The 64,259-nt window shown below is 42.4% G+C and overlaps 1 protein-coding gene across 1 annotated transcript; it reads left to right on the plus strand.

Moving 5' to 3' along the window:
* Positions 1 to 20,061: 20,061 nt before the first annotated feature.
* Positions 20,062 to 59,807, plus strand: PGM2 (phosphoglucomutase 2). The gene is made up of 15 exons (XM_075194778.1): positions 20,062 to 20,272; positions 21,897 to 22,064; positions 25,289 to 25,395; positions 26,778 to 26,862; positions 28,115 to 28,198; positions 36,224 to 36,417; positions 37,869 to 38,058; positions 38,862 to 38,959; positions 41,054 to 41,234; positions 41,326 to 41,419; positions 43,798 to 43,927; positions 48,058 to 48,247; positions 50,685 to 50,818; positions 56,227 to 57,377; positions 57,533 to 59,807. Exons 1-14 carry the CDS (start codon positions 20,198 to 20,200, stop codon positions 56,327 to 56,329), a joined length of 1,833 nt encoding a protein of 610 aa, XP_075050879.1. The 5' UTR covers positions 20,062 to 20,197; the 3' UTR covers positions 56,330 to 57,377; positions 57,533 to 59,807.
* The last annotated feature ends 4,452 nt before the right edge of the window (positions 59,808 to 64,259 follow it).

A 64,259-nucleotide genomic window follows, 5' to 3' on the forward strand; every position in this document is an offset into this window, starting at 1 on the left:
TGCATGAGAAAGCCTGACTTATAGTTGACGTTCCAATTAATTCCAAAGGTGTTCGGCCATGGATATCGCTTTGTGTACAGGAGCATTGTCCTGCTGAAACATGTAAAAAAGGCCATGAAAAGGGTTTTTGCCACAATGTTGGAATTACACAATTTTATATGATGTCATTATATGCTGCATTCCCTTTGCTGGAACTAAGGGGGGCAAGGCCAAACCATGAAAATAAACCCAGACCATTATTCCTCCCCCACCAAAGTTTACAATTGACTGCACAGCCTAGTGAGTCTATTGGTTATTCAGGCCCTGGGAGTCCAGGATATACCACTGGGTGGGCAAGAAGATTTGAAAAAAAGTGCTAAAATTTGACTTTTCTACTAACTTAGTGGTTGACGTTGCTTCTTTGAATCCTTGGTAAACCTAGAACTTTAAGTGTGTTCTATGAGATGGATTTATCAAGCAAAGGACTAGGCTTAGGAAGGAATTCACACAGCAGTGATCAAACCATTATATACCACTAGTCTCTTCACATCAGGAACCAAACAAATATCCCTCAGAGGAATAGCAGATAACTTTAGAGACTATTATTCATCCCTCTATAACTTGAACCATCCGGGAGGAATATTATAAAGTCTTTAGGTAGCATATATACATCCAGATACCGCAACATTGCGGATTTCGTGTGCACAACATAGGGTTATAGGGTTGCAAATGGAAATCCGTGATGTTGCGGTACCGTATTGTCACTTTACACACACAGCATAATTGTGGACCGAAAAGCTAACTGAATATGCCCCTAGGAGTATATTTCATCTCCTATCTCTGTTACTATAAAAAGGATGTGAATAGCAGCATTACTATATTTTAGCAGTAGTTATGAGAAATCCAAAGTGGATATACCAGCAAAGCCGTCACAGTTGTGTCACCCAGCAATACCTAACAACATTTGCATTTGTGCTCCAGAAACAGTGACGCCTGGAAACAAGACATCGCTCAAGTGGTGGGCATTGTGGACATCAGAGTAGGGTAACTGACTAGAGACTGGAGCAGCAGAGGCTGCAGACATTGTATCAAAACGTGAATGTATCTGCAAGTAAAAACGGGATTTAGTCCACCACTATCCGAGTGGTGTTACAGTATAGAACACAAGCCGATAACAACCACTGGCAAGCTGTATAAACATATCTATTAGCAGAAGTTAACATAAGCAGTACATTTCAAACCTACTTTGCATTTTAAACCTACATTTCAAGTTTGTAGCTGTGCAATGCAAATGAGGAATAATGTTAAACTGACTTGGCTGAGTTTCACTGAACCATTTCTGAAATTGCAGCTGCTAAACGATGCCTGTTACCATAAATAACATTCTCTAAATCAATGGAAAATACCATTTTTAATTTTTGGGACAAACGGTTGTGTAATCAGAATTTAATGTAATGTGAACTTATTGTGAACCATTTCTGCTTTATCAGCTGTTAAAGAGAGCCTGTCACCATGAAATTGTATTTTAGAATTTAAGAAGAAAGTGGTTTATATTTAAAAAATGTGTAGTCCATTTGAGGACAACAGATTCCCATTCTTGTTCCTTTCTTTTTATACGCTCCTTATGCATTATTTGTGACACTGTAAGGTCTTGCCCTCAGCAAGAAGGACCTTGTACACAAGAAATAGAGCAGACACCAAAATCAGGATCACCTTTTTCATTCACATGGTCATGCACCTAAAAATCCAAAGCTAGGATAACACAAGTTATAATGTAATTAGAGATGCACAAGAGCGGATCTCTAAAAACCGAGCCCCCCGAGCTTATCAAATCCGAGCACCGAGCCGAAGCGGCTCCGTACTTCCCCGCTTCCTCGGATCTGACATTGAGGCAAAACATTGAATTTTGTGGGTTTTGGATTCCATAAGTACCTCCCTCCACCGGAGATCCGGCGCTATTGCTCACTCAGACAGAGGTGGGGTAGCAGCATTCTTGTCACTCTCCAATTTCCAGTACCATTGCTCAGTGCCATTGCTCACACAGAAACAGGATGGGTGGCAGTGTTCTTGTCACCCTTCAGTCTCCAGTGCCATTGCTCACACAGAAACAGGAGGGGTGGCAGTGTTCTTGTCACCCTTCAGTCTCCAGTGCCATTGCTCACACAGAAATAGGGGTAGCAGTGTTCTTGTCACTCTCCAGTGCAATTGATCACACAGAAACAGGAGGGGTACCAGTGTTCTTGTCACTCTCCAGTCCCTAGTACCATTGCTCAGTACCATTACTCACACAGAAATAGGGGTAGTGTCACAATCTGCCTCCTGCAGCTCCTGTCTGCCAAGAGCTATGTTGGAAAATGCATTTATAGGTATCCAGATTGCAGATACACTATTCCACCAAAGGGGCCACTGTGGTACTTGACATCTCTTCTACCTGCCAGACCTAGGCTCATTACTCCAGGATTGTCCCACGCCGGTCCCATAGCTAGGTGCCGGCATTGTGACTTTCCCTTTAAGAACTATGATTGTGCTTGCTTTTGCTTCAGAGACATTACTTTTTCGCAGGTGTTCCTTGCTACCTTGATTGGGACCTCCTCCTGAAGCTTATTGGTTCTAGAGTACTATTTTAACCTCCTGTGATTATGGACTCATTGCCTATTCTTCGTGTTACTCACACTGCAGTGGGTTCTGGCTGTATACCTGGACTTTCCGTTGTTCATTGCCTGCTTTCTGGATATTACCTGCTGCCGAAGTTACCTGTTATCGCTACACTTGATCGGCTCAGCTGTATTCCTCTATGCGGTTCATCTACAAGCTGAAGTTACTTTCTGCTGTTCGTTTGCACACTGAACTGTTTCGTGAGTTGTCTACTACACCTGTGCTTATATCTTTTGGCTCAGGTACAATTTTATCTGGCTGACTATATTGCTGCACTACGCTATTGAACTACAATCAAGTAGTTTGTCATCTGTAGTTCTATGTCTGGCACGGCTTACTATTAATCTGCTGTTTACTTGTTGCTGGACTTTTTGCTATGAACTGTTTGTCAAGCCTGTAGCCATTTCTTCAGCTCAAGTTGTGTGCTCCTGTTCACCTGCTGCATATTGTAGTGAACTCACCTTGCACCTGAGAACCGGATCACCTGTGACCTGTAGTTCCACGCACGGTTCAGATACTCTTCACCTCGCTGTTACTTCTAGGCAACATCTCATTGCATGTCTCTATCTACACCCAAGTGCTTGGATGTCGTATAACGTTTACTGTTCCGCTATATAAGAACTATTGTGATACCCGTAACCACTTGCTAGTTGAATCATACTGTTTTCCCGGATCAGCAAGGTCTTCATACTATTCTAATTGGACTTTAGCTGTATCAGTGATTCACGATCATCTGCTGTGTGTTTCGTATTGGATCCAAGTGTTCTATTCATCATCTCTGCGTTGAACTGTTATACTGTTTATTTCATGCTGTTGCCAATGGTTACCAACTGTGAAGTACACCTGTGATTATTCCTGTGATCTGATGAACTGCCGTGTGCTCAGCTTGGCTGAGATGTATATATATTTATATTTTAATTCCTGTTGTATCATCAATATACTACGTTGCAAAAGTACCATCATCTCCTGTGTTATTGTTATCCGTGATGCTTACAGCGCCGGTGCTAGGGTCCTTGGCACAGTGTGAAAATCGGCGCCCCCCCTTTAAAAATCGGCGCCCCCCTGTCAAAATTGGCGCTGCGCTTCCCTCCCCTCAGCTCCCCATGTCTTTCTTTAACTTACCTGCATGAAGCTGCTCCTCTCTGCTCTGTCTTCTCCCCTCCACTCATAGACACTGTCGGGCTGTGATGATGACATCATCACGGCCTGTCACTGTCAGTGAGCGGCGGGGAGGAGACAGAGCAGAGAGGAGCAGCTTCATGCAGGTAAGATTCATAGCCCCTTCCCTCCTCTCCTCCCCGTGGATTTCCGTTTTAAATGACCATAGTAATTTTTTTTTAATTTTGAGGCGCCCTGCAGAGCCCGGCACCCTAGGCAATTGCCTAACCTTGCCTAATGGGAGCGCCGGGCCTGGATGCTTATGAACTTTCTTTTGTGATTACCACCATTTGCATACCATCGTGCTCTATCTCCACCATCCTCTACTGATACCATCTAAAATAGAGGCAGTGGATCCACAAATTATTCTGAGCCGTGACAAGGATGCTCAGCACCTGTCCCTGGCCTATATAAACCTGCCTGTCTTAGCAGTGTTGGCCAGTTCATCTATTGCCTTGACCTCTGCTTGTCACTCCTGTGAAAGAATTTCTAGGTCCTCAGCGATAATGGTAATAATGATATGTGAAGAGTTAAAAATGTTGGTATTTGCCTTAAAAATACATTCAGCGTAATCACCAGCTCCAGCCTTGAACTATCTCAAAGACCCCTAGGACAGGGGATAATGGATGATGACATTGGGAGTATTGGCTCCAGTGAAAGTTGATAAGAACCCATAAAAGTGACATGAAGAGAACTAACTAGCTTTGTCAGAAGATTTATATTTACTGAGAAAAATATCAATCATGTGTTTCTATCCTATAACCAGATCAAACGCTTTTTCATGTATAAATGTAGCCCACTAATAAATGAGCACAGCTCAGTTCTATCTTGACATTGGCATGTCTGTGTCTTGATTACTGATCTCCTGGTTAACCAGCATCTTATCCCACTGATATCTGAAGGGACTTGATAAAGGAGAGGTAAAATTACCCTAACACTCCATTTTGGCATCTCTTCCTGTGACCCTTGACTCGGCTTTGTTTTGACAGCACCCACAGTTTGCATCCTGTTTCCAGTCACTCCTGTGTATCGGACGCAGACTATTGCATCCTGTTTGTCATCTTCTCTGTCTAGTGGTAACACCTCGCAGACCATTGAATCCTGTTTCTAGTCTCTACTGTGAATCGGTCCGCAGACTACTGTATCCTGTGTGTCATCTCCACTGTCTAGTGGTAGCACCTCGCAGACCATCGCATCCTGTTTCCAGTCTCTCCTGTGTATTGGTCTGCAAACTATTGCATCCTGTGTGTCATCTCCACTGTCTTGTGGTAATGCCTCGAAGATCATTGCATCCTGTTTCCAGTATCTCCTGTGTATCAGTCCACACACTATTGCACCCTGTGTGTCATCTCCTTGCTATAATGGCCATACTCTGCTGAATTTTCATGCCTTACCGTTTATTGCATCAGTTACCTGTGTAACCCGTGTTAAATAAAAACCACTTTATTCCACTTGCATTTTCTCAGTGGTTTTTATATTGGGAATCCTGACAGTATGAACTAGCCATAAAAGTTAGCCTGCCGTAGCACGCTTTCCACCCTTGTTTGAGGATTTGCAGGGTATTGGTTTATTTACTCAGAATGCAACGTCCAGAGACCATGGTGACCATTTCTTCTGAAATTCTTCTTTTTCAGATGCTTCAAGTGGACATTCTCCAACTCCGCTCTCAAATTTACCAGGACTTTTCTTTGTTAATTAAGGTGCTTAAACACCTTCCCGTCTGCGTTCCTAGTATTTCTTGCTATAATACCAGCGCTGCAGAGACAAATCCTTTTTCCAGGGAGAGAGTCATTACTACAGTGCATCCTCCAGAGACTGCATCTTGCGATCAGGTGGAATCAAGATATATTTGCCTAGAAATGGATCCACCTAGGGAACAACCAAATGTGCCTGCTGCTGAATCAGTGCAAACAGTCCCTCTTAATAATGTCTCTACAAAATTACAATTAACCAAGAACCACTGTGTAGCAAACTCCAGGTTCACAGGTGCTCCACACCCCCACCTGACCGATGGCGAAGAATGACTAATAAATTATGTCTCTACTGTGCCAGTAATGTACACTTCTTACAAGACTGTCTACTCCGCAGACAACAAAAGCCTACAGAACTGTCTTCAGTTTACTCTCTTCCTTATTCCGGATTTGTTTACACGTTGCTTCCTGATTCTACATTTCAACCTGTTCTTCTCCCTGGGTTGAGGTCTAATCCATTACATTCAGCCGCCCGTCCTGGGGTGCCAGTTTCAGCAGCCTGTCCTGAGGTGCCAGTTTCAGCTCCCTGTCCTGCTGCCAACTTTACTGAGGTGGCAGTCCCAGCCTCTGCCTCCAGCTCTGAGGTGCCAGCCTCTGTCTCTGCTCCAGAAACTTTGCTTGTACCAGAGGGGGCATTGCCCTTTTAGTCCACTCCAGAGGGGGCACTGCCCTTTCAGTCTGATCCAGAGGGGGTCCTGTCCTTCCAGTTCACTTCAGAGGGGGTCCTGTCCGCTCCAGAGGGGGCCCTGTCCTTCCAGCCTGCACCAGAGAGGGTGCTGCCTCTCCAATCTGCTCCAGAGACTTTGCCACCTAGTACGGTTCAGCCCGATTTGCCACTCCATGCGGTTCAGCCCGATTTGCCACTCCATGCGGTTCAGCCAGAGTTGCCACTCAATGTGGTTCAGCCCGAGTTGCCACTTCATGCCGATCAGTCCGAGTCACCACTTGGTGCTGTCTGCTCTGAGGCTTCTCACAGTGCTGTCTGCTCTAAGGCTACTCACAGTGCTGTTCGCTCTGAGTCTTCTCCCTGCGCTGTCCAGTCCAAGTCATGTGCCCAGTCCGGGCTCCTTCAAAGTCGTGCGCCCAGTCCGGGCCTCCTTGCAAGTTGTGCGCCCAGTCCATTCCTCCTTCAAAGTCGTGCGCCCAGTCCAGGCCATCTTCTGCCAAGGGTGTCCTGCTCGAAGCCCTTAGAGACATGAGCAGAATTTTCTAACTCCACTTAAGGAAAATTTGGTGAGTCCTCCAGTCGTCCCAGTCGGGGACTCCTCTCCTGCCGTGCCAGTCAGGGGCCCTGGTTCTCAGTCCAAATCCCTCCCTAACATTTCCGCTACCCCATCTAAAGTCGTCAAGACTGCTGGCTCCTCTTTTGTTTTTGAACCCCCACCACCTACATTCGATGGGGACATAGGACAATTTAGTGAACTTGTAAAATTCTGCTTATTTTATTTTCCCTCTGTACCCGATTGTCACTCACCGGACTGTTAGTGCCTCTAGGTTGGGACATAGGTCTCTCTCGCTCCTGCCGGCGCCTCTCCTGAGCCACGGCCGTCCGTCATCTTGACTAAGATTGCGCATGTGCAGAAACCCTGAACTGTTAATACCTCATCTCTAGTCTCATTGGGTAATTAATCACCTCTCAGTACTTAAGGCACCTGTTGCCCTATTACCTTTGCCTGTTCTTGGTTCTCATTCCTTGAGGTTTTGAGGTGTTTCCTGTTTCTGCTCGTGTTATCCGTTTGCTCTGGACAAGTCTCCTTTCCACATCGGTAGTAGGACTTACCCGCTGCAGACTACTCTCGCTACCTCCGTTACCTGCCTGCTTCTGGACAAGTCTCCTCTCCACATCGGTAGTAGAACTTACCCGCTGCAGACTACTCTCGCTACCTCCGTTACCTGCCTGCTCCTGGACAAGTCTCCTCTATACATCAGTGGTACAACTTGCCTATTGCAGACCACTCACGTTGCTCCGTTACATGCCTGCACCTGGACAAGTCTTCCCTTCACATCAGTGGTACAACTTGCCTATTGCAGACCACTCACGTTACTCCGTTCCACGCCTGCCCCTGGACAAGTCTTCCCTTCACATCAGTGGTACAACTTGCCTATTGCAGACCACTCACGCTATTCTGTTAGACACCTGCGCTGGACAAGTCTTCTCTACATATCCGTGGTGAAACTTACCAGCTGTAGACCATTCATGTTTCCTTGTGATATAGCTACTACTCTGTATGGTACCTATTAGCTGGACTAAGTCTACAAGTGCCTCTGTATTGTAGCTTCAAGTCGCTGACTCTTCTACTATATTGTTGATTGGTCTTTGCCTAACGTTATCCAGTTATCAAGTACTGGCCTGCTATATGCTACCTGCGTGCTAAGGCACTTGGACTCTTTCCTCATTTTATCCTGTTTACTAAACTGCTGTACCATCACAGTTCCACGGTGCCAAGACTCAGCATTTATACTATTGACATTCCTTTCCTCTATTCTACTGTATAGTTCCACTGATTCACCACACTACTCAGAGGTCCGCACTTCTGGTAAGTGTAGCTACACCTGGTGAATTCTGGGTAAAACTCCTAGTGCCCGTGACACTGATCTCCTAGATACCCAACAAAAGTAAATGTTTTACCTATTATCCAACTTTACAGGGAAAGCTCTGGAATGGGCAAGCCCCTTCATTGAAACAAAAGATCCAATCCTGTCTGATTTGCAACTTTTTACTAATGCAGTGATCAAAGAATTTGCTCCAGCACTTGCCAATTCTACTCCCAGCGCTTCTTCTATGACACTTTCTATATCTCCAGCTACTCCACCACTGAGGTTATCTTTCTCTTCGCTCCATTTCCAGCTACCCTCTAAGAACCATAAAAAGAGCGGTAAACAGAAGAAGAAGAGAGGTCCCAACTCTGTTCTGGTGTGGTTTCTGTACCTTTTCCGCCCTTAAACGAGGATTTCTCTAATGCATGCCCAATTCTAGCTTGTGATTCAGTTATTTTTGACCATTCCTGGTAATTTGGGCATCTGGAATCCGCTCTTAAAGGGGGGTACTGTCACGATCTGCCTCCTGCAGCTCCTATCTGTCAAGAGCTATGTTGGACTTTTGCATTTATAGGTATCCAGCTTGCAGTTCCACTGTTCCACCAAAGGAGCCACTGTGGTTCTTAGACATCTCTCCTACCTGCCAGTTCATCTGTTGCTTTGAGCTCTACTGGTCGTCCTGTGAATTATCCTGTTTGACTTCCTGGTTTTGGCCTCTGCTTTTCCCTCCGTTTTGAAATCTCTTCCTGTGACCCCTGACTTGGCTTTGTTTTGAGAGCACCCAGAGTTCGCATCCTGTTTCCAGTCACTCCTATGTATCGTCTCGCAGACTCTTGCATCCTGTGTGTCATCTCCACTGTCTAGTGGTAACATCTTGCAGACCATCGCATCCTGTTTCCAGTATCTCCTGTGTAACGGTCCACAGACTATTGCACCCTGTTTGTTACATCCACTGCTCATGGTAACGCTTTGCAGACCATTGCTTCCTGTCTCCAGTATCTCATGTGTATCGGTCCGCAGACTATTGCACCCTGTCTGTCATCTCCTTGCTATAACGGCCATACTCTGACTTTTCATGCCTTACCGTTTATTGCTTCACTTACATGTGTAACACGTGTTAAAAAAACAACCACTTGCATTTTGTCAGTGGTTTTTATATTGGGAATCCTGACAGGTAGCAGAGTACTTGTCATTGTCCAGTCTCCAGTGCCATTGCTCACACATAAACAGGAGGTGTGGAAGTGTTATTGTCACTTTCCAGTCTCTAATACCATTGTTCAGTGCCATTGCTTACACATAAACAGGAGGGGTAGCAGGGTTCTTGTCACTCTCCAGTCTCTTCAATGCCATTGCTCTGTGCCATTGCTCACACAGAAACAGGAGGGGTGGCAATGTTCTTGTCACGCTCTTGTCCCCAGTGCCATTGCTCACAAAGAAACAGGGATAGCAGTGTTCTTGTTACACTCCAGTATCTAGTACCATTTCTCAGTGCCATTCCTCGCACAGAAACAGGAGGGGTTGCAGTGTTCTTGTCACTCTCCAGTCTCTAGTGCCATTGCTTACACAGAAACAGGGATAGCAGTGTTCTTGTCACTCTCCACTGAACACTGCTACCCCTGTTTCAATGTGAGCAATGGCACTGGAGACTTGAGTGATAAGAACACTGCTACCTCTCCTGTGTCTGAGTGAGCAATAGCACAGAGTAATGGCACTAGAGAGTGACAAGAACACTGCTATTCCTCCTGTTTCTGTGTGAGCAATGGCACTGGTATTAAGTTCATTTTATTGCTTACCAATAAACATTACCCAATGCGTTTGTGGTTCCAACGCACAAAGATTTTTTAATTGCAAAATATAGCAGGATTTACATCAAGCCATCAGAACGCATAAAAGATATTGCAATAAAGCAGGAACGTATAAAAACCTGAATACATTACGTATTTGCTTCCCCTGGGCCCAGGATAATGTAGTTTTGCAGTCAGGAAGGTAGAGAATAGATGGCTCAGAGAAGGCTGCTTGTATGCACTTTCAGTTTACAAAAAAACACTGATGATGTCACACAGACAACACGTAGAGAGGTCTTCATTGGCTCAGGGTTCAGGTCAGTCCAGTATAATGCAAATCATAGGTCAATTCAAAGGATTTCTCTGATAAGGTGTGACAGCTAAGCACCAGGGCCGGATTTACCGCTAGGCACCTGCCTAGGGCCTAGCGGCTCTCAGGGGGCCCAGATGGGCGGACAAGAAAGAAAGAAAAATTGCGGAGGGGTGCCGCGAGTCGGGGAGGAGGGGGCGGGGTCGAGTGCCGTGAGTCAGGGGAGGGGCTGGTGTTGTGGATGGGTGTTCGGTCTCCTCCCTCCCTCCTCTGTGTGGCCTGCTCCGTGTCACATGGGACGTGCACCATATGACAGGTGCCGTCCCATGTGTGAAGAGAAGGAACACTGCACAGCTCATGGATGGAAAGTTGGGGTAGGGGTAGGGTAGTATATTAATATAATATGTGTGTGTGTGAGGGGCCAGTGTGTGTATATTGTGTGTGTGTGAGGGGCCACTGTGTGTATATTATGTATGTATATTATGTGTGTATGACGGGGCACTGTGTGTATATTATGTATGTATATTATGTGTGTATAAGGGGCCACTGTGTGTATATTATGTGTGTGTGAGGGGCCACTCTGTGTATATTATGTGGGTGTGTGAGGGGCGACTGTGTATATATTATATGTGTGTGTGAGGGGCTAGTGTGTGTATATTATGTGTGTGTAAGGGGCCAGTGTGTGTATATTATGTGTGTGTGAGAGGCCAGTGTATATATATTATGTGTGTGTGTGAGGGGCCAGTGTGCATATATTATGTGTGTGTGAAGGGCCAGTGTGTGTATATTATGTGTGTGTGTGAGGGTCAGTGTGTGTATATTATGTGTTTGTGAGGGGCCAGTGTGTGTATATTGTGTGTGTGTGTGTGTGTGTGTGTGTGTGAGGGGCTGTTTGTGGGAGGGAAATAGGTTTATTTTTCAAATGGTAACATTATTAATTTAATGTTTTGGTTGGAGGGATGCCTACTTATAAAATGTGGGTGCTATATTGATTTGAGTTTAGTAGATGGAGTTTACTAAATTTCATGTACCCATGATTTTTTCAACATTCCAGGATCCAGACAAGCAGCAACTGATCTAAAGACACAGCAGCCAAAAGCAGTTAAAGTGACGAGAACAAGTAGGAGAGAGCAGGACAGTCTGCCAACTATCCTGAATCTGGTGGGATTTATATTATGAGGTCTGACTTGTTTAAGTGTTGCACTATGGGATTCATGCAGAAGACTGACATATTAACATGATTATTACATTCCAGCACTTTTTCATGTTTCTGTAGGTAGAGGGCTACAGTCAGTAACTGTAATGGCGGACGGTCTGTGAAGTGGTAGTGATAGGAGACTGCTGTTTTTTCATTACTGGGCTTGCTAACTCTGAACGGCAGTTTCATGACATATTAATTATGATTAATACCTAAGTTTAGTTAAAGTACAATTTGTGTGAATTGAAAGGTTACATATGGTGGAAGTGGGGTGTATATGGTAGTATGCCATACCGCTACTTCTCATACTGCCTTCATTGTAAAATAATAAAATTCCATTGACTTGTTTACATTCCCATTACATTTTTCATATCGCCACTTCAAAATTTCTGACCACTGAGCTCCATTCATCGTATGGAGTATATGATTAGTATAATTCAAAATTCTGCTAGACCCTTTGACAAAATATGGGGTCCAGGTCATTATTCTTTAACTGCTGGGACCACAGTGTAATGTAGTGTAATGATAAAGGAGGGCACAGTGTGATGAGAGGGACAGTAATGAGGGGCCGCAGTGTGATGCAGTGTAATGATAAAGGAGGGCACAGTGTGATGAGAGGGACAGTAATGAGGGGCCGCAGTGTGATGCAGTGTAATGATAAAGGAGGGCACATTGTGATGAGAGGGACAATAATGAGGGGCCGCATGGTGATGCAGGAGGAGCAGCGTGATCTGCGGCGGCACATAGCTAACCCTTCTACTTAACTATAGGAGTATATGCTATGTTAAAAAAATATAGTTCTATGGATTGTTTCAGGGAGGGGGGGGGCTCAAACCAATATCTTGCCTAGGGCCCCATCAGGTCTTAATCCGGCTCTGCTGAGCACATGTTGTGCCTGAGAGAACTGACCTAATCCAGTTTTCACCAACCTATTAGCATTCCAAACACAATGTCATTTTGAGCATTAATACTATATCTTCCATAACTAGCGATCGCAGGATAGTAGCGGATTCCAGATGGTAATGTGCAGATCAAAATGACCCTAAACATGATACATTTCCTATATCCTGAGCCTTAGATACCTTTAATATGTTATCATTTATGTATAAATAATATCTACATTTTACTAATAAATAAATATAGATTGGAACCTTAATATGTGTGCATTATTTACAAGTGTAAGTGCGAATGTAAATGTGTGTGTTATTAATCTTTGCAATTGCATCATAACACATGGCGTACTAATCACAATCGCACGGTAAAACAATATTAATTAATTTGGTTTACTTCATCCAATTATTTGTCTCTCACACTGTAGACTGGAGTGTGACCTGAACAATGCTACCCCTGTATCTATGTGAGCAATGAGACTGGAGAGTGACAAGAACACTGCTACCCCTCCTGTTTCTGTGTGAGCAATAGCACTGGAGAGTGACAAGAATCCTGCTACTCCTCCTGTGTCTGTGTGAGCAATGGCGCTGGATCTCCGGTGCAGGAAGGTACTTATGGAATCCAAAACCCACAAGATCCAACAATGCGATGATAACATTTTGCCTTGATGTCAGATTCAAGGAATCGGGAAAATACCGATCTGGCATATTTCCTATGTTCGGGAGGGCTTGGTTTTTAGAAAACCGATTCTGTGCATCTCTAAAAAGAAGCATCTAAATATTTGTGTGATGCTGTCCTGGATACAGGTATGGGGTTATCCAGAACCTCTGCCTCAGCGTTCACAGCCAGGCATACTCTAAGACTTCGATTATGGGAGTCCAAAATGACTCTGGAAGTAATGCCTTTTGAGGGGACTGCCCTTTCGGCATAGAATTGGACAAATCATCTGTCAGGACACAGAAGGGAAAAATTAATTTCTTCCCACTAATACCAGAAGTCCTAAAGGACGGAAATTTCAGTGCTTTCGCTACATGGGTAAATTTATAGGAACTTCTACAAGGGACCAATCCCATCCCAGGGAATGGTCCCTCAATCCGGAAGTGTTCAACCAGATTGTGGAGAGGTGGGATCAGCCAGAGATCAACATGATCGCCATTTAGCTGAAGCAAAAGATAAATCTGCAAGCATTCCCATAGATACCGTGATGCTCCCTTCGCAGTACCAGCTAGTGTATCTTTTTTCCTCCGATTGAGTACTGAAACAAGCCAAGAGAGAGGGTGTACCAGTAATTTTGATGGTAGCAAACAGCTGAGAAGATAAGGGTACACCGATCTTTTAAGCATTGCAGCAGAACCACCATGGATACTACTTCTCAGAGAAGATCTTCTAAGCCAGGGCCCATTTTACTATCAGGACTTAGCATGGCTTGGTTTCACGACATGACAATGACGGTTGAGGCCATGATTCTTCGTAAAAAGGGTCTCCAAGAAGGTCACCCAGACCATGATGAGAGGAAAGTGTGTGGAAAACTTACATAGGCTGGTGTGCAAACAAGGTGTTCTTCTTCTTTTAGGTTAGTTTAATTTTTCTCCTTCTTCAAGATGGCCTGTATATTATTTAACTTACTTTATTAGTTTCAGGCATCAGCATCCTTTTCCAGAGAAAACTTGCCACTATACCTGATGTCCAGATTTTTCTTCAGGAGGTTCTTTATGTGCAGCAGCCCTTTGTTCCACCTGTGGCACTTTGGGGTTTGAACTTGATTCCTTCAGCGCTATAGAAGCCGCCATTTGATATTCTGGAATCTGTTGAATTCAAATTTCTTACCTGGAAGGTGTCTTTTTACTCACCATCTCTTCTGTGATACGAGTGTCTGAATTGGCTGCCCTATCCTGCAGGTCACTATTTCTTTTTTTCACACTGACAGAGCTGTTCTGCGCACCAAGGATGTTTAGCAAATGTCTCACCCAAGATGGCAACCTCCAGTACTGCAGACAGAAGTCACGCTTTTCCCAAGATAGAATGCTGCATTCGACCAGGAGGGAGATGTACGGTGATATGGTACAGCTGAGTGGTGTAGACAGGACTAAGACCCCGATTCGTGACAGATTGGACTGCTGAGGACTGGGGTAAAGTCATCTTCTCTGATGAATCCCCTTTCAGATTGTTTGGGGCATCTGAAAAAACGCTTGTCTGGAGAAGGAAAGTTGAGCGCTACCATCAGTCCTGTGTCATGCCAACAGTAAAGCATCCTGAGACCATTCATGTGTGGGGTTGCTTCTCAGGAAGGGAGTGAGCTGACTTACAATTTTGCCTAAGAACACAGCCACGAATAAAGAGTGGGGTGGACAAACAAAAACCCACAAATTCTGACAAACTCCAAGCATTAATTATGCAAGAATGGGCGGCCACCAGTCAATAAGTGGCCCAGAAGTTGATTGACAGCATGCCAGGGCGAATTGCAGAGGTCTTCAAAAATAAGGGTCAACACCTCAAATATTGACTCTTTGCATAAACCTAATAATTGTAAATAAAAGCCTTTGACACTTGTGAAATGCTTGTAACATTACTTCAGTATACTATAGCAACATCTGACAAAAAGTTCTAAAAACACTGAAGCAGCAAACTTTGTGAAAACCAATACTTGTCATTCTCAAAATTTTGGCCATGACTGTACTACTAAACCAATTGGGGCACTTTAAAAGCAGGAAAGACTTAGTGCCTTTATATCCTTGCCTGCAACCCAGCAAGTAACCCAATTTATCAGTTTAAATTAAGTGCACCAATGGTAATACATAGCAGACACCATATATGATAGTTATTTAATGATAAGTTAGTTATTGTGATGGGCTGTGACTGCGGGTTTTGAGTGTGGAGCCAACAATGTGAGAGTGTATCAGTTATTGCAAATCAATTTCATTGTATTTTATGTGGGCAGCACGGTGGCTTAGTGATTAGCACTTCTTCCTCACAGCACTGGGGTTGTGAGTTTGATTCTCGACCAAGGCCTTATCTGTGTAGAGTTTGTATATTCTGCCTGTGTTTGCATCAGTTTCTTCTGGGTGCTCCGGTTTCCTCTCACAATCCAAAATCATATTAGTAGGTTAATTGGCTGCTATCAATTTGACCGTAGTCTGTGTGTGTTAGGGAATTTAGACTAAGCTCCAGTGGGGCAGGGACTAATGTGAGTTCTCTGTACAGTACTGCAGAATTAGTGGCGCTATATAAATAGCCGATGATGATTTATGCGATTTCCTATCCCATTTTTCTACCACAAATGTATGCCCTTTACCCATATCAATGAAGCGTCCACCTCCCCCATTATTACAGAGCCCCAGTAGTTATTGTAGTCCTTCCCGTGTCTGTATAGAATTGCTTGGTGAAAGATTGAGGTCCCATAAACTGAAGAGAAAACTCAGGTAGAAGCACTGCGACTAGAGAGGTGAGACTGCTCAATATTGTGTTATTGTGTTATCAACATCCTTTAATTTATGTCGGAAAAGGGGTGCTGCATACACATAATAACAAGTATGTATGCAGCAGTGTAAGTATAGAAATAAATTTGAAAAAACTGAATGTACAACAATATTGCTTAATTGCATTTAGGGCCATAGGCTAACCTTACATTTTGAGAGCAACTGCATGTATGTAGATGATACTTTAAAGATACCTTGTGTAATTGTTATTTTCGTTTTATGCTATAAACATAGTACAGTAAACTGTACCTATTTACTTGAAAGATGGTACTGTGTATTTCAGATAATCTGCCTATCAGTCCATGAGCCTCTATATAAAGCACCTGTGGCAAAGAGGCTTATTTGTTACACCTTTCTTATAGGGAAATAGGTAAAAAAATTTCCTGGTCTGCTTTCAGCACATACACACACGTGTTGCACATGGGTGTAATTAATTTGCTGTTTGTAGTGCTGGAAAGGATCATAAAAACACTATTTGTATTTGTGGGTGGGGCTACTGATGGCAGTTAGTGGCCGGCTAGTAGTGAGGGAACAACTGTATAGCCAAACATAGGGTCGCGGAAGAATTGTGATGCTTTACTGGAAATGTCTGCTGTAACCAACACTGAAACTGTTTAAGCCATCCTGACAACTACCATTAACCAGTGAAATGGTTCAGCCAAGCTGTGTGAGACTCCATTGAATGCCGTGCTTTATCACACACTGTAACCATGTACCTACTGCTTTTTTGCTTATAAAACACAGTTGCATATTAAACTATGTACAAGGCACTACTACATTGCTATGGTTTGCAAGAATAATTCACATTTGTGTCATTCATACTAAAAGGGATGTCAGCCTGTGTGTATTAGACTGTGACAAATGACTTGCTTGAGTGACCAATCTCTTCCAGTTTAGTTATGCACTAGCAGTCATTAATGTGTTTCCTAGAAAATCAAATTATATTGAGCTTCCTCTGATAAATTAGCTTACAATGCTTGCTCATATAATCATATACTATTGCTCATTTATTAGCCTGAGCATAGAAACTTCATAAAAATGTCCATTGTTGTTTTTTCAATCATACTTCATTTAATAGATCCATAGTGAAACACTACCTGTTGCATATCTTCTTTTTTTAAAAAAAAAAACAGTGTACTAAGATTAACTGCAGAATAAAAAAAAAATGTATTCCAAGGACGAGCTTCTACACGTTCTGTATGACAACCAGGTTATCTGCCAACATAAGCGAGTTTGAAATCCAGAGAAATAAATCTATTTGGGCTATGCATTTTAGACCTGCTGACATTGGGCAACTTTCCATAGCAATAAAATATAGATCTTAAAAATGGTTCTCCACCTTTGGGGAACTTCTTAACCTAATTAGTGCCCCAATATAGCAGTCAATTGGGAGTCCATTTACCTTAAAGATTGCCCGTTCCCACCGAGAGTTCTAAAAACATACCAGTAGATTAATTGGCTGCTATTCAATTAACCTTAGTCTCTCTCGGCCTGTGTATGTTAGGGAATTTAGACTGTAAGATCCAATGGGGCAGGGTTAATGTGAGCTCTCTGTACAGAGCTGCGGAATTAGTGGTGCTATATAAATAGCTGCTGCTGATGATACAAACTCCAAATTTAGAATGCAAAAGTTATCTGTTATTGATTCATTGGTGGTCTATTGATAAGGCAGATTATTTTGATGTTCATTTATACAGAACACCTGTATTTGTAGGATGCTGACACCACTATGCCTTGTGGGTGTCTGTGGTTATCCTTTTAAAGTAACAGCGTGGGTGGAGAAGCTAATCCATCTGACTACTATATGGTCCCCCGATGCTGTATACCTTGATGAGAAGCCTCAATATTTTGAACCTCGTCCTAAAATCTGAATTTATAGTGTGCTCTGTATATAATGTGAATTAAAATTATATTTTGTTTTAAAAGGCCAACTTGTGGTTTCAAGAGTAATGGTAAAACATAGAATACATGATGTACACAGCAGATAGTCAGTGAAAAGCATGGAGCAAGGGATTCTGGTCTGATAATTTTGTACATCGACCCTGAGAGCTCATTCACACCTATCAAGAAATGATGAGTCTCTTTAGTGTATTTAATTTATTTTTAATACATTGGTTGACATGTTGCTAGAAATGTGCTGTGCCACAGAAGTGCAAAATGTATCATTATTTTAATTGTAAGATGCCACTAAGTATACTCTTTAGTGACTCCCTTGATATCTTTTCTCACTCATCAACAATGTCCTCTCAGTGATTCATTTCACTAACTTTCTTGCTATCACTTATCTGAACGATTCCAGCCAGAGCCAAATTAAGACTCCATGGGGCCGTACACAGCATAGTGGTTTCCCTCTCCACTTTTTGTCAAAAACTCCCCATAAAAATGGGTTAGGGCAGTGGTTCCCAAACTGTGCGCCTAGGCTCCCTAGGGTGCCTTAGAGATCTCACAGGGGTGCCTCGGCCATGCCAGTGGTAAGTAAGGCGAGGGACTACTTGGTAATTATTTTGGCTTAGGGGTGTCTTGAAAATTTTTTGGAGACCCTAAGGATGCCTTGAACTGAAAAAGTTTGGGATCCACTGGGTTAGGGTAATCCGAGCCCCTCAGATCCCAAATGACCCTAGGCAGGAACCTATGTTGCCTAATGGATAATCTGGCTATGACTACAGTCATCTGCTGTCATTGATTCTTCTCTTCGACTTTCAAGCTACCTTCTGTTTCTCAATGACTCCTCCAAAAGTCTTCTGTCACTGACTTTCCAGTTATATTCATTAACACAACTGTACCAAGATACAGCTCTTCACTTGTCTCAAAACATCTCCCAACGTTACACCTCCATTCTTCACAATAACTGCGTCTCTCATCCACTCATTACTTGCTCCCACTCCCGTTTACATGACTTCAAGCATTCTCTAAAAACCCACTTCTTCAGGCAAGCTTATCATAAACATCTCAACCTCCCCAGGATACCCTATCACCACCCTGTACACAGTTCACACAAGACAACAACCCTCTGACCAACATTGATGTGAGATTGCATCATATAGTCCACAAAGTACTTTTTATCTTTTGCAATTTTGCTGGACCAATATGCAATGTGTAGCACTTAACCTCATGTATCAAACTCCCATTGTACTATAGACTGTAAAGATTGTAAGCGGGTCCCTCTTACCTATCTATCTGTATTACCCTGTATTGTTTTATTACTGTGTTTGTTCCCAATTGTAAAGCGCAACAGAATTTGCTGGTGTTATATAAATGTTGATGATCCTGAGTCTTACTCCTCAATGTCTCTTCTCACTGACTTCCCAGCTATACCCTGACTCTCAGTCACTCATCTGCTGTCTCCTCACTGACTTGCCTGTTATATCCTCTCACTGACTACTCTGCTCTCTCCTCTCACTGACTCCTCAGCTGTTTCCTCTCACTGACTCCTCTGCTCTCTCCTCTCATTGACTCCTCTGAGCTCTCCTCTGCTGTCTCCTCTCATTGACTCTCACTGACTCCTCAGCTGTTTCCTCTCACTGACTCCTCTGCTGTCTCCTCTCATTGACTCCTCTGCTGTCTCCTCTCATTGACTCTCACTGACTCCTCTGCTGTTTCCTCTCACTGACTCCTCTGTTCTCTCCTCTGCTGTCTCCTCTCATTGACTCCTCAGCTGTTTCCTCTCACTAACTCCTCTGCTCTCTCCTCTCATTGACTACTCTGCTCTCTCCTCTGCTGTCTCCTCTCATTGACTCTCACTGACTCCTCAGCTGTCTCCTCTCACTGACTCCTCTGCTCTCCCCTCTGCTGTCTCCTCTCATTGACTCTCACTGACTCCTCTGCTGTCTCCTCTCATTGACTCCTCTGCTGTCTCCTCTCACTGACTACTCTGCTCTCTCCTCTCACTGACTCCTCAGCTGTTTCCTCTCACTGACTCCTCTGCTCTCTCCTCTGCTGTCTCTTCTCATTGACTTCTCTGCTGTTTCCTCTCATTGACTCCTCAGCTGTCTCCTCTCATTGACTCCTCTGCTGTCTCCTCTCATTGACTCTCACTGACTCCTCTGCTCTCTCCTCTCATTGACACTCACTGACTCCTCAGCTGTTTCCTCTCACTGACTCCTCTGCTCTCTCCTCTCATTGACTACTCTGCTCTCTCCTCTGCTGTCTCCTCTCATTGACTCCTCAGCTGTTTCCTCTCACTGACTCCTCTGCTCTCCCCTCTGCTGTCTCCTCTCATTGACTCTCACTGACTCCTCTGCTGTCTCCTCTCATTGACTCCTCTGCTGTCTCTTCTCACTGACTTCCTAGTTACCTCCTCTGGTCTCACTGACTCCTCTGTTGTAGTACACGGAAGCCAGCCTGGCCGAGCCCCCGACACGTAGCGAGTCACGTGACGCCATGACGTCCCACAGTGACAGCTCGTCCTTCCTAGTCCCCAGTGTGAGAGCAGAGGCTGTATATATACACAGACTGACATGGCCGGACAGGAGCTCACCTCCGCCGATACATCGCTGGACCAGGCTGCCGCGAACTGGCTTAAGTGGGACAAGGTGAGACGCCATGATACATACCTTCAATTACCCCCCACAAGTACTGGAGAACGCACTGTCCAGGAGAGCTGTCACCTTCTCTCCCTGTGCACCCATCCACAGTCTTCCCAATGAATGATTACTGACACTGTATAGATCAGGCTCTCTACACTGTACAGGTCAAGGTCTCTGTGTGACAGGAATTGTCAAAATCTCTGCTTCCTAGCATTACTGACTCACTTCACTAGCTCATATAATTAAATGGATCTAAAAACAAAATATAATTATATTGTCATAGTATTGTCATATAGTGTCACTGTCATAGTTACTTATTGCCTATATCCATATTTTCAAGCTATATATAAAATCCTTTGTTTATAGAGAGAGAAATAAATGCTGGGAGCACACGAACATGATAGTCTGTAAAGACCATTCATTTTGCATTTTATGGTAATCCTGTGAGAATATTATTATGTTTTCAATTATGGGTGATGATTGTATAGGGTTAAACCCTTCTCTGGAGCCTGTGTTTGCCTCCAGCATGGAATATATCTGTCAGTGGAGATCTTCCCAACAGGAAACATTTACAGAGATTTCTTACAGTGTATTACATAAGACATGGAGTACTTTTCTCCTAAAACACATTAATGATTGTTTAAATGAAGATACATGTAAAATACAGACATTTACACTATGAGATGATAAAGTAATCTTGACATCTGTTTTTTTTTTCTCTCAAAGTAGCCAGATCACACTACACTTGTTTTTTTAAAGTAATTCTTTTGGAGTAGTGCAATGAAACACTGTCATAACCAATTTCAGTATAAACACAATGGATAATCTATGCTGGTGTTAGAATAGTTTTTGACTTTTAAACTTCAGGTTTTTCATTTTCATAATTCTCTGTAAACTATTTTCTGCATCATTAGGATTATGAGCTCTTCCACTCACATCCCTCTCACCTATTTCATTTTATGTTATTACTTCTTATTCAACTGATCCCATATGGCAACAAGGTGGCACTATAGCAATAAAGCATAATAATGCTTTGTGTGTCCAGTAAAATTGTCAAGATTTAATCCTGCTCGTATAATGTTGATAACTTACTTGCCACAATGTGGCAGGAAATAATTACAAAATCTGCCGATACATAAGTGTCAACATCCTGGTAAACTGTGCTGTGTTCTGCTGCAGGAAAGATATCAGTGAATTTTGGAGGAAGGAGGAGCTTGGATATACTGGCATGTGATTGGTTCGATGCTATGGCCATTGAATGAATGCAAGTTACTTACAGAGACATAGGGGTATATTTACTAAACTGTAGGTTGGAAAAAGTGGAGATGTTGCCTATAGCAACAGATCAGATTCTAGATGTCATTTTGTAGAGTGCACTAAATAAATGATAACTAGAGTCTGATTGGTTGCTATATGCAACATCTCCACTTTTTCAAACCCACAGTTTAGTATATCTAGCCAGTAGTTGAGATTACTTCATTATATTAATTGTAAATGTTAAAGTACACAGCATGGTATTTAGTGCAAATAAAATACAATGTAAAATATATTTTCTTATGTGTAATCTTATATTTTTTAACAAATGTACTTACGTTTTCTATAAACTAAATTCCTTGGTTTTTCTCTGCAGAATCCAAAGACCTCTGCATTGGTCAAGCAGCTGGTGTCTGACGGGAAGAAAGGAGAGTTGGAGAAATGTTTTGGGTCCAGGATGGAGTTTGGAACGGCTGGACTGCGAGCAGCAATGGGCCCTGGTGTCTCTCGGATGAATGACCTGACCATTATCCAGACCACTCAGGTATCGCCTTGTCCTTTTTATACAAGGATTGGGCTTCTTTGTATAAGCTGGGTATATTTTAGTGATAGCTCAGGACATAATAGGAAGGTAAATATTTCCTGGCTTACGAACTAGAATTAAATGCCGTCCAAATGTTTCATGTGTAGAAATTCACATATTGCCACATTCAACATGCTTCTCCTCTCAGGCCAGTCTGTATATCTGGTGCAATGCTTAAGGTAAATCACCCACATGGGCCTCTGCTATGACTTCCTATGAAATGCTTTTAATCTTGCTGCTGCATATCAAATATATTAAGAAAAATTTACAGATTTAGCAGACACATTGATCTTGTATCCGATGGTAATTATGTAAAATGGTGATCAAAATGTAGCAAATTGCAAAATAGATGTCACTAACATTTAAATGAAGCCTATATTGAATTAGTGATAGAGACAATAGGTTGTTTGATAACCTATTAGTGTCGTCTGACCCTCATAACTTCGTAAGCAATTTAGCCCCTTTTGTCATTTGAATTTGCAATGTCAAATGTTTGGGTCTTATGACTAATTCTCACATTACTGCTGAACCCGCTTTTAAAATTTGCATTTGTTTTTCTAACCATGTAGAGAATTCCATATTGAATCGTGCTGATTCTCTTATCTCCTCTTACAGGGTTTGTAATGCTGACCCTCTGCTAGAGCCTTCTAATATATCCTGTGATAAACTAAATTTAGATTTTTTTTTTCAACTATCTTCATTACTATCATGTGAATTTGTTAATTGGGAGGAAATGATTGTAATATCCTGAGTTAATCATATTTACCGTAGGCTGCGGTGATACTAGAATATAGTTTCATCACACTCTGTAATAGAAGGCAGCTGATGTAATAATTAGATTTTGACACTGTGGCCAGTGTGTGTATTTGTGTCTTCAGTTTAACATGCTCAGGAGTAGGACAAGGGGTTATTACAGAATTAAAAATGAAATACTTGACTTGTCTCCAAACATAGTTTATATTTCCTACAAGAATATCCTCTTTGGAACATCATATTATATTACAGTTTTTACATTGCCTGTAAAGCTTGTATACCTCCATTTCAGTTAGACTCCAGGGGCTAGATTTACTAAGCTGCGGGTTTGAAAATGTAGGGATGTTGCCTATAGCAACCAATCAGATTCTAGCTTTCATTTATTTAGTACCTTCTACAAAATGACAGCTAGAATCTGATTGGTTGCTATAGACAACATCCCCACTTTTTCAAACCCGCAGCTTAGTAAATCTAGCCCCAGGATGTCTGTAGTGGAAAGAGGAAGGTATTAGGAGATGTATGCAGAATTCAGGAGTTAGTCAAGTCTAGGAGCTAGATGAAACTTTTTCTTTTCTATATTCATTTGGGGGTAGTTTTTCACCATGAAAAGAATATCTAGGGATAAATTGCATAAATTAGCTAAAACTAATTGGAAATAAAGAAATAGTAAGAGATAAAGGTTATAACCAAGTCAAAACACATATCAATGGAAAACAGAGCTTTGGCGTGCTACACATTGAAAATCAAAAGTTACTTGAAAGGTACTATGCAGACAGGATCTCATCTTGTATATTTGTCATGCTGCAAATGGTAGCGTAATGTAAATAAAGAAAGGTATAGTATTGGGATATATGACAGTATATGATAGCAAGAAACCATTATACCAATTCCCATACTAATCGATCCTATACAATTATTTGTGCCAAGTAATCCGTGACCAGGGGATTTGGATACACTGAGGAGTCCCCCGCACAAGATTACTGCCACTGAAATAGAACAGGTTCGTTCCATAGGATAGTGCACACATACACAAATCTTAGTGCAGTACCCAGTGTAATATGTTTCAAGCAATGGTAATACTGAGGGTACTCACAATGTATGAAGGTACAACATCAGTATCAGGGGTGGACTACATTAAACTCACCATTTCATCAGGACAGTGATAGCAGTAATAATAAAATGCCATGCTTAAAGTATCAGCAAGGATTGGGTTGGCATTTTATTAATTAGCTAATTATTCAATTTATCAATGCATATTCTCTAGTGTGTATATGTTTATTAAATCATGTTTTAATTTAAAAATATATAGAACCATCTGTATAAAAACTAACAAGTATGAAAATTAATATATTAATTAAAATGACATCCAAGACCATTCAATTAAAGACGTTTTCCTAGGTAATTGTTAAATTATGACTGAGCTGCTGCTTCCCCTTATTAGAACCCCAGTAACCGCACACTGATACAGGGGTCCTCTATTGCTGTAGTACAGCACCAGCAACCAATAAGAAGCCACAGGCACGGAGCTTGCAGCTTCCAATTGGTCCTCCCGCTCACACCTGTTTAAAGCAGCCCTATAGGGGCTTTACTACTGAAACCGAGAGGCCCAACGTGTATTTCCCAGGATCCACAAAGGTAAAGAGCAGCTCAGTGATAATTTCATTTAACCAGGAATGCAGCTTTAATACTAGTAAAAATGATCTCTTCAACTGTTTTACACTGAAATTATTTCATGTTGATGCTAATTTGCACTGTATAGGCACCATTGTGAGTTTTTTAAAAATGTGTTGCATGGTTAGTGCGGCCCCCCTTCACCCCCGTTACGAGTAGTGTGTTGTCTTAGTTACAGTATGGGAAAAGTGTCTTTTTTATGAACATATTGTGCCTGGAGTTCAATAACTTTTGCATTAGTCTAAGAATGCTATAACATGGCACTTTATTAGGTGTAATAAATGTGCTGCAGAAAGTAGTAGTTGTCATAAAAATATCTGGAATATCTTACTGGAATAACCAGTGTGTGGCAACCTCTTGTGGGTAAATGTATGAAGTTCCGATTTTTTTCAACTCACCGCTATACAGTGAGTTTGCAGTGAAAGTTTAAAGAGGCAGTTGCTTCAAAAGGCAAAACAATGCCTTTAAAGCCATTGCCACTTTAAATTTTCATTGCAAACTCGCCCAATACCGGCGAGTTGAAAAAATGGGACGTTCATACATTTACCCTTTGGAGTATAATAAAGTGATTCTTCCCTTCTAGAGTCAGTACGATTTTCTGCCATAACAGAAGAGTTTTTTACCTCTCTGTGCTCAGTAACTGGCCTACAGAGCACTGACCTTTATGACCTACATGTATTTAGCCAAAGGAGGATACAATGTACGTGTGTATGTATACACACAGGTAATGCTTGTGTAAAGAGGCTGCATTTGTCTTCTAGGGGTTCTGCAGATACCTGGAGAAGAATATCGGTGATCTGAAGGACAGAGGTGTCGTCATTGGCTATGATGCCCGAGCTCACCCGGCGAGTGGAGGTAGCAGTAAGAGGTAAGTGAGATCTTTCAGTTAATCTTTTATGTGGGATTGTTACAACCATAACCAAAAGAACAGGGTAAAAACAGGTAATTTATCGATGACTTCCTGTTGATCTGGCAAAGCATGCTGGGAGTTGTAGCTTGACCACTGCAGGAGAGCCATGCTGCATACTCTGATGTTTTAGTAATACATATAGCAACTAACAAGCATAATCATAATAAATGTAATGCAAATGATCTAACCATGGAAAATGTCTGCTTATATTTGTTTTATTAGCACCCATCTTCCACCTAAAGAACCAGGATATTGTATATGTATACATAATTTATGTTAAACTATCTTTTTGTGAATTTCTTGTTTCTGTTAGTCTGTATCTGTCTACTGATTTTAATATGTGATTCTGAAATACTTTTTTATATAGTTCACTAGGATGAAAATAATCATTTTCATGATCTTAGCACTATATCCAGCTCACTGTTATCATTACTGTATCAGCCATATATCTGAGATTCCCCAGAAGATTCCCTTTAATTGTACAGTTGGGAGCAGTTGGTGTTTAGTATCAATGATTCTTTTGGCCTACATAGCAGGGAACATTCTATATATATTATATCATTTAGGACCAACTTTTCGCTGTGTTGTCAAATGTTTTTAGAAGGAACTAACCACATGTTATTTACTATGAGTATGACCATTCACCAAGGTAAAAGTTTACGGTGTACCTTACATGGCACGGTGCGGCGCCATCATATATACATGAGAATACAGTCACATCAGCAAGTGCCTCTTCCGGCAGGGATGTTACTGGTCCCTTATAAATAAACTACGTTCTCATGAATATTTCTTCATTCTTTAAAATTGCTGCCTCCAAATGTTTTCCGGTGACAATTACTCTGGAACGCAGTCTCGGGACACTTGTAGGGTGTTACATGCAAAATTACAATATGCAAAAACTAAGGGCTGCTGGTTCAGCCACAATGTCACATTTGTGAAAAACTTCTAATACCCCATACACACTGCCTAAAAGACTCAGGTTTTTGCCCCCAGGTCCTGGGGCATCTACACGGGTCGGATGACCCGGGAATTAAACCCGGCTCTTTTGCAGTGTTATTCCCGGGTCCGACCTGGGTAGTCACCAGTGTGAACGGTGACACGGTTGAAAACGGGTGAACCCGGGTCTCATCTGAACACCATTGAAAAGTAAAAAATAAAGCTCCTCTTGTGATGTTGCCATGGAGACCTGGGCAGAACCGTATTCAATGTGAACATGGTCTACTCGGGTACTTGCCTGGGTGTCCTGCACTGTCCCCCGATATACCCCGGGATATTGCTGGGGTGACAATCTGAAAGTGGTATAAATGTAACTTTGATTGGATCACATTTTCTATCTCCAGATTTGCACGTCTTGCAGCCACAACCTTTATCAGTCAAGGTATCCCGGTCTACCTGTTCTCCAACATCACACCAACACCTTTCGTGGTGAGTACCACAGTTAGGTCATTTGTTAGAACTGTCATTAATCCTTTTGTAAGAAAACCAGTTACTATTGGCCGCTCATAGTGTGTGTTCAGGGCCGATGTTGTAGCTTGTCTTACTGCAGACAAAATGTACATTTATAAAATGTTTTAGATTTAGGTGTTCTCATATTACTGTGATATGCACTAGTGCAGCAGACCTGGCAGTACGATGCAAAAATGACATTGCTCCCAAATTACTCAGCAATACATTGAAAACAATAATAAATAGCCTGTTGCAGGGGTCTAATGGCAAATTGTATCAGGCTGCTCTTTATTAATATCCTATGTGGCGGGTGGTTCATTATCAAAGCTTTGACTTCACTGTAGCAGTCCGTAGGCTATAAATCATATAGCACCCTGTGCTCAGGATAAACTACCCAGCTGCCAGAAGCTGAAATGAGCTACAGTACACAGACCGGAGACTAGTTATTACATCCCACAGCACAGAGTGTTCATTCATGTATACCACTGATTCAGCCATAGCAGTGAAATAAGAGCTTCTATTCTTCGGCATCTTCCACTCCACCTTATATTATTAGTACTGGTCCTGCTATTACAGTGGGATGTGTTAACGTTTGTACCTGGGCTCTGCATTGCTTCCAGCTATATTTGTTTACTGCTGGTCCTATTATTGTATGGGGCCCAGCACAGATTGCTGTAATAATATCACGCTTGACCAAATCGCAGTGCATTGCAAGCCATCATGTTATTAAACGTCAGCATGGCCTTTTAATAAATGATCAGTTCAGATGCCGGCCTGTAGTTTACATTTAGCGGTGACATATGATGCTGTTAATTCACATTTTAATAAGTGGACGCGTTAGTTTGCTCTTTTACAATAGCATTACATAGCTGAATGGTTAACATGCAAATGTGCTGTAACCAAACGAAGACAAATGAATATTGGTTATTACTCTGGATTGAGTAATGGCTCTAAGTGCTCTAACCAGATGCAGTGGATGACACAATGATAGACTACATATCTTTAGATAATTAGACATCGCCTACAGACAGATGAGATACAATTGTGCAGGTGACCCAATGCTTACGCCTATTTGTTGTCCCGGGTTCCAGGGGAATTTATAGTCTTTATGGCAAAGTCTACAGAATTAGCTTCATACACTGTGTTTAATCAGAGTACTCTTATTTTTTAAGTATTTAAAATTTCAGGAATGAAACTGTGTAAATAGTAATTGTATTCTTTTGTTTCCTAGCCCTATGCCGTGACACATCTTAACCTGTGTGCCGGGATTATGGTTACTGCCTCGCACAATCCAAAGCAAGACAATGGATACAAGGTATGGACTACACACCCAATAAAGTCCTAGCAGCCGCTTCCCTGTCTAGATATTGCCAGCTGTTCACAATATCACAGTAGCCAAGTTTCCTTTGCAGCTCTCCCATATTGCATAATGTATTAGGATACCTGCAGTGTCTTCTGGGCCATGTAGATGGTTATGTTGCTTTAGCTAATATTTCAGAATATTTCACATTATCATATTTCTTGTTTGTCTGTTAAACCAGACATATCCCCAGCAAAACAGGAGCACTAAGTTATCTATATATAATTCTAAACACTAAATGTGATTTATAACAGACCCCTTGTTTACTCTTCCACATCTATTTCCGATGTCTGCCTGACCTGTACAACAGCAGGGATAGAGCAAGAGTCAGCCAGGGTCCTCACACTACTTAATGTAATAATGTATTAATCATCATCATCACCATTTATTTATATAGCACCACTAATTCCGCAGTGCTGTACAGAGAACTCACATCAGTCCCTGTCCCATTGGGGCTTACAGTCTAAATTCCCTTACATACACACAGACAGATGAGGGTCAATTTGTTAGCAGCCAATTAACCTACCAGTATGTTTTTGGAGTGTGGGAGGAAACCGGAGCACCCGGAGGAAACCCACACAAACACGGGGAGAACATACGAACTCCACACAGATAAGGCCATGGTGGGGAATCAAACTCATGACCCCAGTGCTGTAAGGCAGAAGTGCTAACCACTAAGCCACCGTGCTGCCATAACCAATAATCAAAATTTTCCCTTTTATTGTATTTTAAGGACCGCTAAACCTAAACCAAAAGTTACCTTGTATAAAAGAACTACTAATAACATTAACAAATATATATGTAAAAGTTTTAGGGACTTCTACAAGCTGAAGATATTTAGACTAAAGCTGTGATCACAGATGGAGGTATTTTTCCAGCACAGAACAGACTCCTGCCAGTAATCTTGTCGGGCAGGGTTTTTTTATCTGAATTAGCGGATAACGGGCCAATAATCACGAGAATAACTATCAAATGTGTTAAGGTCAGGGCACTGCTGCTGCAGTCATCTGTTGCTGGCCCACAACCATATACATAAAGTACAGAAAAAATAAGTAGATGTGACACTTTGTAGCTCACAATGTAGCTCTATTAGCACACTTGTTACTGTTACAGTAGTCAGTTACCTGACGTAAGACCTCATGTCAGAAACATGTTGTAACAGTGACGAGTGTGTTAATACATTGACACTGTGTCTCCTCTATGTCTTTGTTCTGGAATTTTATTTTAGGTTTAGAGGTTCTTATTCAAGGTCTTGCTTTCTTCTCACTGTCAGGACAGAATACGTCAGTAATTTTTAAATAAAACATAATTTTCTCTTTCATCCAGTCTGGGGGACACTGCTTACCATGGGTTGTGGAGGGGAGCTCAGGAGTTGGCACCTAGCTAGTTAACTTTAGCACTGCTGACAGGCCCCTCCCCTCTACAATCCCCCTGCCTCTTCTTCTTCCTGTCAGTTTTTTCTAGGTGCCCAAAGGAGTTGGGCAAGTTTTAGAAACGGCTAGTTTTTTCTTTTATTTATCTTTTAATAACTTACATTTTCTTTACTTTTTAGATTAGTTCGTTTAGGGCAGAGCTGGGAGTGTGTTCTATTATAGAGAGCACACTCCCAGAAAGGATGCAGCACTGACCGGGCTCTGTCAGAGGGAGCAGACTGCTCTCAATGGCAGAGCATTAACGGTCACATTACAGAGTGACAAGTCTCCGGACCGCTGTCACTCTTGGAGGCTCCCCCGATAACCGGCGCTGCCATTAAAGGCATAGAGCGCCGCTTATCGGAATACCTCGCCGGCGGCCATGATGACGTCATCGGCCCGCGGAGAGGTGCGCAGGAAGAAGGAGAGAGAGAGAGCGGGGGCCATACCAAGATCCCCCTCAGGAATATAGGAGGGGGCATCGGGGTATATTTCGCTGCAGGAGACCTCTTCTAAGGGGTCTCCATAACTCTGCCAGAAAGATAAGTTCCTTTTAAGAAAAACAAAAAACGGAGAGACAGAAGGCTGCAGAGGGGGAACTATCACAGAGCTCCCCTGCTCTTCAGCACAAGTGGTACAGTCTGGTCTTCTGGCGCCAAAGAAGCCCGGGAAGGAACTTATCTTGGAGGGAGCAGGCACTAGGACTTCTCCCCTGTGTGGCCCGTTTGGCTAAGTACCAAAAAACCTTTAACCATTTAGAAACTGTATTTTGTGGTTGGAGGAGGGAGGCTAGTAAGGATTATTGTATTCTCTTACTTGCATAAATATTACACTGTCTGTTACACACATACAAGTACAACTTTTATTATAGATTAGTTAGTTACTTGTTGCTTGCTATGTCTCTCTCAATATATCTTTATCTAGTGTGTTTGGTGTGCTTTTCCTTATAAAATGTCAGATAAGGAAAAAGGAACTATTGCTAACTATTTTACATGTTCTAGATGTCATGTTAAATTAACTTGTGGGCAGAAGTACCCGTTCGCTCTCTGCTCTGACTGTGAAGGAGGGGTCCCCTCTGCGCAAACCCCGCTTAGTCAGACCCCACTGACGGAGGAACCGGCCTGGGTGGTCTCCCTGACACAGTCGGTTTCCTCTTTAGCACAGATTATCTCTTAATCTACTCAGTTGCTATCTAGTGTGGCAGCCTCTGCAGCTAATATTGCTATTACACCTTTGGGCCTCCTTGCTGCCACAGGTTCTATTGAAACTGCTATAGCAGGACCTTCCTCTTTGCTACGGACCAGCCCCCTGTTCCCACAGAACCGGCATGGTCCGCAGCATTTATAAAGGGTTTGGATAAACTAAACCAGTTACTCGAATCCCCAGAAATTCCCCCTGCTAAAAGAAAGCGTCTTAGATCCGCTAATCCTCTTATGGTCCTTTCAGATTCTGAGGGTTTTTCAGAAGAGGAAGGGGAAACAAATTTTGATCCTGACCAGGTTCAACCTTTGGAACAGGAAGAGAACCCTAAAAGTCAGTTTATTGATGATTTGGTTTTAGCGGTAAGACAGGTATTGGACCTCCCAGAACCAGAGGATCCTAGTCCTAGAGACAGAAGTCTTTTTAATAAGGCCAAAAGGAAGGTTATCTGGTTTCACCCTTCTGTAGAACTCAGATATATTGCAGAGGGAGCCTGGAAACAGCCTGATAAATGTCCTCTGTTCCCAGGAGGTTCTCTTCCCTGTATCCATTGCAGGAGGAGGACGTGGCTCGCTGGGAGGGAATCCCTAAAGTGGATATTCCAGTAGCCCGTTTGGCCCGATACACTCTCCTACCAGTCCGGGGCTCAGCAACTCTGCAGGATGCCACTGACCGCAGAGTGGAATCTTAGCTAAAATCTATATTTGTAGCAGCGGGTTCTTCCTTTAGACCCACATTTGCTTCAGCTTGGGTTGCTAGAGCCATGGAACCATGGGCAGATCAACTGGCAGAGGCTTTGCAGGACTCTGATTTACTTACCCTAGCTTCACATTTGAAAGAGGCATCGGGGTACCTTATGAGGCGGCCCAGCGTCTGTGTCCTCCTCTATTCAAGCTGCATCTATTTCAGCAAGAAGAACGTTATGGCTGAAATCCTGGGAGGGAGATTCGGAATCAAAAAAGTCAGTTGAAACCATTCCTTTTTCAGCAGCAGGTTTGTTCGGCCCAGAATTGGATACTATGATTTCCCAGGTAACAGGGCGCAAAAGCACTTCTTTGCCGGTATTCTCAAGTAGGGGACGAGCCCCACGGTTCAGCTCCTTTCGTCAGCCCTTTCGGGGGACCTCCTTGCCAAGGGGGCAGTCATTTAGAGGTAGACAACTGAATGCTCGAGGCCTCTCGGTCAGAGGCAGGTCCTCGGTTGCGGCTAGGCGTCAGGCCTCCAAGTCTACCACTCTATTCCCCTGGGTGTGGCGACAGTGAGGGGACGTCTGTCGCTTTCAGGAACAGTGGGCAGCGTCATCCCAAGACCCTTGGATTCGGGGCATTATATCAAGGGATAGACCTACTGGGTCCGGTACCACATCGTTTTTTTTTTTTTTTTGTAACCCTGCTTCCCCGAGATCCACAAAGAAGACAGGCAATACAGGCCTGTGTCGCCTCTCTTCTTTTGCAAAAAGTAATTTGCAGGGTCCCAGACAACCAGAAAGGGAAGGGATTTTATTCAAATATTTTTCTGGTAAAGAAACCGGATGGGTCCTTTCGACCCATTCTAAACTTAAAAAAACCTCAATGTGCACTTACGAGTAGACAATTTTCGGATGGAGTCCCTGAGGTCGGTGATAAACGACTTAGAGAAATATCAGTTTATGGCCTCCATAGACATGGAGCGATCATCAGTCTCTAATAAGATTCACAGTGGGGACCTCCCACTATCCGTTTCAGGCTCTTCCCTTCGGCCTCTCCACAGCTCCGAGGGAGATCATGTCGGTGATGGCAGCGTGTCTTCACTTAAAGAAGGTTCAGGTCGTGCCTCATTTGGACGATCTGCTCATCAAATCCTCCTCAGAGATTTGCTTACGTCAGCACCTATCCCTCACAATATCGGTTCTCGAGAGCCATGGGTGGCTGATAAACTTAAAGAAATCCCAGGTGGTCCCGTGCCAACGCATGGTCTTCCTAGGACTCATCATGGACACCAGCCAACAAAAGGTGTTCCTGCCGGTGGAAAAGATCACTTCTATTCAGAGTATAACCTCTCAGGTCTTGTCCTCTCCCAGTCCCTCAGTTCATTTGTGCATGCAGCTGCTGGGAAAGATGGTGGCCTCCTTCGAGGCAATCCCCTACGGTCGGGCTCATTCTCGATGCTTCCAGTGGGATCTGTTGACAAAATGGTCGGGTTCCCACCTGCGTTTGGAACTCCAGAGGATCTCTCTGTCTCCGGGGGCGAGAGAATTGCTCCAGTGGTGGCTGAATCAGGATCACATATCGATGGGCAGGGCCTTTGCCCCAGGCTCATGGATCATGGCCACAACAGACGCAAGCCTGAGAGGTTGGGGGGGCAGTAGTCCTTCACCTCAGGCTCCAGGGGCTCTGGTCAGTTCAGGAATCGGCCTTATCAATCAACACGTTGGAGTTGAAGGCAATTCTTTTAGCGCTTCGGGGGGCCACACAGTCAAGGTTCAGTCCGACAATGCCACGGCTGGGGCATATGTCAATACACAGGGAGGAACAAGGAGTGCAGCTGCAATGAGAGTTGCAGCTCAGATTTTTCTTTGGGCAGAACAGTATGTTTCAGCAATCTCGGCAGTGTTCATTCCAGGAATAAAAAATTGGGAGGCCGATTACCTCAGTCGCAATGCGATGATCCCGGGTGTCACACGCCGGACTCCCGCTGTCTCCCCGGGAGCCGGCGCCTGTCCCCGCTGACTCTGGAGGCCTCCTTCACCAGGATTCCCCCCTATTAAGCAAAACTCACTTACCTGGTTCCACGCTGCTGCCACCGTCCAGCGCTGTCTGTTTCCTCCTTCCGTTCGGCGCTCAGTGTTCTGCGCATGCGCAGAGCTGTCTAGCCTTTTCTGTGCTCTCACTGCCCTCTATTGGCTGCCTAATAGGAACTGCACTATATCTAAACCCTATGACCAGAACTCAATGCTGGTTCTTTCAGTCAGTCCCTGACTCTAGTATTGGATACAGCTCCTGTGTTTTGCTCCTCTCCGAGGTTCCAAGCCGCTATTCCTCCGGGAACACCACCTCTGGTGGCTACGCTACCGAAGCTCCGGTCAGCACCCCCAAGTGGCAACTATATTTTACGTCTGCAAGCCAACTTCCGAGTATCTACGTTGCAGTATCTCCCTGCTATTTCCACTCCCAAGTGGCAACGTCGCTAAAACATTACCGGCATCATCTCTATCAAGTGGCAAGTTTATTCCTAATTGATTCTACGCTCTCTCTATTGTGGTTCACTGGGAACTTCCTTAGGGGACCGCGACCTGCAAGTGGAAGCCGCAAAAGCCCATATTCCCTTGCGGGAATCACTGGTGAACACCTTTCACTTGTTAGACTCCGCGCCCCTAGCGAGAGTAACGCCAATCCCGGCTGAACCACTAGGATCCGGTTTTAACCCTACTGGTACGTGACACCGGGGGAGTGGTCCCTCCATCCGGAAGTATTTCAGTCTCTAGTTCAGAGGTGGGGTCTTCCGGATATAGATCTCATGGCCTCCAGACACAACAAAAGAGTTCACAGGTTTTGCGCAAGGGCAAGAGACCCCTTAGTGGTAGCGGTGGACGTGATGCCCATGTCCTGGGAATTCAGGTTGGGATATCTGTTTCCCCCGATTCCCATGCTTCCTCGAGTACTCAGACGAGTGAGGCAAGGCGGTCGGCCGGTGATTTTAATAGCTCCCTCATGGCCGCGTCGAGTGTGGTACGCGGACATAATCTCCATGGTGGTAGGACAAGGATATTGTCTTCCGTCACGAGACGACCTTCTTCTACAAGGTCCCTTTCGTCATCAGAATTTACCTTAGCTCAGTTTAACGGCATGGCTGTTGAAGCCAGCCTCTGGAGAGCTAGGGGTTTTTCCCCCAGTGTAGTGAACACTATGCTGCAAGCTCGAAAACCGGTTTCGGCTCGTATCTATCATCGTATTTGGCGAGCCTATATTAGATGGTGCGAAAATAAGTCCTGTCACAAGTCTTCCTTTCGTCTCCCTCGCTTATTGGCTTTTCTTCAGGATGGGCTGGAAGCAGGGCTCCGTTGAGGTTCATTAAGAGTTCAGGTATCAGCGCTTTCAGTTTTCTTTCACCTGAAGTTAGCGGACCTGCCAGACGTCAGGACTTTTCTTCAGGGAGTCTTACATATTCAGCCTCCTTACGTTCCGCCCACAGCACCATGGGATCTTAACCTGGTACTGGTTATGCTTAAAGGGCCTCCTTTTGAGCCACTACTGGCGGCAGATTTTAGGTGTTTGACCTGGAAGGTCGTTTTTGTTTTGCCGATTGCATCTGCACGTAGGGTTTCTGAATTGGGAGCTCTGTCTTGCCGAGAACCATATCTGTTTTTTTACGAGGACAGAGCGGTATTAAGAACAATCCCTTCTTTTGTCCCAAAAGTAGTTTCGGCTTTCCATTTGAACCAAGAAATTGTGGTTTCGGTTTTTTCATCGACTTCTCATTCTGATCAGTAGTCTATGGAAAAGTTAGATGTGGTCAGGGCTCTTATGTCAAAAGAACTTCTCCGATTAGACGAACTGATTCTCTGTTTGTTCTTTATGATCCTAACAAAAGAGGCTGGCCAGCCTCAATACAGTCCATTGCAAGATGGATTATGGCAACCATTAAGCAGGCTTACATAAAAGCTAACCTGCCTGTGCCAGAGAGACTTACGGCCCATTCCACCAGATCGGTAGGGGTGTCGTGAGCAGCGAGAAATGGGGCTTCTGCGGACCAGCTTTGCAGGGCAGCCACCTGGTCTTCTGTCCACACCTTTACAAAATTTTACCAGTTTAATGTATTTGCATCCGCGGATGCAAATTTCGCTCGTAGTGCTCTACGAGCGGGGCTTTCACAGCGGTCCCACCCTTAAGGGGCTGCAATGGTCAGCAGTGTCCCCCAGACTGGATGAAAGAGAAAAGAGGATTTTTGTACTTACGTTAAATCCGTTTCTCTGATTCCGTCTGGGGGACACTGCGATCCCTCCCTTCTGCTTTTCTTCTGGGTGCTCTTGGTTGATTTGGCCTTTTCTCCTTGGGGCTTTTTAATTAACTGACAGGAAGAGGAAGAGGCAGGGGGATTGTAGAGGGGAGGGGTCTGTTAGCAGTGCTAAAGTTAACTAGCTAGGTGCCAACTCCTGAGCTCCCCTCCACAACCCATGGTAAGCAGTGTCCCCCAGACGGAATCAGAGAAACGGATTTAATGTAAGTACAAAAATCCTCTTTTTTCTAATTTAATAATATTTCTGGTAAGTCCTGAACAATTGCTTGTTCACTCTGGTCTGTGTGAATGTACTATAACCATGTAAGTATACATTTCTAGCTAGATTGTGTTCTGCTGTCGCTCAGTCCTGTGTTATCGGTTTATATTGCAGGTTTACTGGGAGAATGGAGCTCAGATCATTCCTCCACATGACACGGGCATTGCTCAGGCTATTGAGGAGAACCTGGAGCCATGGCAACAGGCCTGGGATGATTCTCTCATTGACAGCAGCTCCCTTCTTAAAGATCTGTACAAGTCTATTAACAAGGAATACTTCTCTGACATACAGAAGCATTGCTTCCACAGGTTAGTGACTTTAAGTCCGGCACGGTATAATGACCAGTCTCTGAGGGCCATGTACATTAACGTGGGAAATTGTAGGTTTTATTCAGTTATTAAAAGTATTAAATTACAAGACATGACATTGTAAAATGTAAAATATTCTCCTAAAAATTGCATCAATACAAGATTAAAGCCCTGATAGCCATTGATCAAATAGCAGTTTTACCAGATAATTAATAAGCCACAAACAAAGCAGCCGCCTGTAATAGCATACATCATCATCATCACAATTTATTTATATAGCGCCACTAATGCCACAGCGCTGTACAGAGAACTCCCTCACATCAGTTCCTGCCTCATTAGAGCTTACAGTCTAAATTTCCTAACACAGACAGAGACACAGAGAGAGAGACTAGGGTCAATTTTAATAGCAGCCAATTAACCTACCAGTATGTTTTTGGAGAGTGTAAGGAAACCAGAGCACCGGGAGGAAACCCACGCAAACACAGGGACATTTGTCAAATTTTACACAATTTACAAGGGCAATTTCTGTGACCATACTTTAGCTCCATGTAAGGCATAGGAAGTAATAATATGAATAATGCCCAAATTGGTAGACAATGTGAGTACTCTTACACGGCGTGCTAATGAAAACCAATGTATCTGCCAAGTTTATTAGTGTAAAATACAAGTCACCCCTCGTGACAATAGCTTCAGGAATCGTGTCACAAAAACTATAAAACATCAATATCTTGTTGTTGAAGACATACAGCATGAATAAAGGAATGTGCATAGATTATAATGGGCATTGGACAATATGCAGCTTGTGTGATACTAGCCTAAGGCTTGTGTCAGACGAGCATGTATGATGGTTGCTTTTTTCTGTCATGTATAAAGGAAAGCGCTGTTCCTATTGCACATGTTGTGCCAGTAATTTGGTTGCTGTATTTTTGAAGATGGGAAAAACTTGATGTTGAGAAATTTGAATTTCATCCCACAAATTACAAAGCACCACAATTCTGTAGATAAATGTTGCATGTGGGACACGGACTATAAATCTACATATATGCTAATGAACAGGGACTGAGATTCCTTAGTCTTCTAGCTGACGGCATCTTTAGCCAGTAATGATTGGAATGTTTATTCTCAGGATCACACACATCGGGCAATATATAGAACATTATTAATAGGTAAGATGCACATTCACAGGGAGAAAGAATGTGTAAGAGGAACATGTCTATGGTGCAAGTTGTATGTCTGGGGTACAGTTACACAATCTGTTATTACAATTTCTAAATGTGGGACGTTTTCTATTGTGCTTATGTTTATAAATTACCAAAGTTGTCCCAGTCATTAGTCTGTAACATTCAACTGAAGCAGAAAACTAATTATTTATAAACTTCCTCTATGTAATTGCAGGTGTTGTAGTGATTACTGTTATGATCTTGTCATCTGTTTGATTTTCTGTATTTCAGAGACATTAATAAGAACTCCAAGTTAAAATTTGTCCACACGTCTGTGCACGGCGTGGGCCACGAGTTTGTGCAATCTGCATTCCAAGCCTTCAGCTTCAGCCCCCCACTCGCTGTTCCAGAGCAAAAAGACCCAGATCCAGAATTCCCTACCGTGAAATACCCCAACCCTGAAGAGGGTAAAGGAGTCTTGGTATGAACATTCATTTACATGGCTGTGCCTATTGGTTCGTCTTTCTGTTGAGATTTTCTATATTGGAATTTGTTCTCACAGTATGTTATTGTTTATTGATGTTTTACACTCCTATTGAAACAAGTTCTCCCGTAGACTGACAGTACTACTGGCTGGTGAGGGAGCAATGTTGCCCTGTTCAGTATGAGGAATACATCTATTAGCTCATTAGTTTTTCTAAAATTGCCGCTCGCTTTCCCCTCGCGTACCATAGAGATGTGAGGGGAAATCAGCAGAGGTTTCTGTACCGTATTGGCTGACAGTGATGAATTCCCCCCTATATGTCACTGCAAGTTTACCTATCTCTACTGAGCATCAGTGTAAAGCAGTGTATAAGTAATATACAATATATACATTATCAAAGCACAACTAAGCTTCAAACACAAATGTCATATTTAATAAAGGCGCCCTGTAATATTCATGAGTATATGTAAAAGATACAGGAGCTTATCAGTAAATAAGATACTGTACTTCTTTCAGATGTTGTTGGGACTGTTGGAGAAGCACATTTTTCTATCCACAGCACTGTCTGTAATATTAAAGGACAATGCAGGAATCCATAGAGTGCCTAACACTGCTGACGAGGCTACATGGCAAATGAAGATCCATTATAAAATATTTCAAGTCCTGCCTTACACATATATTGTATTTTAGAATTTTACTAGGGATGCCCTGTGATAGTGAATCAACTTGTATTTCAGCCTTATTTACTCTTTAAAGGTCTATAGTTGATGGAAGTCAGTTTTGTGTTTATTACTTTGCAGAAATTATCCTTTGCATTGGCTGAAAAGGAAGATGCCAGAATTATACTGGCAAATGACCCAGATGCTGATCGGCTGGCTGTCGCAGAAAAGCAGGAGAGGTGAGGTTAGGAACGGGGATCACGTTTATGTATCTGTGTGTTCACAGAGTGACATCACATGCAGGGTCCTAGGGCCTGATTCATTAAGGATCTTAAATTAAGAAGGTTGATATTAAATTAAGAAGGTTGATTTAAAGTTGATATTTGTGTGCTACATGAAAAACAGTCAGTATTTAACTTATGTGCAAAGCAGAAAACTAATTTGCAACCCTTGCATTGTAACATGGTTTTGTCCAGGAGACTTAAATAAGAAACTTCTTAATTTAAGATCCTTAATGAATCAGGCCCCTAGTGTGTATGTTGGTGATCAGATCCCTGATACATAAGTCGGCTGCAGTTCTGCCTCCTGTCTCCCTTTCAGTTTAATTTTCATATTTGGCGCAGGGAATGGCAAGTCCTGTTTTTGCAGAATAATAACGCAGTTGGTGGGATATAGTTGATGAAGTTTCACCTGGAGGAAAACACAATGCTTTAAGCAAGGTTTGGGGGACATTTGTGAAATGTGGTGCATGGGTAATTGTGACAAAAAGGTGCAATTGCCCAGAGCAGCCAATCAGATCCTGTCATTTTTCTAGGACTGTTTAGAAAATTAAATCGGATGTCTGATTACTGGTTGCTGTAGTTTACAGTACCTTTTCAGCACCCGTTTTCATAATTGTTCCCCACATATATGTTCTCTACACCCCTGGTCTGTAGACAGGAAAGTCAGGAGAAAGAGCAAGAAACATGGCTTCTAGTTTTCTATGTAATATCCATCTTCTTCTCATTATTATCTGCTGAACTGAATGAACTAAAGTAAAATGTGGGATTGCCATTCCTGGAATTGCAATGTTAGTATAATCTCCATTCTCACTGTTCACACATCTCAGTTTTTGGGAGCTCTCTATAAGTCATCAACTTCATCTCAATGCTCTTTATATTTCCTATACTGCCCTTTTTTCTCACAACGTGGAATTGATCTGAGTTATGGGCCTGCCTTTCACTGTCCTGGTTGTCATGGTGATGCTGCATCACACTGAAATTGGTCTTGAATCAATCTGAATGGCCCGCAGGACTCACACAATCATTCACGAAGATGAATGACTTTTATGTAACCACCTTGAAGGAGCCTGAGAATGATGCAGCATAAATTAATGACATTCTGCTAGAAAACATCAGTTATTTAAACAACTTATGACAATGGTCAGTCCCTACCCACCAGTCAATTTATGGAACTACAAGTCCCAGCTTGGCCTCCCTTGAGATTAGCAGGTTTCCTATCTGTGCTTTAAACAAACACTCAGTCCCATATTTGTTATTGATTTTACAAATAAGATTCTCTTACCTCTCTGTCTGTCTGTATTACCCAGTATTGTCTTATCAATGTTTGTTCCCAATTGTAAAGTGCTACGTAATTTGCTGGCGCTATATAAATAAATGTTGATGATGATGATAACAACTCAAACAAACTTATTTAAATATTACTGTCCTCTTCTATTTTCTATTCATCTCCTGAATGAACTGCTTGGCAATAATCAATGTGAAATAAATGTGTTTGTCTTCTGTCAGTAGTTTGGCATTCTTCCCCCAAATTTTAACATGAAAAAATAGTGTTTTTCTGGCTCCCATGCTACTGTTTTTGACAGGTCAGCAGAAAACAACAATCTTATCTTATTTGACCATCTTTTAAGAGTTAACTCTAATTATATTAACAACGTACTGTTTGCGTCATGGAGACATCATGTTAAAAATAGGTGCTGTCCATCACTGCTAGTGGCTGCAACTTCCAATCATCCTCCTGGTTGTCAGAATTCATCGTACACTAGTGATTGAGACCTGGGACTGTCCATCAGCCAATCAGTACAGCTGAGTCCCAATATAAACTGTCCCTATTCTAGTCTATGGTTGCTGCTGACAACCAGGTGAACAGAAGTAGCAGCCATTACCAGGGAGGTAAGTGACCCCTATTTCATGATGCATGTGCCATTAGGTAGGTGGCAAATACTATCTGAGGAAAGAAAATAATTAGTACACGTTATACTTCCCTTGTAGCATGCAGTAATCTAGGCACAATGCCCAGTATTCCTTGGAAACTTCTGTTTATTTATTATTCAGCGGCGAGTGGAAAGTGTTCTCTGGCAACGAGCTTGGTGCACTCCTAGGCTGGTGGATCTTTACTTGTTGGAAGGAGCAGAACTCCAACCCCAGCGCAGTGAAGAATGTCTACATGCTGGCCAGCACCGTCTCCTCCAAGATCCTCCGAGCCATCGCTGTGCAGGAAGGTTTCCACTTTGAGGTACACTATACCCTTGTTCTTCTCTGCCTGTCCTGGGTGTGTATGATTATGTCATAAATAATAATCTCCTTGTTCATTTGTATCAATGTAGGAAACACTGACAGGATTTAAATGGATGGGAAATAGAGCAAAAGAACTCATTGACCAAGGAAAAAGTGTGCTCTTTGCATTCGAGGAAGCAATCGGTGAGCGACTGACTGCATACTTATGTGTTATACAGTGGGTATCACTCTGACGCTCAGCTGGGTACCAGATCATGTATTGCATGTGATCTTATCATTATCATCATCATTTATTTATTTCTGCATACATGTGATGTTTAACATGTCATCAGGCAGCTCTTACACCATATTATTATAACTGAGTTACTTAGCCAGACTTTATTCTAAACCGTGTAGTGGTTGTTGAAGAAGGTGTAAAATTCAGTGAACTTTACTTTTCATATAGTGGAACTGCCCACAATCTAATGGTTGACGTGTCTGAGGTTTTAGATGTCAAGAGTTCAAACTGTAAGAATTGCTAAATCACACAGTAGGCTAACACCACCCCTAATGTATTATTGTGTGTAGTTACTGCTGGGGGGCTTTCATCTCTCCCGTTATCCTGATAATGGTTATTAGATGGTATGATGTTGACAGACTGTAATTCACAGGTACTCATGTGCCTATTATACAATGTCAGTATTCCTACTCACACTTTTCATGTGTACTAAACAAAGTAAGGTACATTCATAAAAGTGTTGTCTTAGCTATAATGGAGTGGAAATGCTGTATTTATTATTTTATTTATTGCTCCATAATTACCAACCTTCCTGATATATTTCCTTGCCTTTAATCCACCTCCTAGAACAACAATTTACATTCTTCAGCCACAGGCATACAAGAGCATAGCTCCTTATTTACATTGTATACACAGGAATGTCACAGCCTACAGCTGCGGTATAACAAGTTATTACCTGATGGATTGGACTTGTGACACTGTGTGCCTGTGCCTCAATTATTATTATTATTATTATTATTAATATTTATTTATAAGGCGCTACAAGGCATCCGCAGCGCCGTACAGAGACAAACAAAATCACAATACAATGGGAGACAGCACAGTACAGTAAACACAGCAACTCAGTACGCTCAATGCACAGCTAGAGAGGGCGGGGAAGGGGGAGGGAGGATCCGAAAACGACGGGGTCCAAGAAGGGGGGCGCGGAAGACAGGGAGACCCCCAGGGGGGAGGAGGGAGCGAAAGTGGACGTGGGGTGGAGGACCTTTGAGGAGGAGGGCTAAGTAGCTGGAGAGCAGAGTTAGAAGTTTTGGAAACAGGAGGAGAGATGGCCCTGCTCAGAGGAGCGTACAATCTAAGGGGAGGGGTGGACAGACAGAGAGACGCAGGGCAGAGAGGGAGAGTAGGGGGACAGAGGCAGAAGATAAGGTAGGAAGTTAAGTGGGAGACAGAAAGGCTTTAAGAAAAAGGTGGGTTTTTAGGGCCCGTTTGAAGCTGGACAGATTAGGGGAAGTTCTGATGGAGGGAGGGAGCTTGTTCCAGTGGAGGGGGGCAGCGCGGGCGAAGTCTTGGATACGCGCGTGGGAGGAGGTTATAAGGGGGGAAGAGAGGCGACGGTCAGAGGCAGAACGGAGAGGGCGGGATGGAGCATGAATAGAGAGGAGGGTGGAGATGTAGGGCGCAGTGGAGTTGGCGAGGGCCTTGTAGGTGAGTGTGAGGAGCTTAAAGAGGATTCTGAAGGGGAATGGGAGCCAGTGAAGGGCTAGGTAGAGGGGGGAGACAAAAGAGGAGCGGCGAGAGAGGAAAATAAGCCTAGCTGCAGCGTTAAGGACGGATCAAAGGGGATCGAGATGAGAGTGGGGGAGGCCAGTGAGGAGGAGGTTGCAGTAGTCCAGGCGGGAGATGATCAGAGAGTGGATAAGGCATTTGGTGGCATCTTGGGAGAGGAAGGGCCGGATGCGAGCGATGTTGCGCAGCTGGAAGCGGCAGGATTTAGCAAGAGAGAGGATGTGGGGGCCAAAGGAGAGAGAGGAGTCGAGGATGACACCAAGGCAGCGAAGTTGGGGGACAGGGGAGATAGAGGTGTTGTCGACAGTGATGGAGAGGTCAGAAGGGGATGGGGTATGAGAGGGAGGAAAAACTATGAGCTCAGTTTTGGCAAGGTTAAGTTTGAGGAATCGAGAGGACATCCAGGAGGTGATGGCAGAGAGGCAGGCGGACACCCTAGAGAGGAGGGAGGGAGAGAGATCAGGAGGGGATAGGTATAGTTGAGTGTCGTCAGCGTAAAGGTGGTAGCTGAAGCCGAAGGAGCTGATGAGTTCACCCAATTATTACTTGTCTTGTGACTCGTCTTCAAACACTTGTTATCTAATTTACATATTTACATCTGAGAACATTTTTAGAAATGTACCTTTACAGTGAAATGTGAGATATGTGTAGTTGTTCATTGTGCTCTTTAATTTGATAATATATATCACTGTTTTTATTTGCCATATCATTGATTTGAGTTGCCCAATCTGTGACTACCACCCAATGAATGAGGTGTGTTTGTTCTTTGTTGCAGGTTATATGTGTTGTCCTTTTGTTTTGGACAAAGATGGAGTAAGTGCCGCTGTCATAGCTGCAGAAATGGCCAGCTATCTGGCTACAAAGAACACCACCCTGTCCCAGCAGCTGAAGGCCATTTTTAACAAGTAAGCACTCGCTGGGCAAGTAATGCAAAGTAACTGGATCTGTAACAAGATCGATACTTTTGATTGAGTTAATAAAATCTATATAATACGCATGTATTATGGACAAAAATATAGTGCTCACCAAATGATTTTCTGGAGCAGAGCAAATAAAATAAATAGTAATTTTAAATGATAAAAAAAGTAACATTGTGATTTCTCTGTTAATTTACAACAAGCACGTAGATTGTAGCGCATGTTGGTACCTACTTTGGCACTTGGCAAGAACTGGTATAACTAGCTGGGTGCATTTTTTGCATCTGACGCCAAATAAAAGACAAAGGGGATTAAACTGGGAAACATTAGAAGAGATTAGAGTACAGACATGGTGGATTTTGTCTGTTGTCTGAAGGTCTTGTAAAGTCAAGTTTATAATTAGAACCTGTGCAGCTTTTGAGGCACAGACCGCGTGCTCAGACATAGATGTATACAATGGAAAGCAGTGTTGTTAAAACATAAAACAGACCAGACAAGAGTGATACACAGCCTCTTATCCCCTTACTCACCCAAACCTCAGAACTTAAACATTATTGTGCAAAATGTCAGACTGCCCATATGTTAGGAGCCATGTATGTCATAAATATATGGAACTAGGAGTAAGAGTACCAGGGGACTGAAGTCTTTGTGTTGAGCTTCCTTTTTTTTTTTTTTTTTTTATAATTTTTATTTTTGAATGGTCAAGTAACAAACAGAACTGACATACACTGTCAGTAAGAAAAAAAAAACACGCAATAGAAGCACGTCACAGGTAACAAAGCGTAAAATCAGTATTAAGATATAAATAATCAGTGCAACAATATGCGTGTGTGACAGTTGACCAAGGATTTTTAAGGAAATAAGGGAGGGGGCGAAATGCCTCAACAGAGAGTGGCATGACGCAGGAGGAGAAAAGGAGAGACTAGTACAGTAGAGAACAGGAAAGGAAAGAGAGAGGAAAAGAAGAGAAAGAGAGGGGTTTACAGGAGGAGGACGGACATGTGTAAAGGAAGAGTCAAGTGAAAGGGGGGTGAATCTGGAAAAATGAGAGCCATGGACTCCATACCTTAGTGAACGATCTTGATGTCCTATTGATAATGCTGGTCATATATTCTAGGCGGTGGACCTGCCAGACTCTATTGATAACGGCTTGAAGCGAAGGTGGAGTTTGCTGCCTCCAGTCTGCTGCTATTTGGCAGGTAGCTGCCGATAAGATATGCCTAGTTAACTTGTTCTCATGCCGAGTTGCCGCTGGCGCTCCCAGGGGCAAGAGGAAAAATTTAGGCTCAAATGGAATCGTTACCTGAATAATCGATTGGATCAGGTGTTTGATCTCGGCCCAGAAGTTTGAGAGTTTGGGACAAGTCCACCATATATGGATAAAGTTACCCTCATGGGAGCACCCCCGCCAACAGCGATCAGAAGAGTCTGGGAGGAATTTATGTATCCGGGAGGGAACGTAGTACCAGCGGTACAATACCTTATAGGCATTCTCTTTTATTTTAACGCAGATTGAGCTGGAGGCAGCATTCTCATATATCTCCGACCATTCTTCGCTCAAAAGAACTTCACCCAGGTCATGTTCCCAGGCCAGTTCGTGCGAGACTCTAGTATTTGAGGAAGGTGGGGCAAGTTCATAGTATAATGTTGAAATAAGGCCTTTCGTGGAAGACTGACGGAGACAGAGACGTTCGAATGGGGTAAGGGGGCGGGAGGAAAGGCGAGATTTGACAGTATGGTGAAAGTGGCGGAGCTGAAGGAATTGGTAAAATAATTTAGTGGGAATATTTATTTGTGATTGGATGTCAGAAAACGAGGGGAACACAGCTGTGGAGGTGAGATCGTTTAAGAAACGGACCCCTTGTGAGGTCCACGAGGAGAATGCTTTAGGGGTAAGGCCTGGAGCGAAGTCTGAGGAGTTAAACAAAGGAACTAGGGGAGAAGGATGGGGGGAAAGGCCGAATTTTTGGGAGCATGAATCCCAGACCGCTAGGGAATGTGTAATGACCGGATAGAGTGAGACACGTTTTGGTCGACGAGCCCGTGGAAGCCATAGGAGAGTGGATGGGGATAGCATGCCCAGACTTTCAGCCTCAATCTCGACCCAGACCCTGGAGGGTGACAAGCTACACCACAGGACGCATTGAGCAAGCTGAGCGGAGAGATAATAGCGTCGAAAATCAGGGATTCCCAGTCCCCCTCCCCGCGGGGCTCTCTGTAGAAGCTTGAAACGGACTCGGGGGCGCTTACCCGCCCAAATGAATTTAGATACATGGAAATGGAGAAATTTAAAAACGTAGGGGGGGACTCGGATGGGGAGGGTTTGAAAAAGGTAGAGGAGTCTAGGGAGTATGTTCATCTTGATCGCATTAATACGACCTATCCAGGAGATGTATAGTTGTGACCATGAAACAAGGTCTAGCTTAACTTGAGCAAGAGTGTGGGGGAAGTTGGCCTGAAAAAGCTGATGAGGTTGTTTAGTTAGATATACCCCAAGGTATTTGAGTTTTTGAGGGCGCCAGTTGAACGGGAAGGAGCTTTCTAAAGACACCTTGTCAGCTGAGGAGACATAAAAGTCTAAGACTTCTGTCTTGTCCGCGTTAACTTTATATCCTGAGAAGTGGCCATAGAGCATTAATTCGTCTACAAGAGGAGGGACGGAGGAAATTGGATTAGCAATTGTTAACAGGACGTCATCCGCGTATAATGCTATTTTATGGGAAGAGCTACCCACCGGGATGCCTAGAATTTGCTGGTTAGCCCGGATCCTAGCTGCTAAAGGTTCTATGATAAGAGCAAAAATGAGCGGAGAAAGGGGACAGCCCTGCCGTGTGCCATTGGAAATAGTGAAGGGGACCGAGGATAGACCATTTACAGAGACTGTGGCCGACGGAGAACGGTACAAGGCTGAGATGGCCGTCATAAATTTGCCAGAGAAACCCATCGCTCCCAGTACCCCAACCATAAACGACCAGGAGATGCGGTCGAACGCTTTCTCAGCATCTAATGACATAAGGAGGGAGGGGAGCTTACCCCTGTGGATTGTGTGTATCAGGTCAATTGTTCTCCTAGTATTGTCCGGGGCTTGACGTCCCGGGATAAATCCCACCTGGTCGGGGTGGATGAGGGAAGGGAGGAGGGGATTCAATCTAGAGGCCAGAATTTTTGCGTAAATTTTAAGGTCCACATTAAGGAGGGAAATTGGTCTGTAGCTAGAGCAGAGAGTTGGGTCCTTCCCAGGCTTTGGAATGACAATAATATTCGCTCTGGTTGTGGCTGCATCAAGCGTGGCACCATCCAGGATCTCGTTAAAAAAGGATGTCAGGTGGGGGCCTAGTACTGCAGCGAAATTTTTATAGTATTGCGGGGTAAAACCGTCAGGACCTGGAGCTGAGGAGGATTTCAGGGATTTAATAGCGGCCAAAACCTCAGTCAGGGTGATATCTTCATTCAGGGATTCTATGTGAGGTGGAGTGAGCTTAGGGAGGGGGGTGGCGGCTAGGTATTCGTCCAGAGACGGCACCGTATGAGCTCTTAGAGGGGTGGGTGGGGGGGCTAAATTATAGAGGGAGAAATAAAAATCTTGAAACGTCTGGACTATCTCCTTAGGGTCATATGTAGTTCTGCTCCTTTGTGGGTCGTAAATTTTATCAATGTGGCCAAGAGCCATCTTCTTACGAAGCTTTCTGGCTAACACAGAATCTGCTTTGTCAGATTTGTCATAGTACCTTTGCTGTAGTTTCTGCATAGTAATAGCAGCCCTACGGGAGAGAAGAGTGTTAAGTTGGCCTTTCAGTGAAGTAATCTGAGTGAGTAGAGCAGGGTCATGAAGAGACTGATGTTGGGGAAGAAGAGAGGCTAATCTGCGCTCCAAGCAAGCTATCTCTTCTGCAGCCTTTTTCCTAGAGGCCGCAGACAGGCTAATCAAATGGCCCCGTATAGTGGCTTTGTGTGCTTCCCAGATAATGCCTGGGGGGACATCTATAGCAGAGTTATCTTGAAAGTAGTTGGTTATTGAGTTATTGAGGTCTAAAAGGGTGTGTTGAGCTTCCTTTTATATGTTACCCAGATCTAATTTCGGTGACTCACAAGGTATTATTTCTTACCCCCCTTGACAGGTATGGCTATCACATTAGCAAAAATTCCTATTTTCTGTGCTACGATCAAACTACAATCACAAACCTGTTTGACAACCTGAGAAACTATGATGGAGAATCCAAATACCCCAAGCTGTGCGGTAAATTTAAGGTTACTGGAGTGCGTGACTTGACCACCGGGCATGACAGCAACCAACCAGATAACAAAGCCGTGAGTTTTATCCATTACTCTCCTTACATTATATAGTTTAGGTTTAATACTGTTTAGTGCCCAGATTCTGGCTGATGGGGGGGGGGGGGGGTGTTTGTATCCATCATACTGTTGTGTGAAGAACTTTATACATTGCTGATCCCCTTGTAGATTTTAGCGAATCTCTGGCTGGTGTCACAGGGGCACATTTGAAAACCCAAGTGTTTCCAAATGTCAGATACCAGTGTTCTTCAATGTAATGACCAATATGGGTTCACTGTGTAGAATGTGGTTTCCTGTGATATACTGAAAGCTGAGTGTCACTATTCTACTACTACCTCAAATACTGCATCCTTCTGCCTGACAAGATGTAACACCAGCCAAAGGCATTTTTATGAAGTCATAGCAACACCTCCTTACAGATCATTGTTGTGTATACAACGCTTTCCTGAGAGCAACTACAACAGTCTGTGTGTTCTAACCAGTTCTGTTTACTTTGATATGTCAGATCTGGCCTTTACTTACACAGTTCATTGTAACTTCCATTTCTCATCAACATTTACGATTTAAAATGTACTTGTGGGAAGCATTAAGTTATGTATATATCTTTTTACTGCTATGTAAGAATGCATGATACCAATTTCCATCAGATGCCTGTGCGCTGGCTGTTTATTTTTAGTGTATTTCTGCGATTTAATGTCATATTAACTTGCTTGCAGTATATAGCTCTGTGAATACATAAAGACTGTGAATATACCAAATATGTTTGAACACTGGTGTGCTTCCCAGACTTCTAGATAGAGATGCGTAGAGAACTGCAATGTACTTTAAAAATAAACTCAGAATATATGAAGGGTCAATTTATTTTTCCTACCTTGGTATTGTCTATACCTGATTAACTGAAGTTGAAGTTTGTCCAAACTTGCACATGCCATGGTCTCTTTTTAAATTATTTTATCATGGTGTTGAGTTTAACGTTGTACCATGAAGAGATTGTATCAGGTTAAGTTGTTCTTGTAGAATTTCTAAACTTGCTCTAGAAGAACAAGTTAAATGAAATCTGTTTAGCTGCCTTCTTTAATTTTACCCTTTGAACCAGTGGTGGAAGTGGGAGTGTATACGGTGGTATGTCATACCGACACTTCTCCTACTGCCTTCATTGTAACACTATCACATTCCATTCACTTACATTATATATACAGTGGTAGAAGTGGAGGTGTATACGGTGGTATGTCATACCGACACTTCTCCTACTGCCTTCATTGTAACACTATCACATTCCATTCACTTACATTATATATATACAGTGGTAGAAGTGGGGTGTATACGGTGGTATGTCATACTGACACTTCTCCTACTGCCTTCATTGTAACACTATCACATTCCATTCACTTACATTATATATACAGTGGTAGAAGTGGGGTGTATACGGTGGTATGTCATACTGCTACCTCTCCTACTGCCTTCATTGTAACACTATCACATTCCATTCACTTACATTATATATACAGTGGTAGAAGTGGAGGTGTATACGGTGGTATGTCATACCAACACATCTCATACTGCCTTCATTGTAACACTATCACATTCCATTCACTTACATTATATACACAGTGGTAGAAGTGGGGTGTATACAGTGGTATGTCATACTGACACTTCTCATACTGCCTTCATTGTAACACTATCACATTCCATTCACTTACATTATATATACAGTGGTAGAAGTGAGGTGTATACGGTGGTATGTCATACCGACACTTCTCCTACTGCCTTCATTGTAACACTATCACATTCCATTCACTTACATTATATATACAGTGGTAGAAGTGGGGGTGTATACGGTGGTATGTCATACTGACACTTCTCATACTGCCTTCATTGTAACACTATCACATTCCATTCACTTACATTATATATACAGTGGTAGAAGTGGGGGTGTATACGGTGGTATGTCATACCGACACTTCTCATACTGCCATCATTGTAACGCTATCACATTCCATTCACCAATATTTTCCATACCGCCACTTCTAAATTTCCATTACAAACACAGCTAAATATATTACTGTATAACAGTGTGATTAAACATAAATATTATAGAACTTATACATAGAATACTGTACCCCAACTGTAACAATATAAGGATATTAGAAGATACGATTTGTTCCGTGACCATATAAAAGCACAAGACCACAGATTAAGTGCTTTATTTCAGGACTAGGATCTCCTCATATGCTCATAATTTTGTAATATATATTTATGAATATAATCACTTTCCATTACAGATTTAGACCCCAGTGTTATATGCATACAGCAGTAGTCTTCTGTCTTCCAACCTTTGGGCCCTGGTCTCTGTTCTATGGTTACTCAGTTTCTACACTAGCTGGTACTAATCCTATTCTTCAGCTGGCACCTCCTTACCATGACTCACATGTGTCTCTGTCTCTCTTACTGGCAGATTCTCCCAACCAGTGCGAGCAGCCAGATGATCACTTTCACCTTTGCCAATGGAGGAGTGGCCACCATGAGAACCAGCGGCACTGAGCCAAAGATCAAATACTATGCAGAGCTGTGCGCAGCACCAGGAAATAGGTATGGTATATCTTTACTGTACCCTGATTTATCCCATAGGGTGGCACAACTAATGAATGCATTACATAACTGTTCTATTAGACTTTCTCCTGCATACGAATGATATGGTCTGCCTGACATTTTTATCCTCTTTCTTTATCCATTTTTGTACTACATTGCATTGCTTGAATTGTATGTTGGGTGGATTCTGAAGGTTGGACCTACTGCAATTTCATGACAAAGGATAGCAAAATCTATATACCAGAGTCAGAAAGGTTTATATACAGAGCGTTAAATGGATACCTATGTATCACAGTTTTACAGCGTTGCGTAATTCCTAAGTTAGATCTTTGCACTGTGACACCATACAGTAACTGTGTAAATCAGCATTACTGTTTGCATGTAGTACCTGTACTGGCTGCACATTGCAAAAGTCTTTAATTCTAGAACCCAATTCACTGAAAAATAAATACAACTTACAGCATGCCCTCCCCTCATTAATGAATAACCAGCAACAGTACAATAGACAGGGCTAGTTTACAGTAAAGCAGTGGGACAATTAGCATGTGCTCCTCCTGCAACAGCAGGAATCAGCACCAGGCCCTGGGTCCTGTCATAATGCAAAACCAGCCCACATAATTGTGCCCCTCCCACCAGGGCAGACTAGCCCTGTGCTCCACCTGGCACCACTTGAGTGGTGGATGCCATGGTAATAGTGTAAAGACAGAAAATTATATATATATATATATATATATATATATATATATATATATATATATATATATATATATATATATATATATACTCAAGCATGCCCATGGCTCCTGGAGCATGCTGGAACATGCAGTTTCACACACTTACCTAATAGCAGAGAACAGACAGTTTTACAAACTTTTTGTTAAAATAAAGACACTCCAAATTCCTGAAATAGTCCATGCAGAATTTTCATCCACAACATAATCCAAAGGGCAATTTAAAAAAAAAAAAAACCCTAAGAGAGGAATGCAACTGCTCGTTATGGAGCCCCACTACTAAATGACGTGGAACTTGATAGAGCCAGAGAAACCTTGTGTCTACCGAAGTATAGTGTTACACCTCTGTGCTCCAGACGCACAATGTGTAGTGTTATGTTATGTGTACGATGTGTCTCTGCTTCCTAGGTATAATCTTTGAATCCTCTCTTACCTGTACTCTCCCAGTCTCTCTCTTAAGCCTGTCTCTTCCACCTTCTAAACCTCCCAGAATCGCACTGTTCCTCACTCATGACGCTACCAAAACTCTTATCCACTCTCTCATTATAACCCACCTTGACTGATGCAACTTCCTCCTGTCTGGTCTCCCTCTCACTCTTCTCTCCCCTCTTCAATCCATCCGCTGCAAGCAGACTGATTTTCCTCTCCCGCCACTGCGCTCCTGCCTCCCTGCTCTGTCAATCATCATCATCATCATCTATTTATATAGCGCCAGCAAATTCCATACCGCTTTACAATTGGGAGCAAACACAGAAACAAAACAACACAGGGTAATACAGACAGAGAGGTAAGAGGGTCCTGCTCACAAGCTTACAATCTATGGGACGATGGGAGTTGGATACATGAGGTTAAGTCTACATATCGCATATTGGTCCAGTCAGAGGTGGTTTTTCAGAGAACGCTTGAAGGTTTGAGGACCAGAGGAAAGTCTTGTTGTTCGAGGGAGAGAATTCAGCAAAGTGTTACAGCCTGAAAAAAGTTGTGTAATTGGGAATGGGAGGATGTGATGAGAGTGGATGAGATGCAGATCTTGTGCAGAACGGAGGTGTCGAGTTGGGAGATATTTTGAGACAAGTGAGGAAATGTATGTTGGTGCAGCTTTGTTGATGGCCTTATATTGTAGTAGAAGTATTTTATAATGATTTCAGTAACAAACAGGCAACCAATGTAGATACTGACAGTGATTCAGCAGAGGAAGAATGATTTAAAGGCAAATCAGTCTAACAGCTGTGTGCAAAATAGAATGTAGGGGGTGAGAGTCTGACCAGTAAGGAGGGAATGCAATAGTCAATACAGGAAATGGGGGTACATGAATTTAAGTTTTTGCAGTGTCTTGTGTGATGTATGTGCGTATTCTAGATTTTTAGATGTATGCAGCATGATTGAAATATAGAGTCGATGTGGGGAACAAAGGATAGTTCTGAGTCAAGGATCACACCTAGGCAGCGAGCTCTTTTCAATGACCCCTTATTCCTTACAGCATCCAATTTAAACTGCTCACCCTTATCTAAAAAGCCCTCTTCCTGACATCTCTGACCTCTTTTCACCTGTTCATCAAAGACCACCAGTCTGACTCTTAACTCCACCCTCCCTATGCCCACATTCTCACTCTGTGTCACCCTGTCCCCCTCTAGTCTGAGCTTCGCCCTTCCACACAAGGTTGTAAGCTCATAGGAACAGTGCCCTCCCTCGTAGTTCCTTCTTGTCTTTTTCCACCTCGTCCACTGGTTCATTCTAATATTTGGCCTCCTGCTAATTCTTTACAACACTTGTTATATACCTTGCCAGTTATGTCTTATATACTGTATTATGCTTCTTGAATATCCAGTACTTTGCCTGTTTGTCTTCTATGCCTTTGGAATACGGGCTACTTCCCCACTGTACGCGCTGCAGATTCTAGTGGTGTCTTATAAATCAACAATAATAATGATTATAATAATAAAATGTTATTTACGAGAGTGTAGTACTATGTTATGCATATGATGCATTGTCCATACTTTATCTGACAAGGTACAGTGTTATGTTATCTAGCAAAAAAAACCTCAAGGATTATCAGTGTAATATGAGATTATGATTGTAACATTTATATTAGTTCATGTAGTAAAAGATTTAGAAAAAAAAAGTACAGAATGTCATGTACACTTATGACCTCAAATACTGTAAAAGTCCAAGAAGTGTTTAAAATTGTAACCCTCCCTCATGCCCTTTAGCTTACAGTTCTTAATTAGATTAATTTTCTCATATCTCCAGTCTTTGCAGCTAGCTATTGTAATGTAAATTTATTCAATTCATTAACTGGAAAACAATTATAAGTGTGGCTTTGGGGTACTGTAGGTCAACTGCATGGGGAAAGTTTTCAAACTTTTTTTTTACTAGTTTCTGAAAACATCTATCTGGTGGTAGAAAGTGGTACTGCATTATACTGCATTCAAGTGTTATTAGCGATGTCCCCTATTGGGGATCAGAAGCCACCTCTGTTTATTATATTTAACTTGCCACCAGCTTACCTATTCTACTTCGTAACCATAGTTACAGCAGGAATTTTACCTCGGTGAAAACACTTGGAAAATGGCCCGTGATTAAAACATAAAGTGACAACTTAATATATATCATATTTTACTTTTTTTTTTTCAAAGCACATAGTTATAACATGTACCGTACAAGATAGAGAGGCCCTCTGCAATATATTGTACACTAAGATTCTAAAAGACAAGGAAAAAACTAGGCACTGGGCGAAACAATCATGAAAGATTCACACCTGTGTCGTAGCTATGGAAAAAAAGACCTTGCTGAAGTCTTTGCTAGAAAGATAAACCATGATATCCAGCGCTGACACAGGACTATACTTTGTGTAAATGGTGGGGAAAACTAGTTGTTACTGACAATGTACCACGTATAGATTGAGAATATAACACGGACAGAGTGGTTCTTAAAAACATAAAAAAAAACTTTAATTGCACCATGCAAATACTTTATCCACAGAGAAGCTGTGGGAATAAAACATAAAAAAATCAACTAATTACAAAACAAATTTTAAAGGACTATAGCACTAAAACAGCAGTGTTAAGAAGGCAGTGAGTATATATATGAACTGTCAATAGATATAGTATTAAGTCATTTCATACTATTAGGACTTATTGCAATTTTCCTGTTATAAGTCTACACTGTGCATGTAAAGCAAGAATTCACACCCAAAATGTTCATAGAGAAATCAATGGTGTTAGATGAATCCAAGCACCTCCAGATCCAGACAACAAGTCAGTACCAAGTAGCTACTGGTTTAAGTGGTTTACAAGTCGTATTAAATCCGAATATGATACATATGTTATCACATAACAGACCTCAGATGCCAATGATTAACGCTATAATGACTCCCATAAAAATGGGCACTGATTTAAAAGTAACTGATGGTAATTGGAGCACCATAATTCTGTGCTATTTCCGCTTTGTCTGTACACTGGTCACAATTGCCGAACGATGTAAAGCCTCTGGTTTGCCAGCTGATGAAACGTGTTGGTCAGGCTTGGATAAGTCACCCCAGGATCCGAATTTGATTCCTGATGCCACATTTGATACATAGGCACATTACTACTAAATCTCTTTATTAAGCTACACAAACCGTGGATAGCTGATTCAACTAATGATGGAACAGATCTCCTCTCATGCGCAAACTCCCTAAAGGCAAAAGATCTTGTATACACACAGCCGGCAAACCAGAAGCTTTACATCGTTCTGCAATTGTGACCTGTGTACAGACGGAGCAGAACCAGCCAGAATTGTGGTGCTCCAAGTACCATCAGGTACTTTTAAATCAGTGCCCATTTTTACGGGAGTCGTCATAGTGTGAAGATAACAATCAATTGACATCTGAGGTCTGTTATGTGATAACTTATGTATCGTATTCGGATTTAGGACGCCTTGTAAACCACTTAAACCAGTAGCTACTTGGTACTGACTTGTTGTCTGGATCTGGAGGTGCTTGGAATCATCTAACACCATTAATTTCTGTATGAACATTTTGGGTGTGAATTCATGCTTTACATGCGCAGTATAGACTTATTACAGGAAAATTGAAATAAGTTCTAATAGTATGAAATTGCCTAATACTATATCTATTGACAGTTTATATATATATATATATATATATATATATATATATATATATATATATATATATATATATATATATATATATATATATACTCACCGCCTTCTTAACTCGTCTGTTTTAGTGCTATAGTCCTTTTAAAATTTGTTTTGTAATTGGTTGATTTTTTAATGTTTTATTCCTACAGCTTCTCTGTGTATAAAGTATTTGCATGGTGCAATTAAAGTTGTTTTTTTTATGTTTTTAAGAACCACTCTGTCCGTGTTATATTCTCAATCTATTCGTGGTACATTGTCAGTAACAACTAGTTTCCCCCACCATTTATACAGATAATAGTCCTGTGTCAGTGCTGGATATCATTGTTGTCTTTCACACTAAAATTCTAACTGCATTTGTTTTATGAACTTATAAGTGTCCCATGTTGGCCCTCCTGAGGTTTTTTCCTATTTCTAGCCATAGTGATATAACTTTTGCAGGTAACTAATTACTGATTGGACCGGTGTTACTAGCCCAGTAAGCACATCTTTTAACCTCATGTTCTTTTTTTTTTTTTTTTTTTTTTTTTAAAGTGACTACAATAAACTGAAGAAAGAGCTGGAAAACCTTGCAGATGCCATTGAAGAACATTTCTTTCAGCCAGAGAAAAATAAATTGCAAAGAAAAGTGGATTAAAGACACAGGGCCTGATCTAGGGTTTAATGCATTTTGTGTCCCAAATGTACATATAAGACTTTCAGCCGCAGAAGTTAGGGTCTTATGTGTGTATTTTGAGTTGCATGTATCTCGGGATACATCCAGCTCAAAACACAGCAGTTGTTCTACATCAGGCGTACAAATGCGTATATTAATGCCCAACTATAGCATAGAGATATAGCTTAACAGTGTTAGTTATTAATGGAAGAGATACATTAGCCAATTTGTACACAATATAATGTAATAAAGTGTTATATACACAAGAGAGAATAGTGTTTTGATAGTGTTAATAATAAATGCGAAAAATGCATTTTCCATACAAACTTTAATGAAATACAATCACCCCCACATCCATCGTTTACAGCTTTATACATGTCCAATGGAAACTCTTCCTTCCTGTGGACTTTTAACTGAACAATAAAAAATCTGAATTGATGCCTGAATGAATGAAGTTTTATCAGCTGGAGTTGCCAATACCCAATCAGAAGCGATGTACAGTGCTGCTGGTGTCTTTATCAGCACGTATATGTACACCAGGCTTGCAGTTCTCTCCTAACAAGCTTACCTGGAGATGCTTTAGGGTCTCATTAGGTCACACCTCTAGGGGGCGTGCTACTCTTATGTGTACATGCCCTTACTGTACTCTGCTACCGCTTGCCTGCCCCAGATTACGCCCCACAAATGGACTTCTGTCCAACTCTAAATGAGGCTCACAGTGTTTGCTAAGCTGTGATCAAGGATTCTTGTTACGGAAACCAGCTTTTGAGTTCTAGAACTGAGAAAGCTGCGTCCCCTGCGCCTCTGCAGGAATAGATTACTTGCCATAGTGACATGTCCGCTAGCAACAGATAATCATTATTGCTGGTCAGTAATACAGAGCTAGGTCGTAGTAACAGCAATACAGAAGACCTGCGTTAGGTTACATAGAGTTTAATCCAAATGGGTGTCTGGATACCAATCAGGTTCCCGGGCACAGCACCAGAACAGTAGCCTTCTACTGACAGCCTAGGTCATGTGCTAGCACAGTGTTGGCTAACCTGTGACACTCCAGGTGTTGTGAAACTACAAGTCCCAGCATGCTTTGCCAATATATAGCAGCTTATTGCTGGACGGGTATGCTGGGACTTGTAGTTTCACAACACCTGGAGTGTCACAGGTTAGCCAACACTGTGCTAGCAGAAGAGGGACATGTTCAGAGTGGTTTATGAATGGCCGCTCTGGCTGCCTTTGTAATGTGAAATATATCCTGGGATTGGCTACATTTATTTTTTGATTTTCCAGTAAAACACAGAGGACCCCGGCAGTGTATAAAATGTATCAATATTCATACATTGTGTTACATTTTGTGGATTACAAAAGTGCTGCAATGAATAAGCTGCAAAGATTTTGTTACACTTTTAATGGCTATTTACCTGCTTTATATACCCAGTGGGAATCCAGCTTGACGAGTAAGAAATAAGAATTGAGGCCACAACTATATAACTTGCATAGGTGCAGCAGCTTTCACCTTGTGGCTGTTGTTGACCTGCAGCTTCCAGCACAAGGCTGGTACTGCATGATTGGAGATGTACATTGACAGCAGCGGTACAGACTCTGGTATTCTAACATTTCTAACTATGTTTGTGCAACAATATTTTATGTGTTGTTCCTGTAATTAGCAGTCATTTGCTGTCATTCTGCTAAATATGTTTGTATGCATTTACCATTCTCTTTATTCATTTGTGAGTGAAGCAGCTAAATGCAGAAGAACGTTATCTTTAAATACTCATGAATAGTAACAGAACATATCGGTATGTCCTCTGTCTAGGCAGCAATTTATTAATCATTCCACAGATATAGATAGGCAACCTGTGAGTACAGCCAAATTATCATTATAATTACTAGAAATTATTTATATAGCAGCGGCATATTCCACTGCATTTTACAATTGGGAACAAATACAGTAAAACAAGACTGGGTACTAACAGACAAAGATATACGAGGACCCTGCGCACCAGCGTACAGTCTACAGGGCATTAGTAAAACTAAACAGGATAGCGGTATTCTCAGAGAACATACCTTATCTGTGCTTTCTTGTTAGTGGTTCTTCCAATGTGCACTTTTTAGTGTGTGTGTGTTTGTGTGCACAAGAACGAATGACTTTGAAGTGTGCCAGGTTAATTTGCCCAGTATCCCTCAAATAGCTGGTTATTTAACTTCTTCGCACACATACGTTTTCAGAGTGTGAGTGTTTTAAAAGACAAAAGCAATATTGTATAGGAAATGACAGTATGTGTGCTGTGACTGTAACTGCCAAACGGAAACCCATAGTCCTGGTTATACCGGTTTTCTTCCTCCTTTACAAACTTCCTTGTTTGTGTTATTAAGGCAGTGTCATGAGGTTTAAGCATGACTAGTAGTGGTAGTAAGTAATAGTTTATAATTAAAGAACCCCACCTAAAACCTTTATGTGCAGTTGAAGGGAGTTAGTATAGAATACAAATGCCCAGATCACTGGATCCTCTGAGGTCCCCTATGGCTCCTACGCTGCATTCCTGTCTCAGTGTATGGGTGTCGATGTCCCTCCCCTGTAAATCCCCATTCCTGTGATTGGGAACTTCACAGAAGCCGTTGATTACTCACTTGACCTGCTTGAGAGAAGAGATGAGCGTATCTTGGGCCCGGAAGAGCCTTTAGGACCTCAGTAGATCTGGAGAATGAGGTCTATCCAAGGCTTCAAGTTTGCTTAGTTTATATTCTAAGACATTTGAAATGTAGTTTGAATTGCACTGTTACACACAAATACAATGCTGTATTATATTTACACAAAAACAATATCAGCACTCTAATGACTGGAGATCAGGGCCGGTGCTACCATTAGGCGATCTAAGCTGGTCACCTACAGCACATGGAGCATCGGCCACTCAAGCCATTAAAATTAAACAGGCCACTTTCATATTTGACTGACAGTAAATTACATTGAGGGCACCCTGCATGTTATCTCCATGTCTGTGATGTCACAGCGTGGCAACAGGAGGAACAGGACCTGGGTGGGGGTGTGGGCAATGCCCGCGGGGGAGGTGGTGGTTACTGAGTACCCTTTCACCAGCCCTGCTGTAAATCTGTTCTAAAACATGTTAGTGGTTATTTACTAACATAGTAGCCAACAAATATTTGCTTACATTAGTCTAAAGATCAGCCAGATCTTAAGCAAAATGTTTTTTTGTTTTTTTGTTTTTTACTCTTTGTTGTTATGGTACATTGGGATTAGTTTAACTTCAGGGAATTATATGGAACACGTAGGATAATTGTGTGTAATAGAAGTTTGTATGTCACTAACTCCAAACGAACAGATATAGACACATATATTAACAATTTCTATTTCTGGCTTATCTTACTGGATATACTCAATGCTGTGTAGATTGACAAGAATTAATGTAATGTTTGAATAATATATAATAAAACATCACTTACTCAATGGATGTATGTGTCTGTTTTAATGCCCAGTTAATATTTGCACACGTAATTTAATAAAAAGAAGATCCATTACTTGAACATATTTGGTGGCCCGATGTACAGTTTTAAAAATGGAATTCAGCAGAAATCACTTTAAAAGCTTTGTTAGAGGGGTTTACAGTATTCATTCTTGTTACATTGATAAATGGGTATTTTCTACTGACAATGGGTCTACAATCTCCGTTTTGCTGACACTGAGCAGCCATGATGTCTCTCCAAGTGGTTAAAACTGTGCTGTATAAAATAAGCGCAAATAAAATTGTTCTATAGAAGAAGTGCTTTTAGGTTGTTGTTTTTTTTACTAGAAGGAGCAATTGCTTCTAAGGATGCAATGCGGTCACCCCTGTGTTACTTTGTATTCAGCTAAATACTGTCTGTTTTTCATGTAGCACACAAATATCAAATTTAAATTCAGTGTATAAATAAGCTATAAAGTATTTGTGTGCTACATGAAAAAACAGACAGTATTTAACTTATGTGCAAAAGAGAAAATAATTTGCATCCCTTCATCATCATCATCATCACCATTTATTTATATAGCGCCACTAATTCCGCAGCGCTGTACAGAGAACTCACTTCAGTCCCTTCACCATTGGAGCTTACAGTCTAAATTTCCTAACACACACACACAGACAGAGAGACTAGGGTTAATTTCATAGCAACCAATTAACCTACTAGTATGTTTTTGGAGTGTGGGAGGAAACCGGAGCGCCCAGAGGAAACCCATGCAAACACAGGGAGAACATACAAACTCCACACATATAAGGACATGGTCGGAAATTGAATTCATGACCCCAGTGCTGTGAGGCAGAAGTGCTAACCACTGAGCCACTGTGTTTTTGTCCAAGATACTACTTTCTCAATTCTTTTGCTTAACTTTCCTTAATGAATCAGGCCCATAGACTCTACCAGCATATCTTGAATCATTAAGTAACTGCTTCCCAATTGACCAATAACATACAATCTCAAAACAATTGTTACTTGTTCTCTTCAACCTAAGGATCCATTAGACCAACCACTTACAGATCTGATTGTCAGCTTTCACTACTTCAAGACTCAAGGGCGTAGTATGACTGCTACAAGAGAAAGGCAATCAATTCAGATGATCAACCTTCCAATTATCTATAGCACCAAAAGCTTGACTACAGAGAGCAAATCACATAAAAAAATCTCTAAACAGGTCCAAAACCTCCTGTCTTTGGCCTCTGGAAGTCCCCACATGCTACTTCCCCAAAAGGTGATTTGGATCTGAAAGCCTCTCTTCATTCAGCGGCCCATAATAGCCTTTCCCTTTAATATGCATAATAACCAAGCACCATCTCAAGATTATTAGTCTACAAGCACAATGAATGTCCTACAGTGTTAAGTTATTTCTTGATTTAGGTCCTAAGATAACAATATTCTTTGACCATAACTTTGGATGTTTAGCTCTGTTACAATTTATCACAAGTTTTTAATATAAATGATGCTAGTGTGATCTTGTAATGTACATGTTATATATCCTCTCATTTTTTTTAGATAGGCACCTACCTTAAGTTCAACACTACGGTCATGATGTGTATTCCCCAACAACCCACTGTAATCCTTCTTTTTCTGTTGCGCACCAAGAAAGATGATTATAAGAATTATTTTAATTACAAGAGGGACCATTTATAGACCTGTAAGGACAACGGGTCTGATTCATTAAGGAAAGTTATGCAATGTAAGGGGGTGCAAATTAGTTTATTATTTTGCACATAAGGAAAATTACTGTTTATTTTATCATGTAGCACACAAATACTTGATAGCTTATTTGTACACTGAAATGTAAAGTTGATTGTGGCCATGCCCTATCCCAACTATATATCTGCCATCACATTTTAAATTTACCTCCCCTCCAATGCAACATTGTTAATTTTGCTTAACTTTCCTTAATGAATCAGGCCCAATATTCCTAAAGATCAGCTCCTTAGACGTCAACGTTATCCTAAACATCTTCTCAGTACCAGGGCTGCCTATAGGAATTTGCCCCCCCCCCCCCAGCTGAGGTTGCTGACAGCCGCCACGTGTGGTCACATGTTGGGGGCATGGTCAACACGGGGCAAGGCTGCACTTCTTTGACATATTGAGAGAGGTTCAATTGCTGGCGATGTGAAAGGGTTAACCTGGAACATATAATATGAGAGGTGGTACTGGGAAGAGCAATAGGTGTCAATCTGACACCCTGGCCCAGAACTGGATTAAGGCTCATAGGGGGGCCTGGGGCACTTTAGAAAGGGGGCCTCTATGATGTAACATGGTTATAATTTTAGAGAAATACACAGACAATACTGTGTGCACTATTGTTAAATGCACACAGTTCTGCCTTCATGAGCAGTACAGTTTGAAGTGGGACATACCTCCCAACTGTTCTTGCTGTCAGACCAAATCCTGATTAAGCGAGACAGTCACCCAAATTCAGGAATGTCCCTCCAGATTCAGGACAGTTGGCAGACTGTCCTGCTCTCTCCTACCTGTCTTGGTCACTTTCACCACTTGTGGCAGCTGGGTTCCTGCTTGTCTTGATCCTGGAATATTGGATGCCCTATTTTGAAAAAAAAAATGGGTACATGAGATTCAAACTGCGAGTTTTGCCAGCGTGTTTAAATCGCATTAAAAAAAATGGAAATGTATCAAGCTGCGATTTTGACACTCATGTTCAAAATCGCTGGTCATCTCTGGCGATTTTTGTGCAATGTAAACACGACGAGTTTAGCAAACTCTCCTGTGTTTGGCAAACTCACCTGTGTTGTAACAGTGAGTTGTAAACACATCACTGTTACACTGCCCCTGTCCTACAGCTTACGCAAGTAGCCGTAGCGCATGCGCAATGCGCTACGTTAATTGCATAAGCGTTAGATACAGTATTATGTGATTTCCCCACTAGCGTGGGAAAATACCATAATACAGTAGTTAGCTCTTACGCAAACAGCGTAAGAGCATTGCGAAACGGTCCTCCTACTAGGTAGGTGTTTGCGGCGGCTCCTGGTTTGTTCGTTTTTATCTTCAAGCAACACTAAAGAGTCGGGATGTACAAATAAGTGCCCCTTCTGGGGCAAGAGTTCCTGTTGGCAAAGATTCCCCTTATGGAGGTACAAATGGCTGGGACTGGGGCAAGCCGGCAAGATGGATTTACAAATAACTGACATTGGATCAAAAAAGAAGGCATCATGGTAAATATTTGGGTTTTATTATTTTTAATAAATACTTGTGGTTTAAAAGAGGGTGGTTAGTGTCTTTATTGTGGGTTTATTATTTTTAATAAATGTATGTGGTTTATAAGAGGTGTTGTGGCTTTGTAAACTTTTTTCTTTGTGGAACTACAGGGCCCAGCAAGCCAGGGATGTCGGGCATGTTGGCACTTGTGGTTCTCCAAGTGCCAACATGCCCTGGCTGCCGTGGGTATGCTGGTGCTTGTAGTTATACAAGCACCAGCATGACCACACTGTTTTTGGCAACCTGGCTGGCTGGGACTTGTAGTTCCACAAACAAAATTGGTGTTAGTTTGTTTTTTTTTACTACTTTACCGCCGTATTACCCTACTACCCACAGCCCAGGGGTAGTAGGAAGAGCCCTAGTGCTATCAGCACTGGGCTGGTTCTTTCTAGGGGGGGGGGCCCGCTCGGTTTTTTTTAGCGGACCCCACTCCCTAGGGAATCAGCCCATCGCTGAACAGTCTAGGGTTGGTTAGTCATTATGGCAGGGGGACCCCTGCCGCGCGTCCCCCTGCAATAGTGCAGCCAACCCTGGCTGGTTTGCCTAGTGCTGGTAAAGTGAAATCGGGGGAACCCACGCAAAGGAACCCCACGCAAAATTTTTCCCCGATTTTCACGGGCCCAGCACTAGTCAGGCAGCACTAGGGTTAAGCATAAATAGCAGGGGGACCCACGCTTTTTTTTTTTAACTTTTATCTGTTCTTTACAGTTTTTACAGGCTGCCAGGGCAGTGTAACAGTGACGTGTTTGTACAACACGCTGCTATCAAGCAGCGTGTTGTATCTGGCGTGTTTTGAAGCAAACTCTCCTGAGTTTGCTAACTCGCAGCTTCATACATTTGAGAGCTGTATAGCTGCAGTGGCAAACAGTGGTGAGTTTGATCTCTGGCGATTTTGCAAGTAGCGATTTTGACAGAAGCAGAACTCTGGCGATTTTGCATGAAATCTCAGCTTCATACATCGGCTAGTTTCAACTCTCCTGAGAAAAATCGCTGGAGTTGCAAACTCGCAGCTTGATACATTTACCCCCTGGTGTTAAATCAGTAGCACTCGTGTTTTATAGTTAGGCCTCCCTCCAGTCCCCACAATAATAATATACACATTTAATAAGTAGACCTATTTCCTCCAACAAGCCCCAACATTAAAATTAACAGTATACCCATTTACTCAAAACCTATTTCA

The sequence above is a fragment of the Mixophyes fleayi genome, chromosome 1 (genome assembly GCF_038048845.1).
Source record: "Mixophyes fleayi isolate aMixFle1 chromosome 1, aMixFle1.hap1, whole genome shotgun sequence".
Classification (NCBI taxonomy): Eukaryota; Metazoa; Chordata; class Amphibia; order Anura; family Limnodynastidae; genus Mixophyes; species Mixophyes fleayi.

Coding starts and splice junctions, on each gene's coding strand:
- PGM2 (XM_075194778.1), top strand. CDS start 20,198: ATGGCCGGACAGGAGCTCACCTCCGCCGATACATCGCTGGACCAGGCT. Junction 20,273..21,896: donor ACTGGCTTAAGTGGGACAAG/GTGAGACGCCAT, acceptor TTTTCTCTGCAG/AATCCAAAGACCTCTGCATT. Junction 22,065..25,288: donor CCATTATCCAGACCACTCAG/GTATCGCCTTGT, acceptor TTTGTCTTCTAG/GGGTTCTGCAGATACCTGGA.